General features: G+C 44.1%; 6 protein-coding genes across 8 annotated transcripts in view; 1 reads left to right on the top strand and 5 right to left on the bottom strand.

Annotated features, from left to right (window-relative positions):
* rbpjb (recombination signal binding protein for immunoglobulin kappa J region b) overlaps positions 1–2,010 on the bottom strand; it is a 59,367-nt gene extending 57,357 nt beyond the window's left edge. The window contains exon 1 of the mRNA XM_064343824.1: positions 1,843–2,010. Coding sequence (XP_064199894.1) covers positions 1,843–1,862 — 20 coding nt within the window. The 5' untranslated portion in view covers positions 1,863–2,010. The remainder of the gene's footprint in view (positions 1–1,842) is intronic.
* Positions 2,011–27,153: 25,143 nt separating this feature from the next.
* Positions 27,154–28,740, bottom strand: smim20 (small integral membrane protein 20). Its single transcript, XM_064343823.1, has 3 exons — positions 28,555–28,740; positions 28,179–28,235; positions 27,154–27,505 (listed from the first exon to the last, which is right to left on the bottom strand). The coding sequence occupies exons 1-3, from the start codon at positions 28,673–28,675 to the stop codon at positions 27,468–27,470; spliced, it is 216 nt and encodes a 71-aa protein (XP_064199893.1). The 5' UTR covers positions 28,676–28,740; the 3' UTR covers positions 27,154–27,467.
* A 742-nt stretch (positions 28,741–29,482) lies between these two features.
* LOC135259417 (trichohyalin-like) lies at positions 29,483–41,076 on the bottom strand. 3 transcript variants are annotated; one of them, XM_064343820.1, is made up of 6 exons: positions 40,776–41,076; positions 38,716–38,859; positions 37,208–37,981; positions 33,013–36,653; positions 31,560–32,439; positions 29,483–30,930 (listed from the first exon to the last, which is right to left on the bottom strand). In XM_064343820.1, exons 2-6 carry the CDS (start codon positions 38,807–38,809, stop codon positions 29,882–29,884), a joined length of 6,438 nt encoding a protein of 2,145 aa, XP_064199890.1. In that variant the 5' UTR covers positions 38,810–38,859; positions 40,776–41,076; the 3' UTR covers positions 29,483–29,881. The 3 variants fall into 3 exon arrangements, with proteins under 3 accessions (XP_064199890.1, XP_064199888.1, XP_064199889.1); XM_064343818.1 differs by having other exon boundaries at positions 31,560–36,653; XM_064343819.1 differs by having other exon boundaries at positions 31,560–36,653; positions 38,716–38,814.
* A 4,278-nt stretch (positions 41,077–45,354) lies between these two features.
* On the top strand, positions 45,355–59,440 carry f13a1b (coagulation factor XIII, A1 polypeptide b). Its single transcript, XM_064343821.1, has 15 exons — positions 45,355–45,507; positions 48,260–48,450; positions 49,447–49,635; positions 50,181–50,429; positions 50,834–50,952; positions 52,084–52,191; positions 52,401–52,575; positions 53,226–53,364; positions 54,690–54,793; positions 54,954–55,042; positions 55,255–55,408; positions 56,061–56,336; positions 56,556–56,716; positions 57,069–57,205; positions 58,264–59,440. Exons 2-15 carry the CDS (start codon positions 48,300–48,302, stop codon positions 58,403–58,405), a joined length of 2,193 nt encoding a protein of 730 aa, XP_064199891.1. The 5' UTR covers positions 45,355–45,507; positions 48,260–48,299; the 3' UTR covers positions 58,406–59,440.
* LOC135259419 (cingulin-like protein 1) lies at positions 59,362–64,608 on the bottom strand. Its single transcript, XM_064343822.1, has 2 exons — positions 61,915–64,608; positions 59,362–60,889 (listed from the first exon to the last, which is right to left on the bottom strand). Exons 1-2 carry the CDS (start codon positions 62,732–62,734, stop codon positions 60,108–60,110), a joined length of 1,602 nt encoding a protein of 533 aa, XP_064199892.1. The 5' UTR covers positions 62,735–64,608; the 3' UTR covers positions 59,362–60,107.
* A 152-nt stretch (positions 64,609–64,760) lies between these two features.
* LOC135258576 (GTPase IMAP family member 9-like) lies at positions 64,761–67,124 on the bottom strand. The gene is made up of 2 exons (XM_064342044.1): positions 65,840–67,124; positions 64,761–65,326 (listed from the first exon to the last, which is right to left on the bottom strand). The coding sequence occupies exons 1-2, from the start codon at positions 66,690–66,692 to the stop codon at positions 64,761–64,763; spliced, it is 1,419 nt and encodes a 472-aa protein (XP_064198114.1). The 5' UTR covers positions 66,693–67,124.
* Between the last annotated feature and the right edge of the window lie 3,102 nt (positions 67,125–70,226).

Below are 70,226 nucleotides of genomic sequence, written 5' to 3'. Positions count from 1 at the left end.
GGCAGTTTCTACCGCCCCGCTCCCCAAAACTATAACAAGATGTCTGGGCAGGTGGCCCGGCAGTCAGCTCGTTATTTCTCTATCGAAACAGTACCAACCCCAGCCCCGCGGAAATCCCCAAATGTTCATTCACCCCTCCCCAACCAAATGACCGTCACCCACTGAGCTGTCTATTCTAATCACATATTTACTAGCCCATGGCGCATCTACTACACTTGGTACACACTCAAACCTTTTACGATTTTCGTATGGTGTTCATTTCTGTCTGCTGATATTAGTCCAGTTGTAAACTGTGCGTAGCATTACCAAATTTAACTTTTCATAGTCTTTCGATACAAATGAACAAGAAACGATGCACTTTTTAAAAGATCTGAAATAATGCCATTTTGAAACTGAATGGATAATGATGTAGCCAACTTATACGCATGCATAAACTTAATTATTATGTACATACTTTTCATGAATTGTATATCATTTTCAATCTAAAAGCAGAGTAAGGAAATGCAATTTTGGATGCAAGTTAATTAGTTTAAGGCTTAAAAGCAATGCACGAATCTCTCGCTGTAAAAGAAAGACGAATAAAATATACTGGGTAACGTTAAGGACCATCTGCACCAAATTCCAGTGGGAATTCTTTCCAGTATCCAGACGACTGCCGACAAAAATGCCATTTGGCCACGTTAGCTAACGTTTCAACTTTAGCGAGTTTACGTTTCGTGTCTGTTTGCTAGGCAGCTCGCCAGCTACTGTTGCTAACTATACAATTCCGCCATGCAAGGGACCCAACTGGCTAGGTTGCTAGCGTAGCTATCTCGCTAAAATACATGAGCTTAAAAAAAACAGCTAACGTTGGCCAGCTAGCAACCTCACATTTTGTGCACTTAGGTTTTTCCCATCAAGTCAGCTAGCTAGCTAACGTTAACATAATTCTGGAATCGACTAATACATGCACCCAACAAAACGTGCACATTTCAGAGGAATTTAAGTTTCTTTTAATAAAATGTATATTGTTTAAAACACATATTTATTTTAACAATAACAAAAACCCACCAGCCAGACTCGGCATCTTTGTGTTTAGCTGGCTAGCTAGCTAATGTCCTTAGTTGCACTCCTCATTAAATAATAATTTGTTTGCACCGTTCACCAGGAAAGCAGTAAGGGGAAAGCTAAGGGGTTGTTTGATAAACGACGCTAAACATTGGAGAATACAAACGCACGCGTGTCAAAACACTGTTTCTGAAAACGTATGCAAGAGTTCCCACACAATCGATGAGAAGATGGCTAGCTAACGTTAGCTAGCGAGCAAGCCAGAGACCATGAGCATACAGGCAAAGTTTAAACAGAAAAAAGCGACTGGGACTTCAAAAAGGAACGGAAAAAACCCCCAAAACCAGGCAATCTACAAAACAAAAAAACAACTATATTTTTTTAAAACAAACATTCCGTTGTTTAATCAATTGAAATTAAAACCCATTGTTGTTGGCCAACTACCAAACTGTTAACAAAAAAGGGGGAAAAAACAAACAGTGATTTTTTTTTTTTGCATTCGTGTCGTTGTCTGGTGTACAAAAAGAGCCGTGGTCGCCAGGCTGAACTCCAGTGCAGGCGGACTGGCGTCGGGCTCCGTAAAAAAACCCACAACACGGCACAGTCTATACAGTGAAATACACACAATACATTTATAGAATAGGGGGAAGCCTACAACCATTACGAAGAAAAACAGACTAAAAGGCACATGGAAGCCAACTGGTCTGAGCCCAAGCGAAAGCATTTAATCTAACTCCAATTAGTAAATTCCACTTTAACTCTTCGGCCACCGTCAGCTCTGAATCTCAGACTTACCCTGTCACAACAGGCGCCATCTTCCACAAACTCTCACCAAAACTCCAACTCTCGCGAGATCCTTCCTCCCCAGACCAACGCGCTGCCGAGACAACAGAAGCAGACTGGAGATGAAGGAGCGAGGGAGAAAGAGAGAAAGGGGCGGGTGAGGAAGACGGAGGAAGGAGGGGGGGCGTCGGGCAGGGAGAGTGAGAGAAAAGGGCAGACGCCACAACAACAGGCGTGGGAAACTTCGGAAACCACGCGAGAACAGGAAAACTCTCACAATAGACAAGAATGGAGAAGGGCTCGTCTCATCGCGAGAAGTGTGCGCACACCGTAGTTGTCGCTTATTTTATGGTGCTATAATTGTATTCCCACGTGTTTACCCGGTTATAAATTACAACGCTTGTTGGGACGTAGTGTGCTTCGAAATTTCGCACAACGCAGCGAAAAGATAGCTTTTTCCCAGACCCTCCCAGATAATCCGCTGAGAATATACACACATTTTCCGGACGGTTTAAAAAAAATTTCGCCCGCTGATTAAACGCTATATTCATCCGCATGTTATTAAGATAATGGTCATAATAAGACAACATTACTTAGAATGTATTGGATTCGATATATTGCCCATAACATAATTTGTGCGTTAAGATTTGTATGCTTTTCACATAAGGCTAAATGATATGTGTAGGGTGATTGTAGTATTTCAAAGCATCCAAAATAATAGCAATTACAATAATACAAAATAGCTTGTGTCTGTTTGCAGAGTTGTGCGAAGTAACACATCCTCAAATGTTATTTGCTCCAAGACGGGATAGGAAGAAATATGGCCAGAATTTGTCTTTGTATGAAAACAATGGTGTAAACAAGGGCATTGTAATGACACCAAAGGGAGGGGAAAGAAGAGTGATCTGCAGTGGGAAACCACATCATGGTGCCAGATTACAAATGATTGTCTTGCAATCCAACATTATAAAAGAAAACACACAGTACAATATGCCTGACAGGATTTAAGCACAGCTATGCAGTAATGCCACAATAACATAGCAGCAGTCACCTGACTCTGTGGAACTGGGTTTGTAATAGGATGACTGGAGGAGTAGTCCTACTGCTAGAGGAAAGTACCATGATTTATTTAGGATGAATGCCCCCCCTAGAAATGAACAATATGAGAAAATGAAAGCAAAGTCACTTGGGCTAAGGGGGCTGCTAAACAAATAAGAATTTATGGACAGCATTATGTATGACTACATAAAAAAGCCCTGTATGTGGATTGTCACCTCTGTCCGTTCTGTCTTCCATGATTGGATGCTTTTGGACTGTTGGCCATGTTGTTGGTGACCTGCATTAGTTGTGAGCCAATCGTACCTGAATTGAGCTGAAGGCATTAACACATTGAACTGACCCTGGCAGACAGCAAGCTGCTCAGGCTCAGATTCAATAGTGTGTTGGCCCAGAGCCCAGGCAACTTAAATAGAAGTAGGCATGTTTATCCTGTACAACACAGCACAGTCAGAATAAAGCCTTTCTCAGTGCCTGTCCCTTGCTTGATATTACAAACCTATTATGTCACATGACATAATTACCACGTATAGCCATTTTACCATGTATATTATATGTGGAATCCATAAGTATAATTTTCCAGCCATATTTCATTTCTTGTGCTCTCACCAAAGGTGGATCAATAAAAAACACAAGCATGGGGATTTCTGACTGTCTGATCTTATTCCGATATTTAGAGATGAAACCTACACACAGGTGGCCGGTCCTGTTGGCTGAAGTTTACCATGCCACATTGACTCAGTACAATACAACTAAGGCACGTCAGTATAAATTGCATTTCATTGATGTGTGACAGGTACTGAAACAGCAACAACAACAACAATAATAATACATATATCCCACGGTAAAACAGTGCTGTGATGCGAGTGGTGTGTTTGAAGACAGACAAGGAAAAAGACCTAAAAACCTTCAAGCCCATGTGATATTATGTAGCTTGAAATAAAATAGGGATGTGGACTTGTTGGCGCTCTCATTCTGGAAGGTGTTTGAATGTCTTTGTGCTTCTGACCCTCCTCCCATTGGGGCTCCCTGTACTTTCCCGAACTTCAAAGACTCAACACAGTAGTTTTACATCACAGCTGCCTCTCTCACTTCCTCTGCTTATGATAATGAGGAGTGGGCTGAAGTAAGATCTGTGTGTGTGTGTGTGTGTGTGTGTGTGTGTCAGCCCCAGAGCCTTCCTTTCTTACAGAACAGAGCTGGACCCACCTGGTGCATGTTGTTTATAGTTAGGAGTGAGGGTAGAGTAAATTTGATATCAAGATTTGTTTGTGTCTCTTGAGATAGAGAGAAATTCCAGGATAATCCCATCCAATGTGTCATATAAACCCATACTTTTCGTATCCTTCAGCTGTGTAATTCATTTGTATTAGCATTTCACAGAGAGAGAGAGAGAGAGAGTGAAAGAGAGAGAGATTATTTTATAAGAAGTTTAAAATGTCCCTAAATGTTTTATGGCTATAAACTATAAATGTTTTATGACTATAAACTATAAAACACAACAACATATTTAAGCAAGGGGAACGAGAAAAGAAATCAAGTTATTGCTATTAAAGCATGTAGCCATGTTATGTGTTGAAGTGAGGCATTGAAAGTTTAAAAACTGGAGCTGACATTTGACCTCACAGCATTGCAAAACTCATAACATTTTTATGATTGCTCACAGACATGATTTAAAGTTTCCTTTCAGCCTCCCTCATATTTCACTGTCACCACATTTGGAGGTTATCCTACATACAATCAACAAAACAAAAAAAAGAAAGACTAAGGTCATAAAATACATAAAAAGGAGTTGCTGTTTGATCAGACAGTTTTTATTTTCAAAATTGTTCCTGAACCTGTTATGGAAATGTGAAACAGTTTAAGCCATTATTGTTTCTTTAGTTGTGACATTTTTATTTTTAATGAAAAGTAACTGTCTCTAGTGTGCAATGAAAAGTGGGATTCATCTGCCAATTCATGCAGTCATGACCAAGCCGCATGTACTCTCCCCATAAATTCTATGTGACATGTTCATGTATGTGGGACTTTTTGCAGGTCTCCACACAGGCCACAGGTTGTTGACTGTTTGTCACATGTTCAATTGTGCCGTTTTAACATAAGAAAGTGAAATAAAGAAGACAAGTACTCTTCAAAGGCACAGACATGAAACGAAGAGAAATGCGAGCGAAGTCTGATCTTTAAAAAAAAAAAAAATGTCATTAGGCCAAACAAAATGTAATTTATGAAGTTGGAAAAAGAGTGTTTGATATTCATCTGCGTTTTCAGTTTTTTTGTTTGTTTGTTTTGTCTTTATTTAACAGATGGGTATTTAGGATGCGTCATCCGTTTTTGTACAGTGCAAGCGTCTGAAAATGAGCAAGCATGTGACGAGTGAGAGACTAACAACCCTCATGGAACAAATGACAAATCTTTAAAAATCCCATTGAAACTCATAGTCATAAATTTAATCACTGAGTGAGGCGATTGCTTATTCTAACACATAAATATGCCAGAATAAATATGCCATATGTTTTATTATTGTACTGAGCAATCCTTATGCATTGTGCTTGATATTATTACAGGAATTCACAGCATAATCCAGAAAAACCATTTGACTTCGCAGCATACCAATTTGCATGGATTGAAACATGGAAAGAGGCATATCTTGTGCATTTACTGGATACATCTGAAACATTGGATGACTCATAACCTCCTCGTCCACTTTTGCTACACCTTCCCCCTGCAAAATATGAATTCTGAGCAGGTGAATCCCTGGTGGACGAGCCCCAGTTAAGTACTTACTACACCCAAAGTCTGGAGTCAATCCCTCTCATGCCAATCATGACTATGCATGTAACCTTGGATAAGTGCATCTGCATAGCAAATACAAATGTAAAGTCATTTATATTTGCCAAACAGTAATATATTCATTGCTTCTCTGCTTCACGAGAGGGTTCTGTACGCCAAGGCCATATGTTACGCCCAAGTGATGTATGAATCGATGAGTGACAGACAAGGAGCGTAGCAGTCGATGAGGGTTTCGACTACAGTGGAAATGCAGCAGGAGATTATATAAATATTTCAGCAGATGTAATATTTCATTTAATATATTTTTTATGGATTCGCTTGGATGAGTCCTGGATAAGGAAATCAGAGAAGGAGCAGCTGCCTTTCATAATGAATGAATCTATGGCCGGTTCGTGCCAATAGGCTATTTAGGAACCTAGACCTGTGGTGAGGAAAAGGCAATTAGGAGCTGTGGCCCTCGGCTACCTGACCGTATTTATGGCAGTAACCGTGCCCGGAACTGAGATAATGCACGCGCTTTGCCAGAGGAATCAGAACCAGTGGGCAGCTCACCCGCTCAATCAGCACTGAAGCTCAAGTGTACATTTCTTGCTACATAAGGGGGCAAGTGAGATCCTTCCCCTGCAATTAATGGGAGGCCCGTTAACACACGGCAAAATGTCCAGTGTTAACTCAACTCTAACAGTGTACATATGAATCCAATCGAGACCACGTACTCTATAAGAGCTGATTTGGCACTGAACGTTGTACTGTGTATTTATCTCACAAACTAACCACACACATCCGTAGCTGAACCTGCGTTTACATTCTTGTGGGAGATCTGTCACTGCTTCTGCACGTTGATTGTGATGATTACCTCTGAGCTACAGTGAGGAAAATGAGGGGGAAATCCAACTTGTGGCTTGTCTCCCACACTGTGGGGGAATTGCCATTGTGCTGCAGAAGGCAGAGACAAATGGGACAGTTGGAACAACTTTATAAATCTGTAACAGCTCATTTTCTTTCCAAATCAAAATGATTGGCACATGGCCATCCAATCAGAGATTGAGAGAACATTTGGATGCTCCTCTAATAGCCTTCTTAAGATTGGTTAGTACTGCTAAACAAGTACAAATGCAATGCCCAATTCCTTATACTTTTAAAATTCCTGTTAAGGATCAAGATGTCTTTGATGTATATTTAATGTTTTCATTTTTAATTGTCAGCACTTTTAGTGATCACCAATTTATTTTTCTTAGAGTGTGTTCTATGTTTGACTGGTTGGATCTGGATGTACTGAGCAACAAATGCATATGGAATTACTGCAGCAGTTCTGAGCTAATGAAGAAAGGAGAAGGCAAAAATATGAATAGCATAACCTAAGCAAGTATTTGAAATTAATCAAATTACCGTACTCTGCAATGTGGAAATTACTTCCCCCTCTGACACAGACAATGAGACAAAATGTAGTTTTATCTCAAGGGCACACAGGATGAATGTCACGCAACATTACTGCTGATGTGTGGATTTCCGAGAGCTCATCGAAACTTGAATCCAAGTAGAATCCAAGATAGTATTGTAGCCGCTGAAGAAATTCAAATAACACCAAGTCAGCCCCAAAGGTTCAATTATGACATCCATGGGAGATATGCAACAAGCTTAAAATTTGTTCTGTATTTCACTGACCTCATTTCAAATAAACTTCATGGCAGTAAATCTGAACTTCAAGCAATCACAAAAAATAAATGGGTTTACAAATTAGCTGGCCACAGGAGACAACTGTTAAAATAAAAAATATTTTGCTGTTGTGTTCACCTAGCCTGTGGATTTTTTAAAGGTGTTTTTAAAAAAATCCCCAGATCAATCATCGTAGCATGCTGTCTTGCTAATAAAAACATTTTAACATCAAACAATTGATTTTTTGTTTTCAGTACAATCCAACCACTAGTCACTTTGACAATATAATCCGAATAAACATAAGTTTTATGGATGCCTGTAAATACAACTCTGAATTTAATGCAGTTAGAGAGGAGAGAGAAAATGCCATTAGCAAAGGTCATATGCATTAGCTAAGGTTGTAGCAAAGCCAAACAATGTTTTGTACAAAAACAAGAGGTAGCCAGTTAAAACACATTTAAAACCAAAGGTCCTGTAATATAAAGGATACCAAAAGCCATACTTTTTAACTTAAGTACTTGGCTGCTTTTAATTTACTTTAACTAGCACACATAGTTTGACTTGGTTTCCCAGATCACAGGGAAAAATATTCCACCGTGAGTGCTTTTCTCTTTAATTTTCAACCAATGATGTCATTCACTGTGATGTCATAACGTTTAACTGTTAACGTAAAAAGTAAATTCCAGAAAGAAAGTTGGTGTCTGTGTGTGTATTGGTGCTGGGGCATGTTTTGACTGTAGTTTCACTATGATGGGAGGGGGGACTGAAGCTTCACTCTGTGATTCCAATGGACATTAGAGGCCATGATCTTTGACAAACCCAGCCACACTGACAGTCATTTTTGATTGACTCAAAGGGGGTTTTAGTCACATTGGTAGGAGGACACAGACGTAGGAAGACTGAAAGAAAGATTCATAGGGCACCAAAAAGACAAACAGGCAAACAGGCAGAAACAGGAACATTCCTCATAGCTACAGTGTGAAATCCAAACATGGTGGCTTTATTTAACTGCCCCAGCGTGCCATTGATGGCTGCTGTCGCTCAGCATTAGGCCAAGCTAAGTGATGTAAGAATGAGTTCTTATGAACCTTGTTATGAATGAGTAGCACTACAGTGAGCTGCCAATCACTGAAGTGTTTGAACCAATCAAACCAATGTATTCCATACAGCAATGAATTGTGATTGGCTCCATAGGTGAGCAGTTCCAGCACAGGCAGGGCCTGAACCCACAGGGTGGCATTCCTGTAACACCCCCGACCCCCCCCACCCCCAACACTGTAGGCATAATATCAGCTTCACAAATACAGTCATCTCCATGGTAACAATGAATCACACCTATGGAGTCATGCCAGAAAGACACAATGGCCATTTCACAGGAATGTGGCATGTGTCAATCAACCTCAAAAGGCAGAGGTTCATTTTCTCCCTGGGGTCCTCATTGGGGGACAGGACTTTGGTAGCGGACAGGTTTAGACAAATGAGTGCCACCGGCTATTTTGGCAGTTGATTGGCTCCATCAGCCTGAATAGGTCGCTTTACTTGTGACATCACAAAGATGAGTTTCTCTCTCTATTCCTGAGTGATTATTATTATCTATTCTTGATTATGAACAGATACAGTGCAAAGGTTCCACATGCTACATGCTATATCTTTTGTACCGATCTGATAGGAACTGGTGCAGCGGCGGAGCATTTGAGGTTCTCCATAAAGCTACAGATTACTGATACAAATTGGTGAGAACTTAATCAGTGGCATAGTCTTTTGTCTTTGGTCTTGTGTACTATTTGAAAATGTAAAGGAAGCCTCCACAAGCTGTTCTCAAAATTCATTGCAGGGGCTGCAAATTTGTTCGAACACAGATGCCCTTACAGAAGCACAAGCATCGCGGCGAGGCGGCGTTTGCGTAGATTTTGGTGCCACAGCCCTCCCTGCCCGGACACGTCTGCTGCTGTAATGGGACGGTGAATTATTCCCTGGGAATCACCCACGGCTCGTTTAGGCCTGTCAAGCGGGTGGGTAGAGGTCTTAATTTGTAGAGTTCGATTTGTGAGCTCTGTTTGCTGTTCAAACATTTGCCTGTTAAAAATCACGCTTCTCCAATGAGCTTCACTTCTTCGCTGTTTAAGCTGCAGTGTAATCAATTAATCAATGCGTCCGCCCATCACTCACTTCCATGTATATGTGCAAAAGGAAAGCAGTGCCTTACATACAATAGTGCCATAGGTCTCTTGTGCATAACAGTGAAACAATAAATTAAATATTCTCACATACACTCATGTACACACACCTGCACACACATATACACAAATATTCCTTCTGTTACACAATAACATAGTGATAAACACTTTGGGTTACCGTCGCCAAGAACGGTCCTGCTTTGTGAAGAGCTTGTGTGGCGTAGAGATACTGTATTTTCACTCTATTGACGTTATTTTATTGCCTTTTGGATTACAATACAAACCGCACATTTACATTTAAAGGGCTTTTCAGACAATGAAGAGAAAAAAACTAAACTGAAACAAACACATACAGGATTGGCAAACAAATAGCAAAATGGCCCATAAAGGCAAGACAGGCAATTTGTTAGGCGGAAGCAGATGTTGCATTTGAGTCTAATCTACATTAGATTAGAGTGTGGTATTTCGCCTCACCTGATTCCAGCCTATATCAACATAACTGCATGCTTCACTGCTATGTCACATCCGTCACAGCAAATCTGTCATTGTATACTGACAGCGAAGGCATAATTTCATGCACCATCATAAAACATTTCATATCTTTGACATTTAATAAGAATTCATGTTAATAAATTTTAAAAAAGACTATTTTTCTAACTGCGGCTAGTTTCTCTGAGCCCCCATAAAATTGACAGAGTGCATTTATGCAGTAAAAAAAAGAGTCATTTTCTATTAGTCAAGACCTCTCAATTGACACAAATCCCAGAGCCTTCTTTTGAGATGTAAAATCAGAGCTCCTCGTTCCAGACGTATTCATGCTACACCATGACGGGAAACTGAGTGGACATGGCAAAAATGTATCACTGCCACAGTTCAGAGGAGCACTGTGAATCCAACAGTGAAAGCCACAACCAACATTGTTACATTTTTGTTTTTTAAATCATAAAATGAAGTAAAATAAGCCCAGTTGAACAATTCCAAGTTTTGTTGGAAATCAACCCCCACCAAAGTTCCTGCCTTTCGCAGATAATGTTTACATATGTGGCTCAAACTGTTGTTGCAGCAGATTCTGTAGCGAAACAGGGCTCGGTTCAGCCAAGTTCTCCTCAGACAGGGCCTGTGGCTTGAGGAGTATGCTCTACGGAGAGGGAGGAGAGGGGATGATGAGACTGCTCTCCTCTCGGGGGGGGGGCGCCCAGACTCTGACCCCCACTCTTTTTTTGGCAGCCAGACTGTAGCCCTGTTGAGGCCCCTGGAAATTTTCGTAGAAAATACGCGCGGAGAGTACATAAAACCAAACGACTCCCGCGAGGGTAGGGGGAATAAATGGAGCAAGGAGACATGGATGTTAAACTTCAGGGTTCAAGAGGAGGAATCATATCGCTCCAAATATTCGACGAATGAGCTTTGAACCAAGTGGCCAGAGACGTGGGTGGAGCTAATAAAGAAGGAGAATAGCTGAATAGCGAATAAAATTTGAGTGAGAACAGGCATGAGGGAGAAATATATGAATGAGTGAGTGAGAGGATGCGTACGTGACTATGTGAATGACAGCAAATGAGTGTGCGAGAGAGTATGTACCTGTGTATGTGAATACCGAAGTGATTGGGTGAGTGAGTCGCTGAGAGTATTTGAGTGAATGAATGTGTGAGTGGCTGAATGAGGAGCTAGTGTATGAATGGGAGTGACTGTGTATATAGGCGTGACTGAGAGAGCGAGTGAGTGAGCAAGTGAGTGCTTATGGGAGTCACTGAGTGTGAATGAGTATAGGAGTGAGTGAGAGAGCGAGTGAGTGAGTGAGCATGTGAGTACTTATGAGAGTCATTGAGTGAGCAAGCTAGTGTGTGAATGAGTATAGGAGTGAGTGAGTCAATGAGTGAGTGAGCATGTGAGTGCTCATAGGACTCAGTGACTGAGAGAGTGAGTGAGTATGTGAGTGCTTATAGGAGTAATTGAGTGAGAAAGTGAGTGTGAATGAGTATAGGAGTGAGTGAGTCAGTGAGCATGTGAGTGGTTATGAGAGTCACTGAGTGAGCAAGCTAGTGTGTGAAAGAGTATAGGAGTGAGTGAATCAGTGAGTCAGTGAGCATGTGAGTGGTTATGAGAGTCACTGAGTGAGCAAGCTAGTGTGTGAATGAGTATAGGAGCGAGTGAGTCAGTGAGTCAGTGAGCATGTGAGTGCTCATAGGACTCAGTGACTGAGAGAGTGAGTGAGTATGTGAGTGCTTATAGGACTCAGTGACTGAGAGAGTGAGTGAGTATGTGAGTGCTTATAGGACTCAGTGACTGAGAGAGTGAGTGAGTATGTGAGTGCTTATAGGACTCAGTGACTGAGAGAGTGAGTGAGTATGTGAGTGCTTATAGGAGTAATTGAGTGAGAAAGTGAGTGTGAATGAGTATAGGAGTGAGTGAGTCAGTGAGCATGTGAGTGGTCATGAGAGTCACTGAGTGAGCAAGCTAGTGTGTGAAAGAGTATAGGAGCGAGTGAGTCAGTGAGTCAGTGAGCATGTGAGTGCTCATAGGACTCACCGAGCGAGCGAGCGAGCGAGTAAATCAGTCCGCGGCTGAGGCCCGCGCAGGCCGCACGCACATCCAGCTGCCGGCGAAGCGGCGGGCCCGGCCCCCGCCCGCCTCAGACAATGTGAGATGGCACACGTCATTAGTTCTGGCTCAGCAGACCCCCTGCCCGGCCATCTGCTGGGGTCAGAGCGTTCGCAGGGGTCGGCGTCATCCCCGCAGACACCCAGCCTGCCCGGCGCGCATTTACATAAACAATGCAGCCAACCTGCCACCCCCAGCCCGCACGCAGCCCGGGAACAATGCACTGTCAGGTTAAAAGGCTCCAGAAGGGATATACATTACAAAGGCTGTGACGCTGAGGAGGTGGGGGTGTTGGGGGCTGAGGGCTGAGGGCTGGTGGTGTGGGGTGGGGGTGGGGGCGGGGGTGGGGGGGTTGTATTTGAGCTTGGTGTTTTTTCATTTCCCTCAGCGCACACGCTGGATTTGGAAGCGAGGAGGTTGGTGTTTTTTTTTCTTTTCTTTTTAAATTCATTCTATTTAGGATATTTTGATTAATATGTCAAAACAGCGGATTGGGTGGGTAAGCAGGGGTCCGGGGCACTAGCCAGATACACGAGCATCTGAACTGAGGAAGGGACCTGCCATGGAAATATAACCACAGACACAAAGATATTGTACATTTGTGAGCCAAGGTTTGAAAAAAATAAATACGGTTTAAAAAAAGTAGCCTATATGCTGTAACTTTATTTTATTATATGTTCTTTAGAATGTTTGTACAAGTAGTAGCTTGAAATCCTGTCCCAACATTATTCACATTTTTAATCTGAAGATTAACATTCTGAATAAATTTGCCCAAATGTCATGTCTGGTTTTTAATCGTTTTTTTTCACATTTATTTGTTTGTGACCATAAATGTTGATAGGCTTAAGAATAAGCCTCTAAAATCTGTCTGGACTGTCGCAAACGTAAAGACCACTTCTGTCCTGTCATCGGCTTCCTCTGAGCATCCTACTATACATTCTGTCTACGTTCTGGTTCATTCTCCTCAAACCCAGCCATTCATTTTTGTCTCTATAAAGGACATTACATCTATGGTTGTATTTTCCAGACCATTCATGATATCATGTTTTCAGGTGTGACCTTGTGATCCTACATATGCATGACATAAAATCTGTTATTTGCATATATTTTCATATGCTCATATATCTGTGTATGTGTGTGTGTGTGTGTGTGTGACATGATATATTTTATATATTTTAATTATATATAGCTTATATATTTTAAGCTCTTGTAATATTAAGGTACCTATGATATTAGAAATATATTAATTAATTAATTATATTAATTAATATATTAAACAAATTCCATTACTATGAGATCATATTATTGCAATTATTAACACTAAATAAATGCATATGCATATGCAAGTCAAATGGTTGCAAATGGCAGGTAACTTGTACTGAGAGCTGCAAAATACACATTTTTCTACAATTTATTGTGCATATTTATGTTTAGTATTCTTTGCTGCCTGAGTTATTAAGATTGAGAAAGAGAGAAGTATATCCAAGCGCTGGCTATGCTGATTACATCTTTATAATTGGCAGTGCACAGTGCAGTGGAGCTGGCCACATGACCACAGGGTTGCGGGTTTGACTCATAAGTGGTGTTCTACAGTCACAGTTGTCTAACCTGAATGATTTCTGTAAATATCTTGCTTTCAAAAACATGTGCTGTGCATTTATACTGCCTAAGGGCATCTTCTGGGGACAAAATATGCCTTTATTACTTCAACAAACAAATAGTACTTACTATAATTAATATGACTACTGCTACTACTACGTACCGCAACAGTACTAGAAGGAATGATAACACTTTTGTTAATGAAGTGCAAGCTCCCTGCAGTTCAGTGTCAGGTTGCACCTTCTCTGCCATTTTATAATTGTACAGCAGGTTTTTGCCAAAGGAAATCGAAGACAAAGCCTTCTCTCTATCGACTTTTACTCTGGAGCAGGAAAAAGCAGCCCTTGTTTTCCTCTGAAAGTCCATTTTCACCCGAGGAAGGCCTTTGACACAGTGAGATAACTGCCAATGAAGAGACGACAGCAGTCAGACAGTCAGCCAGGACCAAGAACTGACCACAAAGTATCAAACGAGGCCAAAAAGGAAAGAAAGAAAGAAAGAAAGAAAAAATCCGCCAAGCAAGCGAAACAAAGCGTCGACAGAAAGAACTGATAGATATTACCGCGATTAAAGAAGAGGGCCGTGCTAATTCACACAAGGCCAAACGTGACTGGAGAGATAGCTCTGAAATTATTGAGTCGCAAAGCCGAACAAAGAAGCACCTTGTGTCTGGTGCCATGAACAAAGTTCAGCCGACGCAGGGAGGTGCTCGGCAGAACTGCAGAAGGGCTTCACTGGACGCCGACCGTGGAAACCTTTCGCCACCACCCCCTGTCTCTGTGGCCCATTCCTTCCCCCAGTACTTGGATCTTATTTTTTTCTTTCCTTTTTTTAAAGAAAACCCTTAAACAAAAACACATTTTTCATCTCTCCCTCTTTTTTAAATTTTTCTTTAAATCTTCATTCCGGTGGGTGGGGGGGTGAGCTCCTGGTTTTATCCAGCGAGCTGTGCGGCTGACAGAAGCCAACGCTGGCCCCATGTTGATGTAATGCTTTATTTAAGTGGCTTCTTTCAGAAAAGCCACAATGGATGACATCCAAGTGTCAGAGAACGTTCTTTTTATTTCTGGCATGGACTCTGCCGCGCAGCAATGTGGCGCAGCGGTTAGGGGACTGGAAAACACATGGGGGTTGGTTCAAGTCCTGGCATGCGTTTTGTGGTCGTATCCTTAAGCAAGGTTATTGACCTGCACTGCTTCAGTGAAGACCCAGCTGTACGGATGAAAAATATACCAGTCGTGACCTTTTTAAATTTCCATGGATAATGGAGGCTGTTAAATCATAGAGGGGATCAATATAATAAATGATCAATTTATAAACACGGTGCCTTTCCATTCTCTCCCATGATGTCCAGGCCCATGATTCCACACCAGAGGAAGGTCAGGGGTCATAGGTCAGATGTGACTGCAGCAAAGTTGAGAGCCCTTTATTAATGCTGGTCCAAATATACAGTATATTGTGGCTCTTTAGCCCCAAAAGAATGTAGTGCTCCTCCTGCTGGTAGTGGCTGAAGTGGCAGCCATCGCTCTCATATTCTTATCTTCGTATTTGATAATGTACCGTGTTCTTTATTTCCGAACATTTCAGTGTTATACAAGTGTGATACTTAATGTGTGCAATTAACAGCACAACTTACATGCGCTGTTGCTAATGCGATACAACCATCAGAACACATAATGAAGGGGAAAATATAGATGCAAGGTCAATCTGGGACATACATGACAATATAAATTATTCATTACCTTCAGGTGTTTTATGGATCAATTGTTTTCCTGAAGTGACTTACATCTTATCCTTTCAATCATGTAATGCATTTATAGTTAAAGTTATAGGTTAAGTAGTATCGTTATTATCTTGGTCGAGAATATAACAGCAGTGCCATACCTGGGAATCAGTCCTACAATTTCCAAGCTCCAACATCAAGTTATCTGTCCATTACTACATAATCAAAAACATTCTGATTAATCAATCACATTCGATAAGAAATATAATTAAAATTGGTAAACTAATACAGCAATACCATAAAATCTTCTGCAAAGAGATTGGCTGCCACACAGTACCATTTTGGAAAAGTAGAGCTTACATGCCAGGTTTTAATCAGACTGATCTAAATTGTGCAGTGATATCCATCAAGGTGTGTAGGTCTTCTGCAGGTCTTGGGGTTCACCACACAGGTGGAAAATAAGCACCAAGATGGTAAAGCAAAGTTTCTTAAAACACACACGCACACACGCAAACACGCACACACACACACACACACACACGCACACACAATCAAAGAAAGACAGAGAGGAAGCTTACAGAGGACGCCAGGATCCAGAAAGTTACATTTCGGAACATATTTTGTTTTGGAGTAATCTAATTTTCTGGAAATCACAGAGGAATAGGGAGAGAGAGAGACAGAGAGAGAGAGAGAGGGAGGAAGGGGGTGTAAACCATAACATGGAAAAACTGACAGGCCTATCCAAGCACTGCCAAAAGAGTGGATTTCTTCCCGGTTTCTCTCCTTTTAATGAAATCTAAGGCTTGTTTCCTTCAATTGGCTCCCATTTTCTGTAAATTTGGGCACAAAAACAAAATCAACATTTTTTCTTAATCAAGTCTGTCTTTTTTAATTAAAAGCATTTTAAAGAAAAAACATTTTTCTTTTTTTCTTTCTGCTGTAGTAATTAACTTTTTATGCACACACACACACATGCACGCACGGACACAAACACACACACATATGCACATGCACGCACGGACACAAACACACACACACACACGCACAATCACACACACAAGCACACACACACAAACACACATGCACACACTGGCATATAGGCACAATCACACACACACCCAGGCACACTCACACACACAAAAACACACAAGCACATACACAAAAGCACATGCACACACACAAACACACACAGACCTAGTGAATTGGAGGTGGCAATAGGCCAATGTTCCATGCTGGGAATCGCCAGGGAAGGGCTTTGGTCAGGCTGCCAGTGCAAGTCAGGAGCTCTGGTGTCCTCTCTGCCAGGATGCATTCACTGAGTCCCACTGAGTCCCACTGAGTCCCCCTGAGTCCCACTGAGTCCCACTGAGTCCCACTGACTCCCACTGAGTCCCACTGAGTTCCACTGAGTCCCCTTGAGTCCTGCTGAGTCCCATTGAGTCCCACTGAGTCCCACTGAGTCCCACTGAGTCCTGCTGAGTCCCACTGAGTCCCCCTGAGTCCTGCTGAGTCCCATTGAGTCTCATTGAGTTCCACTGAGACCCACTGAGTCCCACTGAGTCCCCCTGAGTCCTGCTGAGTCCCATTGAGTCCCACTGAGTCCCACTGAGTCCCACTGAGTCCCACTGAGTCCTGCTGAGTCCCACTGAGTCCCACTGAGTCCCACTGAGTCCCACTGAGTCCTGCTGAGTCCCACTGAGTCCTGCTGAGTCCTGCTGACTCCCACTGAGTCCCACTGACTCCCACTGAGTCCCACTGAGTCCTGCTGATTTTCTAAAGACCTCATGGGTCTGCCTCCCACGCCACCAAACCCTCTGCCCCAAACCTGAGGACCCCCATCCACCACCCCTCGGCCCAAAACCTGAGGACCCCCCCTACAACACCCTCTGCCCCAAACCTGTTCCCCCTCCACCAACCCCTCTGCCCCAAACCTGAGAATTCCCACTCACTGACCTCCAAACGACCCCACTGTCCAAGCAAAAAAAAAAAAAACTCAAAAGGGAGATAAAACAGAAAGGAAGGATGAAAAAAATGGAGAGGAGAGACAGATATATGGAGAAAGAGGGAGGGAGAGGGAAAAGAATGAAGAAGGGAAAAGGAGAAAAGGAGAGGAAGCAAAAATAAAAATAGACAAAAACTATAATAGAGAGAGAGAGATACATAAAGAGAAGAGAGAGAGAGAGGAAGAAAGAGAGGTCGTTCCAGAAACCTGCAGATCACAGATGATTACGGCTGTGTGTTTTCCCTCCTCCCGTGCGTCCGGTTCCGAGCCCCGTACAGAGCCCTCTGGGGTCGGTTTCGTAAACCAGGGGGGACGTAGTGCAGCAGATAACAAGCCAGGAAACAAGGCCCTGTTCCGTTTCTCTATTCCCCAAGCAGTCTTCGTATTACACCGGCTCATTCCAACAGCAATTCCACTGCACTCAAACAGTTTACTTGGGCAGATCCCTCCTCCTTAAAAAACGTCAAAATGTACCCCAGCGCTGTTTATCTCTGTTATTGTAACTTAACTCAGATCAGTTTTTTATTTCGTCAAAACATTATTCGACGCTAGCAGAAACAAATAATGGCTGCATTATAAATACATTTGTGATGCTCGGATTTCACCTTATGCAACGCGACGAGGGCAAGCCTGCAGTCGCCACTTGGTCCTATCCATACTTTTGTGAGTTGCCCCTTTCTGGAACATTCCAAAACCCTGTCTAGTAGCCCACTGCTGTTGGGCTGAAGCCAGCTGCGTGGTGAGAATGGACTGTGTCTCTCACTGTCACTCTCAGTCTTGTGGAACATTCCGGATTCAGCTGACGATCCAAGGGGAATAACCTTCCACGGAGGGAAGCGTGGCTCCAGGTTTGCCAGTGCAGTGACAACAGGGAGGTTGCCAGCCAGGGTTGTGGGTGCACATGTGTTTTGTGTTTTGGTTACTTGTTCAGATGATGTAAGCTGGGAAATCAGTCCAGTCTATGGCAGAACTATGTCAAGTTTCAAATTCCCTCAAATCACCATTAATGAACAGGAAAAATGTGTAATTTTAATAAATTGATATCCCGCAAAACAATAAAAAAATACAAGCCAGTTTGGCATAAAGACACCATTTCCCTTTTTGGAGAAAACTTCTCATAGAGTGGGACAGCTGGTAACCCTGTTGCTTCACAGCTCCAAGGCCCGGTACTGAAGTCTGGATTGGCATTTGAGGAGTTTGTAAGTTGTCCTTGGTTCTACTTGCATTTCCTTGCAATTCAGTACTTGCCAGACTTAGTTCTGGCTCACTGGGGCCCTCTACAGGAGGATGGGCTAATAGCAGGATTTTTTCTGGCACCAAAGTCATGTGATATGGTAGACAGGAAAGAAGGAAATACCAATATCACATGGGCCACAAAAATGAATGGGCATATACATATGTTTATGATCATACAAGGTATTGTACATTATATTATTATTATCCATGAATTAATTTATTCATCATTAATACTACTACTACTACTACTACTACTACTACTACTACTAATAATAATAATAATAATAATAATGTTGTGTGCAACATCACAGGATTCAAAATGAGGATGGGTAGATGTGTGCATTATGCATTTCACATAGGTCTTCACTGAATTCTTATTTCCTCCTTTTTGGGATGCCCAATTGTATTCACCAGCCACGCTCAATGCTACAACCTCCACTCACTTGAGGAGAGTGCTCCTCCAAAACATGCAATAATATGCCACCATGCTGCGAACCAAACTCTGCAGACATGAGCCAGAGGAGGACACTTTGTGCTCAGCTGTAAGCGAGCAGACCGCAGGTGCCTAACTGACCAGCAGGGGTCACTATGATGAGACATTGCAGCTAACTGAGTCCCTCCTTCCCTAGGCAGATATGGCTGCTGCCAGCACTGGCCACTTCCCTACTGACCCAATGCGTGCATGGCTGTGTGGGTGTATGTCGGGCACCATGGACGTATCTGTGCACTGCTGGCCTAGCAGGAGAGAAGAGGAAAGTTAAACGCAGCTTAGAAACAAGATGAAAACAATGCTAAACTTTGCTGTGCTCGACGATGAGGGAGGACAGGAGGGAGGGATTGCGGGAAAAAAGAGGAGAGAAAATCTTTCCGCTTTCCTTCGGTGCAGCTGCTCTGCAGCCCGGTCAGACATGCGCAGAGGAGCGCCGGGCACGGCGCGCAGCGAACGGCTCGGCCGCAGACCGCGGCTTTCCAGAGCGGCTGAAGTGCGGCCTGGGCCCTCCTGGCTCCCTCAGCGCGCGGCATTGTCCGGAGCGCAGCTCTGTAATTAGGGGGTTATTTTAGAAATGCGGGGCGGCGGAACGGTCCACGTGGGCCATGCGCCTCGCTCGGAATTCCTCAGGAGAACATTTGGCTCAGCAAACAGCGAGAGAGTGAGGGAGGGAGAGAGAGAGAGAGAGAGAGAGAGAGAGAGAAAGAGAGGGAGAGAGAGAGAGAGAGAGAGAGAGAGAGAGAGAGAGAGAGGGAGAGAGAGAGAGGAGGGAGAGAGAGAGAGAGAGAGAGAGAGAAATGAGCCAGACACTGGCCTTCAGCACTGTGAATGCTGTTATTTTGTATATACTAGTTAGGTGAAGAACAGCTTATAGGGCCCATACAGCACACCGTGAAGGACCTCAAGAGGTTCCCCTCACACTAACTGCAAGACTTGGGCTGGGTTTAAGCTATTTAGATATATTTTTTAAACTCTTTGGCTGTACTATTTTGAAAACACTTCAACACATCCCTGAGAGCGACCCCTTCTCTGCTCTGCGCACCAATGTTTGGGATGTGATCACTCAAAAAAAGGTTGCCAGATCCAGACAGTGGTTCGAACGACCGCATTCGAATTAAGAAAATACATCGGCCCCACTTTACATTGAGGGGCCTAAATACCTTCTGCGCTCATGTGATAATGGCACTGGTACAGATTTCAGGCATTTAGTAGCAGATGCTTTACATAAACTCCATTTATACAGCTCGGTATTTACTGAAGCAATTCAGGTCAAGCCCCTTGCTCAAACATAGAGCAGCAGTGTCTCACATGGGAATTGGAGACCTCAGAGTTACAAACACAGTTTCCAAAACCGTTGTGCTACATAGCCATCCCAGGATACAGAGTGTAAATACCAGTATACTTGGTTGGCATATGTCAAGGATCCTCCAGTATGGCCCTCAAGACCCATAGTGCTGTTTTTTTCTCTCTACCCAATAGATAATTAATCGATCAAAATACCACTGATTGGCCAGGGATTTAACTCACCTGGTGTCTCACGTTTAAATCAGTCCTGAACAGAGGGAATGAATGAAAACCAGCAGCATACTGGCCTCAAGGGCCAGATGTGAGTATCCCTGTTATACGTCTGGTACGTTTGGTAGGGACCCCAATTTAAAGTGGGGTTCCTACCAAATATACAAAATATATATATGGGTTGCAGAGCAGCACCGAAGAAAAGCGAAAGATTTCTCTCCACTTCCTTCCGCAATCCCTCCCTGCCTCAGCACTGAGCAATGCAAAGTTCAGCATTATTTTAATCTTGTTTCAAAGCAGCTTAGATATCAAAGCTGCCTTTTCTTTCCTCTTCTGTCCTGCTAGACCAGCAGTGCACAGATACGTCCGTGTTGCCTGACATGCACCTACACAGCCATGCACGTCAGTTGCAGTGCCCAGTGCTGGCAGCAGCCATATTATAACATAGCATTGTGGGAAGAGGGGGGACCTGGGGTTTTGGGCCACGCCCGTGCCACCTGGCACCCCAAAGCGTCTGGAGCGCAGCTGGAGGAGCTTACGGCAGATGTTTGGCCATTCACGAGGCTGCGTGATTGGCCTCAGCTGGGCTGCACACTCTCTCAGATCTCGTCGTCCGCGGTGAGAGCTTCACCCGTCCGCTACGTAACGCGAGGCAGGCCGCGTAGGGCGTCGCCACACGCGTGCGACTGGCGTTCGGCGTGCGGTGCAGGTCTGTGTCTGAAATGTAATCATGGTAACAAAATGAAAAAGAACCAAGCAAAGGCGTAATTGCAAAGAAGTTATGCTGCGGATCATTTAAAGTTCAAGTGGGTAATCTAGGGAAGAGTTTTCTGTAATGCAGTTACCTCAAGACGGCAATTTAATCCATTAAAAACCTCAGAAGGGAAGAACACAATCGCCCACGTACAAGCTTATTTTTTTTCAAAGCAGCAGTTTCTCCCCCGCTCTTTCTTCCCGCTCTCCCCCTCATAGCGTCAGAGTAGCCCATATCCCTGCCCTGAGAGAGAAACTACGTAGAAACTTTGTTAAGCACAACAATGATATCCAGCACTGACACCCAGGCGACCTGTAAATGACCTGAGGCGTTTACAAATTACCCAGCCATTCTGGTGAGGCGTTAATCCAAAGTCCTGACACAACGTCCGTAAAAAAAAAAAATGCTCCCTGGGAGTAGAGATATCCTGAAACTGGCTCTCTCGGGTTGGCCATTTTCCTCAGTTTTAATAGTATAAATAAATCCTGAACCACCCACCTCCAACTGCTGCATGGTGAAGTTCTGGCTCAAAATGGCCGCCTTGAATCACCCAGATGGGTGCTGCATATTGCGGCTGTTTTAAGTGAGTTAGCCACCCTGTCTCTACACTGTGGAGCCCAGAGATTTATGAAAGTTGCTATGAAAATACAGTTCATTCTTATCAGACTGTATTGAGTGAGATATTAAAATATCAGCGCATAAATGTTTAAAATTAGGAGCAAATTGTGGGTTTCACTGGCTAGTTTTATTGGATAAAATTCACACATTAACAAAAACACAAGAAAGGACACAACAGAAACTCCTTTTGAGGCCTGGTTGTCTCTGTTTTTATGTATAATTATTTCATTATTTTTCTTTTTTTTTGGGAGAGAAAAGTATGCAATCATCTGCCCTGACACCAGATCTCTGCTATCATGGAATCTCCCATGATTCCACGATGAACCACAAATTCAGAACCAGGATGAGCCGAACCTAACCAGCATGCCGGGGCCACCGATGATCTCGACTGTCACCGGCACACTCGGTGGGTGTTCCGGGGCTAGCAAATGTCAGGGTTCGACTAAAAAAAAAAATGAAATACATAACATGGCGCGCATCCACTAGCTAATAATGACAGACCTCTCCCTGGAGGAAGCAGAACAGACGGATAGTGTTCCGTCTCCAGCTCCAAGTTCCATTACTTTCACAGAATTCGTTCCCCCAGCCAAGTTTCATATAGACTGAGCGAGTTAACACTCAGTATACTTTGAAAGCCCACAGAAGAGGGAAATAAAAGCTGGGGGGGGGGGGGGGGTTGTGGAGTTGAGGAAGTGGAGACAATGGAAAGATAATTTACTTAGATGTTTAATTTATTATTTTCCTCACACCACGCATTTTTGATTGTTTCCCATCATTGATTCTAAGTCCACGGATTTAAAATGCAACGATTAGCATTATTACTCATACCAGTAATGTCATAACCAAGTCACTTAGGCACAAACAAAAGGCCCATAATCATAATCTCGACTTCATTGCAAATGAGTTGTTTTATAAATATTTGTAAGCAGCTTAAACTTCTGAAGTGGTATTGCTTCATCTCCGCAGTACGGTTCCAAAAACTATTTTAATATATCTTGACTAATGCCGCCTTTTTAGACACATATCACCCAAATACACGGTATGCTTTGCCCATCTAATTAAATACTCACAGCACAAGAATGCAAAAACATTTTTTTAATTGTCTGTGTAAGACAGGGAAGGAACCCGGCCAGCTGTCACTCAGGTGATCAGGCAGCAGGATGACGGCTGTGACGAAGCTCCTAAAATGGCGGCACATCGCGCCCCGGAGGAAAATGTCCGCTCTGGAGGGGCGGTGCTCACGCGGCCGGTCAACGTTCTTAACGACCTCTGGGTGGCGTAACGCCTGTGGCGGAGGCGGGGCGTGGCTGACAGGTTTTAGGCTCGTTCCTGTGCGCTCATAAGCCCGGCAGTGGGTTGGCATCCCGTCCGGGCCTTCCTGTGCCCACAGCCTTGTGCCAGCAGGGTTTGGGTCAAAGTCAATGTTTGGTGACCCCAGGCTTGAGACACAGAAGACCTGTCCTGTTTCTGTCCCGATTTGAGCTCAACAAACTACACTGAGTGGCCAAATTACTGGGTACTGAATTCAATACTGATCCAGAACTGTAGACAGTTATCTCCTATAGAAAGGGACCCCAACCCTGGTTCTGGAGAGCCTCAAGAATCCACACAAGATTACTTAACTGTGATCAACTGCTTTAATTGATACATTGCCTGTTTTATGGGAAATGTCTTCTTTTACTCCTAAGGGAAATCCAGAAAGTATGCAGCTAAGCTCTGGCTTCCAATGCACAGTCAGGACAACTGCAGTCCAAACCCCCCTGCACCCCCCCCCCCCCATGCCTTCCCCACACCCCTCCTCATATTTCCACACACTGCTGAGCATTTATGCTATCTGTTTCCAAAGCCCTCGCAATGGTAACCCAAGAATGCAACCGTCACTGAAATCTTTTCATTTATACAGGAAGAATTAAGCATGTTTGAGATGAGGAATACAATCCCTCCACCACCACCCCCCAACCCCCCCCCCCCCCCTCCAGCCACACATACAGCTCTGTGCCTGTGTAGAACTGACCATGTGTTCACATTTGAGTGTGGGGGTATGTGTGAGAAGGCATGTAATACACACACTATTTCTGAAATCCAGATTAGCAGTCTAACACCTGCTATTCATGCTAGTTAAAACCTACTTATCACCTTGTACTGAGTAAGTAAACCTATCTGTTAAGGGAGATACTGAGAGTGAACCCTTTCCTCTACTTCAAAGTGATATAATGTATGTGAAAGTATATGGAATTATGTGTGATAACAATCTGGTCTTACTTTTACACTCCAGCATTTACCAGACACTGCCTGCTCTTTATCAAGAGAAACTGAAACACTTCTCACACACAGTTCATTAGGCGGGGCTGGGTGTTTCACTAGAGCAATTCAGGTTAAGTACCTTTCACAAGGTTACAATGGCAGCGCCTCAGCTGGGACTCTTTTACCCAGCAGCCTTTGCAATACGAGCCGAGCTCCCTGACCATCAGGCTACACCTCTCGATCTGCTAGCTTCAGTGTCAGTTTTCCGTTGGCCCCCGCAGTCCGAGAGAGAGAGAGAGGACGAGGAAGAGGAGAGCGGGAGGTTATAAATAAAAGCAGAAGTGACGAGCCCCTGTAACTTTCCCTGTCTTTAATTACCGCGCGACGTCCTCTGCAAGCACGCTCTCTTAGAGCGGTGCCACGACTTCCCCCTCAGCGCTGCCGTTGTTCGCGTATCCAGCGGTCTTTCTGTCACAGTCTACAGACACGATCGCTTTCTTCTTAGCAGTCGCACTCCCCCCACCCCCCCCGCCCTTTCCACCGTTCCTCCTCTGCCCCGAAATGAGTCCCGCCGTTTCACAATCCTCCTGGCCCGTCTGCCGCGGTCTCGGTTCCCATAGCAATCAGAGAGGACCCTGGTGTATCGCTACCTCACTTAGGAATGTCCTGAGTTCTTGGCTTAGAACGTCCCTCAAACAAGCTGGAAAGCACCGCTGTTTGATGAATGGATCGAGGAGACAAAGGCCGCTAAAACATGCTAATGGCCAGCTTTGTCCAGAGGAACGCAGTGCCTAAGCAAACTGCAGTTGGTGATAAAAGCTCGCGATAAGCTCTGTGATACGTTTCGGTGCGCTTTGAAAACCCTTTTAAGAGACCTAGCTTAAGGACAGATCCTATATCTCTTGTACACACGCTAATTTAATTGGTCTGGTTTTGCCATATGACACATTTCAGCCAATCACAAGTAAGTTCAGGCCCCCCCTGGTGCAAGTGATACATGTTCAAAAAAATAAATAGAGCAAGTGATTCTCAAATGATTTTACCCTTGCAGATAGTCGACTTCTTTTCAATCTGAACTGCACTGAATTCCTTGCATTCGAATCTCATGCATTTCAACAGGCACAATGCGTTAACAACACGTCATCCATGGAGAAGGACATCAATTGCCTCGGGACGCTCTTTGATGCAAAGACGCCGCGATTTCTCCATAAAGATCTGTAGATTCGTACCCTGCAGAAACGCATGGATTTTCACTCGATTCAAAGTGCGACTGTCTTCGCTCCGAGCCAGTTTCTCCTCATCAAAATAGTGAATTCCTTTCTTCACTTACACCCCACATGCTTTCTTCTGTACAATTTGGAAAACAACAGAGTATGAAAAGAATTCCAACCCCCCTCCCCCCCCACACCACCATCTCCGTGACCCAACCACCCCCCCCCCCCCCCACCTCAAATCTTTATTTTGGAAGTCTCTGTGTTGCTCAGAGTTTTTTGAGCTGTAACCAACAATAACAGCATCCCATAAACAACGCTCAGGCAGATTGGGGGGGGGGGCGCTGAGGGATCTTGGCTTCAGGAGAGGGTCTTTGGCAGGTTCAGCTGAGCCCTGAATGTCCTCGCTGTGGCATTGCTGAGGTATGATGTCAGTTCCTGGACATGCTGGGTCTCTCTAGAGCGCCTGTTCTGATCTCCTGTGGCCCCATTTCCACTGATAATGGGGGGGCTGTTGAAGGGCTGGGGGGTGCATGGGGGGTGACCGACGGTCCTGGAGTGACACAGGAAGTAATTGGAGAAAACCTATACCAGGCCTGCAATAATCCACAGATCTCAATCTCTCTTTTCTGAACCGTGACTGAAATTTAAAGCCATGCTACAGTCGTAACATTTTTCATTCTTTTACTGTTCTTTTGGGTTTGCATTTTTTTATTGGTCTGAACTTAACAAAAACAAATGCCAGACATGAGAAAAAATTTTTTTTAAATCAGACCGGAAATTCAACAATGAATTATGTGCTTGAAATATGATGTCGTCTTTATGAGATTAAAGTGAGAAGTGAGTTTAAGATCAAACACACACTCGCAGCATATTTCATTTATATAGGAATATAAAGGACTGCAATAGGAAAGAGCCTGGGACCAGTAACCAATAATTTCGGGTTTTAGTTAAACCTAGTCCCACATCGTAGTACAAACATTGATCATATTGTATCTTTGAGCAAACACTGCCATCTGGTGGCTAAATATATTATATCCACCACCAGGATTTAATTAGTTCTTATTATATAATAATATTTCCATTCTGAATAGTCACTTCATTTCAGTTATCTCAGCTTTAGCCAGGACCATGTGAGGAAAAAAAACATTGGGGGTCTGTTTGGGATAATATGTAAATCTCTACCCTTCCAAATTGTTTTTCCTTTTGTATTTGGTCCATTTTTGTGGTTTTATACTTTCCGTTTTAAAACAGAATTTCAATTTAGTGCAGGAGACCACAATGGGCATGAGAAAATTCCTCAGTAAATAAAATATGTTATTACCACTGTCCTTTGTTGATAACAATGACAAAACATATGAATACGAATGCTACTAAAACAATGCAGAAGAATATATACATTTCCACTCAGATTCACAGATGGTTAGAACTTGATGATGCAGAAATAATATTTGCTGATTCCCAAACTAGAAAGTTAAATAAATCTGTTTCGGGAGAGAGGTGGGACTGGATTGGCAGTCCAGGTGCACTTTGGCTGGTGCACTCTGTGTTGCCATGGACACCAGTCCCGCCCAGCTTCTCACTCCACTCCTGAAGATTAAAACAATTGAATAAAGAGGTACAGAAGAAAGTAGGGAATCCTGCAATCCCATAATTTACTGAACAACAAATTTAATCAGTGCAGCCACCACAAACTCTAAACACGATAATACTAACGTATGCATTTTCTTAAAAACTCTGATTGCCCCCTTGATCCTCTTGAGACAGTTCATCTGAAATAGTCTTTGACGCAGAAACACAAAGTTCTTGTGTATTTTTAACACAGCCCTGCCTGGACTTCACCTCCCATGAGCACCGCTGCCAAGATTAAAAATCAACCCAGAATCAGGGTAGGCAACCGGTCAGATTTCTGCCTCCTCTTCCTCCTCCTTCTCCTGGCACCAAAAATCTCTGCTCTCATGGTCCTCACTTTGACTTGAATGGATCAGACCAGACCTTCACCCCTGGAGGAGCACAACACAAATACTTAGGGTGATCAGGTCCCTACTGCTGAGAGCATATTCTGCCTGATATGCAGCAGATACTTCCCAGAGGTGACATTTTTCACAAAGATTAAATACTACTACACTGTAAAATTCCCGGTGTTAATTCAAATCGAGCAGAGTATATATGAGCCCATTAGGGACCATAAGTACTTCCTAAGAGTTAATTTAACACTGACCATTTTACAACGCATTCATGTGGACGTACGTTAATACCTGCCCACTGTTTTGTACAGGTGCACACGGAATATCATCTCATTCAGTCCCGAGGTTTTATATTAATAATAAAGATATATAGATTTGAAGATTATTATTAGTCTATTTTCCCTGCCGAAAATTACGATCTCATACGGGGTGTCATGTCATATCGTTTTATTCCAACAACATGGTGTGGCAAGCGTTTTTGCAAAAACAATAGCTAACTGGATGCGTGACGTTTGGTTAAATTAGTCGATTACTACATTAATTACTATTCATTCCGTCGAGTCAATTTCACCAAACGTTACGCATTACCTCATTTGTGAAATTGCACTGTACTTCATTAACTCCACGCTGCAGGTGTGACAGCCCCGTGACAATCTAATGTTGTGCTCACTGTGCAGTTGGCTCCGCAGGTGTAAAGGCACTAACTCACCTACGGGTTGGACATCCGCTTGATTGATTCCAGCTCGGTTCGTGGTCTGAACTTGCTCTGTTTAAAAATAAAAAAATAATGCAGGCTAGGTAGGATACTCATTATAGAGGACTCACATTGCCAACTATCCAGCTAATTAAACACACACGTGAGAGGTTGGCTAGCTGTCGATCCACAGATAACTGTGGATATCAATAAATCCCAACATGGATCACACAGAATGGTTAAACAGATTATCTGTTTGGCTGGTTCAGAAAGTACTGACTGGACCTAGGGTTGAAACAAAATGCTCACTGCTCTATGGCTACTATTGCTAGCAAGCGCACCATAAAATTAGCACAACAAATGAAACGAGTCACTTAGATTGGCTACTTACTGTACTCATGTACGTGTGTCATAGGATGAAAAAATATCGGATAGAAAGCGGCTGCAACCGCCGTTACAAAACCTGCAAATATTAAAGTGGTTCTCCTATTTCGCGACATTTTCCTTATCATTCTGGGACTTCTGTGTAGTCCACAAGGACAGGAGCACTCTCAGTAACTACTTCCTGTGTAAAAGTGCTACACTAGCTCATAGACCGTAACTACACACTCCCTCTAGTGGTGGGTATGAGGGACAGTTTAGATGAGAAACAGTGCTCCCTCTTGCGGATAGTAAAAAAAACAGTAGGAGGCTGCAAAAGAGTCAAAGTCCGCTAACTTCACCATTAGTGTCATAAAATTGGGTCAAATTATTATATTAATACTTTATCTCCCTGGACATCAGAAAAATTATATTTTGAACAATGTATCCTCCCATAATGTGTGTTTTAGTTATATACTTGTTTCAGCAAAATTTAAATAGTGAAATATATGACTGACAATGTATAATAGGACGTCTTACAAATAAAAAAAAATACATTTGAAAAAAAAAAATGGACTCTAATCTTGTTGCTTGCAGATCAAATCTAACAGCCTCTGTATGCACTGTCCGATTATGACTGCTGTTCTTGACCAATAATCACTGCACAACATCATGAGCCTTATATTCAACTCCTGCTCCTCATTCTTATTCATTTGGAAGACATTATTATCCGGGGAAACATTCAATTCATTTGATGTAATTCATTGTTTATATAAGAGCAATATACTGCATACAACAGGACTACATTTACCAAGGAAATTAATGTTAATGATCTTCTCTCAGGGTACAACAACAGTGCAAGCCCCACTACATAGTTACTACGTCATAGTATTTCCTTTGTTAAATGTTTACCAGGAAAGTGTAGATATTTTAGGTAAAGTGAAAATAGACAACTTCAATGAGATGGTAATTGTTAGCTTTTTATTTCACAATGATCACATTCAAAGGGCAACAACATATCTGTGAATAGAATCTCTCAATAAAGCCTTCACAAAATTATTTTTTTCATATTTACAAAATAAAAATATTTCATATTTACAATAAATAATCATTGGTTATAACAAACTATTCTTTGGCAACAATAAGAAAGGCACACAGAAAAAACTAACTAGTAGTTCATGGAACACGTTAAAGAGCTTTAAAATGTGCTGAGCATAGTATCATGGAGAACTGTATCAAAAGGAACCAATGAACCAATAAGACCAGAAATAGATTTTCATTCTATTGATGAATAATTCTGAAACTCAAATTAACTTGAGCTGAGCTCCCTTTAACTTATTGCATGTGTCTATTACAGATCAAAGTAAAGAGCAGGATGGTCTATGGTTCTGCACTGGTGTCTGTGGCTCTGTGGGTGGAATGCAGAACAACACTTGGTCCTCCTCTTGGTCCCTCATCTTTTCCTCTAGCTCCATTTCCTGTACTCTTTCAATGCTTGAATCAGAAAATTCATCGAGTCTCTCCACAATCCTATACTCATTTGTCTCTCTTGTTTCCTCCTCACCATTGCTTTTCTTTTCTTGCCATTTTGTCTCACTCCATTCCTTCCTTTCTCCAGCTGTCCTGTCTGCTTCTGTGAGCTTCTCTAGCTCAACTCTTCCTTCTGCCTCCTCCTCCTCCTCCTCCTCCTCCTCCTCTAGCTCCACCTCCTCCTCATCCTTAACCTCCTCTTCCTCTGACGCCCCCCAGCAGTAGAACCCGCCCCGGTTTTCCGCCACCATCTCCTCCACCTTCTCCAGCAGCAGGGAGACCTGACCGGCGTTCCTCCAGCTGTGCAGGGTGTGGTACCTGTTCCCGCACCTGTGCACCAGCCTGCGGAGGCCCTCGCTCCTCAGAACGTGCTGCTCGACGCTCTCCCCCAGAGCCTCCGCCCAGGTGAACAGCACCAGCGTGTGCCGCCACGCCCGCTCGCCGAGCGCGGCCATGTGACGCCTCACCGCCCGGCCGTAGCTGGCCGTGAAGGAGAGGTACGCCGGGATGACCAGGAGGAAGGCGTGGGGGCCCGGCGAGCACTGGGCCGCTTCGCGCAGGGCGTCGCCCGCGGCCTCGCCCCCGAGGTGCCACCTCGACCCTGTCACTTCCACGAGAGAGACCCGCCTCCCCGCCGCCTGGCCCCGCCTCACCGCGCCCTCCTCTGCCACGGCCTCCATTTCTCCCAGGATGCTGTTTCCGGCCGAGCTGTTAGAGGCCCAGCTCTCTCCCAGCAGAACCAGCCTCAGCTCAGACAGACCGGGATACTCTGGGAATGATGGGAATGCTGTATAAACCTGACTGGGAGACCCTGGAGACAGTGGGAATGTTGGGGAAACTGTACTGGGAGGCTGTTCAGGGCTACCTTCAGCCATCACTGAAATCACAAGAGAAGGCATATTGTGAGGTTGTGTATTTGATATAATTAAAAAAAGTTCTCTGCATATGACAATATTCCATCAAAATTAATTGATTATTGCATTCTTGAAAACATTTAAAGAATTGTCAGGGGGTTGTTTTAGAAAATGGCTGCATATTGCGGCAGGTATGACACTACATGGATAAATAATTGTGGAACAATTATACACTGATAACTGAAAATAGTCAATAGTGATGTGATCACGAGCAATCTGTGTATATGGGATGTGTTTTTCTTTCCTCTCACTGCACCACTTCACAGTTAGATATGGTACAGGAGATTTCCTATATTGAAAGGGTGACAACTACAATAAAAATACAATTAAACCTAAGATGTTATTGGAGAAAAAGTGTAATATTTCCCTGGGGTTTCCTACTGACCAACTATGATAAGCCTTTTAGAGCAAATTCATAGCTTCTTTTTTGTGTTCCACAGAATTTTAAAAAGTGGTAAGAAATCATAACTGTAATGGATACTACAGTGATAAATGTACGTTACGATAAAAAGACGTTACGGTATTATTAGCACTATTTATTAAGACCTGAAATACTAAAGCACCTTATGAGTGGTGAATGAGAGGGACTTACCGCCAGCTGGTTTATTAGGGCTCAGCCTTTGAAATGGTTTTGGCACATTAAGCTCTGTCTCCTTTCTCAGTTCCCCACTCCCTCTTATCTCCTTCGCCTGTTTCTGGAAGCTTCTTTCCTTACAACCAGCTCTCTGCCCAGTCACAGCATTCTGTGTCCTCCTCTCCTTCTGAGCGTCCTTTCTCTCTCTTTTGGAAATCCTCCTCTCTCTCATCTCCTCGGTCGGCAAGAGGTCATTGACTCTCTCATTGTCTCCGCAATGGTTGAGATTCTTCCCTTTCGACCCTTCCTTTGCTCTGTGTCTCTCTTTCTTCCATTTGGGCTTGTCAACCTCTTTCTCCTGCTCTTCGTTCTTCTGTTTGATGACTTCACCCTGTCCTTCCCTCTCACTGGGATCAGAATCATCTTCTCTTATCTCCTGCTTCTCTTTTACAACCCCTGCTACCCCCTCCTCTGTATCACCTGCTTTTATATGTAATACTGTAGTGTTGCCTTGACTGGCTTTGACTTTGTTCTCTTCTTCTTCATGTATGGTTGTTATGCTGTGTTTGTTCTTATGCTGGACAACTTTATTCATGTCTGTCCGAATTTGTGAGATTTCGTCCTCTTTCACATAATTCAGAGTGATGTCCTCTTTATTGTCTTCTTCTCTTTCCCTGATGTCCACCCCGACCTCCGGATACATCGTGCAGAATTCCTCCGCTCCTTTTTTTGCATTGTTGTGCATTTTTTCCATGTCTGCCATTTTCGGTTCTTTCCCCATGTACCTCAGTTGTAGCTCTTTGAGCTGATCCTCAGTCACTTTGAGCTTGTGGTAAAATTCAGACTCTTTCTGGTTTAGCTCCATTTCATGGGTTTTTACCATCTCCTTAATCTCCCTCTCTTTCTTTTCACAGGTCCTTTTTAATTCCTGAATCACAGCCTCTCTCTCTGAAACCATCACCATCAGCTCTTCCTCTTTGATTTTTAATTCTCCTTTATAGTGTAATTCCTTCTCTACAAATTCTTTTTCCTTTGGCTTGGGAATTTGCTTAATCTCTGCATCCCTCTGTCTTGCTGTTTCCTCCAGAAGTTGTTTGTTTCTTCCCGCCCTCTCATTGTCCACTCCATCTATCCGTGTTATTACTCCTTCCTTGTTCTTCAACTCCTCCAGGTAATTCAGGTAGTTCTGGTCAACTTCCCGCTCTTTCTGAGAAATGGCCCCTTGCAGCTCTTCTAGTTCCTTCTTGTATTCCTCACACCTCTCTTTGGTCTCTCTCAGCTCAGCCTCTCTTAGAGAGATCAGTCCCTCTAGCTTCTCTATTTGCTCCTGAGCGTCATCGTACTCCTCTGTAATGGAAGCCAAGTGCTTCTCACTACCATCATACTTCTGTTTTAGTTCATTAAGATGTCTTTCTTTTACCTCCATATCTGTCTCCATCACCTTCAGTTTCTCCTCATAAATCTGGTTTACCTTCAGTGTCTCATACTCCTCTCTAAGGCAAACCAAATTTCTCTCACTCTCTTCATTCTTTTGTTTTAGTTCATTAATCAATTTTTCTTTCCCCTCCAGGACCGAGTCCATCTCCTCTCTCACCCTCCTTTTTTGCTCATCCAGCTGTTTTACCTCCTCCATCTCCTCCTGCATCTTTTCATATTTCTCTTTCCATTCCTCTTCCCTCTGTTTTTGGTCTTCCTCATATTTCTGCAGAGAAGCCGTGATTTCCTTCTTCTTTTCCTCGATAATATGTCTCAGTTTGTCGATTTCCCTCCCTTTCTCATCATTTTTCTTCTGTAATTCATTCATTTCCATCTTCATGTCTTTTAACTCCTTGTCTTTTTCTCTGACCACTCCCATCACATCTTCGTCCGTCTGTAGCTCTTTCTTTCCATGCTGCTCTTTAATCTCATCCCTCTCTTTCACAGTTATGTGAATTCTTTCCACCAGTTCTGCTGACTCAGTCTTTAGCTGCTCAATCATGACCTCTAGCTTTGCCCTTTGGCTTTCACTGTGCTCATACCTCTCTCTCATTTCCTCTACCTCCTTCTCCTTCTCCTTCATTTTCTCTTCCAGCTCCTCCGCTTTCTTCCTCAGTTCATCCTTCAGTCTCTTTTCTGTCACTTTTGCTCTTTTTTCATTTTCCTGTGCTTGATCCATCAGCTCTGAAATCCTTTGATCATTCAGCTCAAGCTGAGCTTCTCTTTCTGTCAAAATCTGTCTGCTTCTCTCTGCCTCCCTCTCTTTCTCCTCATCCTTCAGTTTCATCTCCAACTGTATCTTACTCAGTTCCTCTTCATAATGCTGCTTTATGATTTCCATCTCTTTGTCTTTCTTCTCATTTCTTTCTTTCATTTCTTCGATATATCTCTCCTGCATGTCATTTCTACGCTCCATCTCCATTTCTGTCGTCTCAGCCCTCTTTCTCTGCTCCTCTTTTTCTTTCCTGTAGTCCTCACACCTCTTTTTCATCTCCTCAATCTTTCCATCTCTCTCCAGACGAAAGTTCTCATAACTTTCTTCAAGGCAAACCAAGTTTCTCTCGCTCTCTTCATTCTTTTGTTTTAGTTCATTAATCATTGTTTCTTTCTCCTCCAGAACTGAGTCTATCTCTGTCTCTCTTACTTTCCTTTTCTCTTCATCCATCTGTTTTACCTCCTCCATCTCCTCCTGCATCTTTTCATATTTCTCTTTCCATTCCTCTTCTCTCTGTTTTTGTTCCTCCTCATATTTCTGCAGAGAAGCTGATATTTTCTCCTCCTTTTCTTCAACAATGTGTCTCATTTTGTCAATTTCTCTCTCTTTCTCATCATATTTCCTCTGTAATTCATTCATTTGCATCTTCATGTCTTTTAACTCCTTGTCTTTTCCTCTGACCACTCCCATCACATCTTCCTCCATCTGTAGCTCTTTCTTTCCATGCTGCTCTTTAATCTCATCCCTCTCTTTCACAGTTATGTGAATTCTTTCCACCAGTTCTGCTGACTCAGTCTTTAGCTGCTCAATCATGACCTCTAGCTTTGCTCTTTGGCTTTCACTGTGTTCATACTTCGCTCTCATTTCCTCTACCTCCTTCTCCTTCTCCTTCATTTTCTCCTCCAGCTCCTCCGCTTTCTTCCTCAGTTCATCCTTCAGTCTCTTTTCTGTCACTTTTGCTCTTTTTTCATTTTCCTGTGCTTGATCCATCAGCTCTGAAATTCTTTGATCATTCAGCTCAAGCTGAGCTTCTCTTTCTGTCAAAATCTGTCTGCTTCTCTCTTCCTCACTCTCTTTCTCCTCATTCTTCAGTTTTATCTCCAACTGTGTCTTCCTCAATTCCTCTTCATAATGCTGTTTTATGTCTTCCATCTTCTTGTCTTTTTCCCTGAGCACCCCTTCTATATTTCGGATCTCTTTTTCTTGCTCTCTTAGTTTTCCCTCATTTTTTGTGTTAATTTCTCTCATTTTCTCCTCATAATTTTTCCTCAGCTCTCCAATCTCTTGCTCTCTCCCTTTTCTTTTCTTCTCATACATCTCTGTTGTCTCCTTCACCTGATTCTTCATCTTCTCATTTTCCACTCTCCACACCTCTTCTCTCTGTTGCTGCTTCTTTTCAAAGTCCTGCTTCAGAACCTCAGTGTGTTGCTCTCTCTCCTGAAGTCTGTGTTGTAATTCCTCCACTTCCCTCTCTTTTTCCTTATACATTTGCTGCAAGTTGCAGAATTCTCTCTCTTTCGTTGCATTCCTGTGTTTTAGTTCTTCTGTTTCAAGGTCATGCTTCTGAATCTTTTCTTTGATTTCTGCTTCTCTTTTCTGCAACTCTTTTGTTTTCTCTTGGTTCAGTTTATTCAGCTCCACTATTTCTGTATTTTTATTCACTATTTCTGTATTTGTATTCTGAATTATTTTTCTCAATTCTTCTTCAGTGTTAGCAAGTCTCTGACTCAATCCTCTGAACTTTTCCATTTCTTTTTCTGTTGCTGCTGTTCTTTCCATTAGCTTTCCATTAGCAAACTTTTCCTCCTCAATCTTTTTTTCTAGCTCCTCTCTTTCTTTTGTACTGTTCTGGTGCATATTTTCCCTTTCCTCCTCCCACTTCTGTCTCTCTTGACTTATCTCTCTTTCAACAGTCAATCTTTTCATCTCTATCTCTTCATTTTTCTCTTTCAGTGCTTTGATCTCCATCTCTTTCTCTTCTATTTTTAGCTCATTTTCAACCTTGATATACCCCTCTCTTAGCTTGTACTCCTGGTCAAGAATTGCCACGATTCTGTCGTTTTTCTCTTTCGCTTCCTGTATCTCCATCTTTAATCCTTTGTCTAGAAGCTTCCTCATCTCTGTCTGCCTTCTCTCCTCCTCTTCCTCTCTCCCCATCTCTGGCTTTCCCTCCATTTTGTCCCTTTCCTTGGGTTTCCTCTCAAAACTCCACCTGCTTTTCCTTTTCATTTCCGTCACATCCTTACATCTCTCGTCCTTCTTTCTCACCAGTTCTCTTATCTCCTGCGTCAGAGGCGTAAATGGCTGACCGCCATTTCCCGCCACCAGATCTTCCACCTTTTCCAGAAGCCTGGTCACCTGCGCGGTGTTACCTGGCTCCATGCCGCTGATGACATGGTACCTGCCCTCGCACCTCTTCACGAGCTGGCTGGCTTTCCCCGAACTCTGGACGTGCTGCTCGATGGTGACGCCCCGCCTCAGTTTGTCCTTGCCCGTAAACAGGACCAGGGCGTACCTCCAGGCCTCCTCACCCAGAAGCCCCAGGTGCTCCGTCGCTGCCGGCACGGTGATGTCGGAGTCCACGCCTACGACCAGTAGGAGGGCGTGGGGTCCGGGCGGGCACAGAGTCACGCTCCTCCGGATCTCGTGCCGGACCCTCTCGGGGGTCCTCGTGCTCTCCCAGCCGGGTGTGTCCACTACGGTGACCCAACGTCCCGCCACCTCACCCTGTGCGCTGAGGCACTCCTCTGTAACCCTCCCGGCCTGGAATGAAACTCCGCCCAAGATGGCGTTTCCCGCCAAGGTCTTTCCGGTCTCCCGCTCGCCCAGCAGCACCACCCGCAAGTCCGGGAGGCGGCGGCCACGCCCTGGGGGCCAGCGTTCCTCTACCGCCTCTCTCCAGGTAACATGAGACCCATCGCCTGTCAGAAACAAAAAATAACCCGGCCAGCTGAGTGAATTCAGCATCCCTGGACCCATGCAAATGCACTCCTCAAGCCTCCCAAGGTATTATATGAACCATATTGCGGGACACATATGGAAGCTTTTGAGAAAGTACAAAGAAGAATAACTAAATTGGTCCCTGTAATGAAATGTAAAAGTTATGAGGAAGGTTACTTCATTTCTTTAGGCTTAACAGAAGGTGACTAAGGGGGATTTGATTGAGGTGAAGAACAAAATATTTTTCTTATTGTTCCGTTAGTAGATCAGAACAGGGTTGGTGGAAGTTAGAAAAAGATAAATTACACCCAGATATCAGGAAGTTTTTTTTAATGCACAGAAAGTTTAAAAATCAAGTTTCTCTTTCTTTATGGTTGTCTGGACATCTTATAAAAAGAATTAACGCAATCAGATTGAAGTTATATTTTTTTAGCCTGATTATATGTCTGTGCTTGAATACCCAGTGTAAATTCGCTCATTCAATCAGAAGTGCTGAATGAAAACCAATCACAGTGACCCAGAAGAATGACCTCACCAGCAAATATCTCTTGCAAGGATTCTCCCAGCTTCCTCACTTCTAGTAGCCTCTGGTTCCGCCTCTCCTCTCGAGGGCGCCACCCCCTGTCCTCCTGCTCCAGGCGCTGATGGACCTGCTCCATCTCCAGAGGAGCGCCACCATTTGCAGCCACCATTTGCTCCACCTTCCGCAGCAGCTCCACCACCTGGGTGGTGTCGCGTCCCCTGGCCTTGCTGTTGAGGACGTGCCACCTGTTCCCGCATTTCTCCACCAGGAGCTGGAAGTCCGCCCCGCCCTTACGGATCCTGCCTTCTATGGTGGAGTCATCCGGATTGTCGTCCTGGGTGAAGAGCACCAGGGTGTGCTTCCAGACCCCCTCCCCGAGGAGCTCCATGTGCTCCTGGATCGCCTTCAGGTACATTCCATCCATCGAAGCGCAGGCTCGAACCACCAACAGCAGGGCGTGGGGTCCAGGGGGGGAAAGGGTCACGCTCCGCACCGTCTCCCATTTCACCCAATCGGGCGTGCCGTTGAGAGGGTAATACCACTCCCACCCGGGGGTGTCAACGATGACTACGCGTCTTCCAGCCACATCGGCCCGCCTCTCCATGCACACCTCCGTTGGGCTGCCGCAGGTGAACCCCCCCTCCTTGATACCCAGGATGGTATTTCCCGCAGAACTTTTCCCCGCCCCCTTCCTCCCCAGCAGCACCAGTCTGATCTCTGATGGACATTGAGCTTCAGGAGGAGGTGTCTGCGTCTCCTCTCTCCCTGATGCTGGTCTCACGCCACCTGCAGGAGATGGGGGGAAGGGGCAGCTGATTCCCATTCTCATGCCTGGTCACATATAAAAATCTGTAATGGTGCTTATGCACCAGGTTTAGTGCCAAGTAATTTACGTCCATAGAACACTTTCAAAAGAACTTCCCTATTTTTATCCTTTGTCTGTCTCATCCCAAACAAGGAAAATTCAACTGTGAACTTGAATTGACTTTCAGACAAATTCAAGTTCCACGTACTGCAATTTTGGGAGCAGACTTTGGCACCTTTTCTCAAAATGCTTTTTTTCCACCAATCACAGATAAATATGGTATGACACAGGCCGTGTGGTTTCAGTTTGCTTGTTTCTATTTGCATCCTTGGGTGATAACATCACTGTCTGAAATTTCACTTATATCTTCAGCTTGCCACACATGGGGGCCCAACACCCTATTAAGTGTCTTTACATGCTTCAAGTGTTCACTACCTGCATATGTACTGTATGTGTATTTATGAGTGTGGATGTATGTTTCTATTGTATTAAAAAATTAATGTGTGTGCATGTATTTGTGTGGGCCCTTGTGCCCTCTATTTGTTTTTGAACTTCACTTTATACCACATTGTCACATTGTACAATTCCAGCCCACCGTTGTATAGCAGACTGAACTGATATCTACTGATGTAGGATAACAGAATCCAAAAAAATATATAATTATTCCCCAAAAAATGGCCAGGAGGCACAAAAACAGCCAAATCTGGAAACTCACCACGAAGTGGCGCTGGCGATGGCACACTCGTTTTGTTCCCTCGCTCCGTCTCTTTTTCTCGCTCTCCATCTCGAGCCTTTTTCCTGCTGAACATCGCAGCTGTCGTAGAATTTTCCACATTAAGCTACGGAGGCTTCAACACTCCTACACCATGAAATAAAAAACACGTTTGACTTTGTTCCCCCCAGACAGTTTTTCGACATGCGTCACGGCTGCGAGGCTAATCGACGCTGAGTCATGACGCGACCACTTTTCTAACTACAATAGATCACTGTTTTGTGCTCATCGAATTACCCACATCAAGAAACTTTAATTTCTCCACCAATAATCACTGCTATACTGACCTCCATTACCAACGTCATTGGACACCAGCTGACCTCACTGGTGGGTTGATTCATAGACAGATTCTGGGGCGGTTCAAATCATCTCAGGATCAACAGCTGAACGACTTACACTGGAACATGTGGATCACGTGTGGATTGACAGGTGAGATGAATAAGCTGTGCAAAGAAAGCATTCTTACGGAGTCATTGCGTTCTCTGTTTCAGCCTGGCTCCCCTTACTACACCATTTTGAAAAATGCATTCTGGGGTGGGTAAAGTGGGTGAGTCCATCTCATTTGTATAAAGTATTCTATGTGCAGATTAATTTGTACAGCGTAGCTGCGCCAGGCTCATGAAACTCAGATCAAACTGTTAAATGAGGCGTTTCAGATCAAATATGAATCAAGATTCAGAAATGACCTATTTCTCACCTCATATGCTTTCAGAAACATTTAGTGGACTGTTGTATGGAACAGGCCGCCATGTTTCTCCAGTTGGAAAAAAATGCTGGGCCGAAACCTAGCTAAATCTAACCAATAAGGTGCCGGCAGTGTACTGTTGTATTTAAAGATAAACAGACAAATTTGTGGTTTGGCATCAATTTTCCAGCTGGATGTCTTGATTGACATCTACTTGATACAGTAGTATTTCCAAAGAGGTACTCTGATATCACGATTGGGGCAGGGCCAGAGATGAATGCAGAAAGCATTTTTCAAACATTAGAGGGCAGCACCCAGATATTTTCTACCATTTTTTTCTGCCAAATTATATTATTTCAGAAATGTTAAAATACCAGCATGAATTAAAATGTTTCATTATAAAGTAGGCAAACAAACATGTTTACTGCTAAAAAGGGGGATCTCTGGTGTAATTACACTTTAAATTGAGTTTTAAATCACACACACACATGTTTTCATGTAATTTTTTGTAGTGTTCTTTACATTTGAAGGTTCTGAAAGTTGAGATCTGAGGATGTTTGATTCCATAGATACTTATATTGTCTGCCTTCAATATGAAATCTTTGAAATATTGTAGCATATTCAAAAACACATGCCTTCTTGCTACAGAGCAACTGAAACCATCCGAACAAATTGAGCAGACTGTATCATTCAACTTGCAGTCCCTCTTTATGAATATTGATATAATGAATATAGATTATAATTATTCATATAGATCAAGAGATGCAACAAAAACTTCACCCAGCAGACATGTGTCATTCTGCCCTTGCAGTGCAATTTTCCTTGAAGTCTATTACTTTTTTTTAACTGTTGCTGTTATTAGCTTGTTTTTAATACACAAGTTTTTAGCTCCCATGTCTTAGAGCACGACTCAGGGGTCGATGAAATGGCAAAAACACAGAATGGGTGAACGGTCTTTCACTTTCGCTCTCACCAGAGAAGAGCCTTTTTCCACTTCCACTACTACCATTGTGAAAGACCCCCCCCCCCCCACATCTCATTGAAAGTGAACATGTTTTTCACCGAGTATTAATAATGATAACACTCTTGTTTCATTCTAATTATGATATTTAAAAAAATATATATATGCGACTGACCTGCTGAGTCTCAATTGAGTTAGCAAGGACATTTCTGTTATCTATTTTTGAAAAAGCACCATTTACTTTAGCATTTTAGGGCACATGCTAATGCGTGGCTGTGGTGACCCAGCGCCTGGAATTTAACTGCGGGCCTACAGGGAGGCAGTGCACGCGACGCAATTGCGATGATTCCAACTCACCCGGGTTACCAGCTGCGGAGTGACGTGCTCCTGCCCGCCCCCAGCCCGGTTCCAGCAGCTTCTAAACAGTGGATGAACGGCGGACCGAGTGGCGTGACCGAGAAAAGCAGGGTGTGTCCGCTTCTCTCCACTCCTCCCTTCCTTATGTTCCCACAATGCAGCTTTCTCTTTTAATGGTCGTCTTTCCCCACCGGCTGCATGCAGAGTGTGCTTCCCCTTTGGCTGCAGGTTTGAATGGAGCTCTGATGCGCGGCGGACCGAAACGCTGCAGTTCCGTATAGCGCCATGCACGGCGACATGCGGAACTAGATGGTGGCGCCTTGTCACGTGACACACCTGTGGTTTTTCTTTGTCATCGCACACTGTAACGCAGGAAGTTACACGGTACATTTGTGCAACAGAGAGAGAGAGAGAGAGAGAGAGAGATAAGACAGAGAGAGAGAGAGAGAGAAGACAGAGAGAGAGAGAGAGAGAAGACAGAGAGAGATGATAGAGAAAGAGAGAGAGAGAGAAAGAAACAGTCTGTCAGACAGGAAACAGAAAATGCTGTGGTCAATGCACTCTGTTTGAGCTTGAAAAATCCTCCCTGTTTTACTTTGTGAAACATTAGCAACACTCTGGCAATGTCCTAACAATTTTAAAAGTATTTCTGAATCAGCTAGTACTGACCCTCAACTGAGTGATGGTTATTTTAGCCATGTAACCATCAAGGAAATAGAATAACAGGTTCATGTGAGGGGCAGCAATTTTTAAAAAATATTTCATGTATCATTTATAATTTTTACATTTGATCATACAAGATGTATATTTTTACATTACTGCTAATTATTTGCTTGGTATATATGACGTTACTGATATAAAATATTTAAATTAATTAATTTAAAGTTGTTTCTGATCATTGTTTGAGATATTTTATGAAAGAACAGTCGTTGTAGAAGCTAAATATCATAATATCTCAAAATTGACAGGTGCAGTCAAAATCGACCCCCTTAAAGAAATTGAAGTTACAACAAATATTCATGCCTAATCTGAAGATCAGGTTCAACTACCTCATAAAATAAAAAATAAAAACAAATATTGCAGACATGGACAGGTTACAGTGAAATGAATGAAAGAAGATATCAAAGTGTTTGTCCCAAAATTGTCCCAAGGATGTGCCAAGATTGACATTCAAAAATCAAAACACAGCACGTATTTGCTAATTATAAGTTTATCCTGTGTTTTGATAATGTATAAATAATCATGTAACCAATGGATTAGTTCATGTAGTTGTAAACTACTAACTGGATGCTTAATTCATGTATTTGTGCATCATTCATTCACTTAATAACTGCATTAGTTAATGCCAATTCATGTGACCTTATTGTAAAGTGTTACTGATATCTTTTTGGGAGGGACAGCTTTGGCCATTATGAGAATGTCTGTGAGCCTCTATGTGGAGACACCCGATCAGGCAAGAATTAAACCAAGCTACAAGACAGCATGGCATTCTGGTATGGCCTGCCGAGATGTCTAACATTGGGCCTGGATGTGTATTAACCTATTTTTAATATTCAGAGTCTGATGAGCATGAGCATTGCCAGCATGTGGTTTCACAGGCCACCCCTTTTGACACACACACATACACCCCCACATACATTCACACCTCAAATTCTCACAATTTCTACCCCCCCCCCCCCCGGCACGGACACACTTCTGACACCATTGTTTTCCGCGTTATATTTCTCTGTCTCTCTATCTCTCCCCAGGCCAGCACTCTTCCTCTATGAACTCTAGAAAAACATGTCTTTGATAAGACATTTTGCATTTATTCCCCTCATCAAGGCTCCACAGGTCACAGTTGTGCAGTGAAATGTGCGTACACTGTATTTGGTGTGGTAGTGTCTTATCTGTCTCCTCCAAATTCTCGTAAGCCCATGTTTTCTCTACCGGCTTCCTGTTTGAAATACTGAGGACTCATGCACTTACAGTAATGCTTATTCATACAATCCAAACACATGCCACAAACTGACATGGGCACTCCACAGGATGAGATACGTACCATATCTCTGCTGCAATTATTTTTATTTGCGCAAGCTCTCCCTTACTGAAAATCTGTGTGTGTGGGCATGCATGCATGTGGGTGGTGTGTGTGTGTGTGTGTGTGTGTGTTCATTGCATCAGTACACGTTTTCTGGTAAATACATGGGGGACACTAATTTAAGAAATACGTTTTTTGAGTCTGACTCCCCCTGGTGGTGCAGAAGAGAAAGCGCTTGTGTGGCATAGTGCCTGTTACTCCAGTTTTGTCCATAAGAAGGAGCTGGTAAACAGTCTGACTCAAATATCTATGTTTCACCTCAGTACAGAGCTGGCAAGGTTCAACACCTACGGTAACTGCCAAGATCTCTCTGTAATCCTCTCTCTGACAACATGGTCTGTCAAGTTTTCTTGACCCAGACAAACAGTATGTGAATATTGATCCATGCTGGTCATTTCTCTACTCCTATCCCCCCCCCCCGTCTCTCTCTCTCTCTCCCCCTGTCTCTCTCTCTCTCTCTCTCTCTCTTTCACCTTTTCTCTATCACTTTCTGTCTCTCTCTCCCCCTCTCTTCACCGCAGCTTTGAATAAATCTTACATCTGCAAATATACAGCCCCGGTTCCCAATCCATCATACCAAACAGTCACTCCTGTTTTTCAGTTCTTCAGATTGCTCACCAGAAAAGTATAAAGACATCATTTTATGTTGCTTTAACTACACCCGTCAAGACACCCCCCAAAACGTCCGATGAAATAAAACAGGTTAACTTATTGAGGAGAGCGAGGAAACCAACAGAAAAAAAGATGATGTCGTCGTCTGAGTGGATATTATGGGACGTTTATGGATCCAGATGGACTCGTATAGTTCAGCTTGGCAATGTGGATAAAGGCCCATGGACACGGCAGTCTGTCAGCCAGTTAGTGCTCAACTCAAAGGACTCAATGTTTTCATGAACATTAGCTATTAGCTCAATGTCCATGACTCACCCTTTCCCCACCAAGAGCGCAGGTTTGTCCAAAAAAAAAAAAAAACCAATGATAAATTATTGCACGACTGCACTGCTGGATACATTTCAGTGGTTTTTGTGGTGCCATAGATGACAAGCAGCATGTACTTGAGAAATTCAAGACATTTTAACTTATTTATTTATTTATTCAGTTTTTTTTCAGTTTGGGTGTCGATTTGAAAAGTCAATCTGTTAACAGATTCATTAAGTGTACTTCTACAATTCAAAATGCGTAGTATCTGTAAAGAGGAGAATAGAAGGCATTTTGTGCATACTAAGGCTGGATATTGGCTCAGGTGGCACCGTAGCATGATAGTTTCCTAAAATGGTTTCCTCCTGGAGATCGAAGACATGAAGGCTCCAGGGCTCACTTGAAAAAGTGCGACTACTCAGGTTAAATAAAAGCGAAATAAAATTGCTAGAGAAGTGAGTTTGTACCTCCGAAAGTGTGGGTTTGGTTCTCAGTTAAGTTGCTGCTGTTATACTTTTGAGCTTGCCTTAAGTTACTTAACCTGAATTGCTTCTGTAAAATATCCAGCTCTGTGTAATTTGAGTAAGTTGCTCTGATTAAAAGCGTCTGCTTAAATGTAATTTAAAGGGTTCACCGCTGTATTCTGGAAGCTTCTGAGCTTTTGATCTTTTCTCACAGTCAGTGACTTTGACAGATTTTATAATCTTTTACATATAACCAATTTATGCAGCTGTTACTGAAGCATTTCTGGTTTAGTACCTTGCTCAAGGGTTTTGCAGCACTGCCCCACCCGGGAATCGAACCTTCAACCTTGGAGTTGCAAGGCCAGCATTCAGTAAAATTAATTCAATCTTTAAGGCAACACTTCTTATGTAAATTGCCCTGTAATTGTCTAATGCATAAACTTCATGGTTAAGGTGTGGCAGCCCGGTGAATTCACTCAATCTGTTAAACTGATCTAATATTCTACATCGTGGACATGTCCCAGGTATGGGCAAAAAGTTTCAAAAATCCACAAATAATCAATGGAGGCATGCAAACCGATCACGATATAAATGAAACCACAGCCCTAAGCTCAAGTTACAATTAGCTGTCTACTGATACTGTTTACCAATTTCGAATAAAGAGAAAAATCATGTTTAAAGAACAGATCAGTTCAAAAAGCTCAACTTTGAAATGGCTTGCACTCTCTGCAAGAGAGTATCACAGCAAATCTGTGGAATAAATGAACATAAACACCACAGTTTTAAACCTATATATGTAGCTTTCCACCTAAATATAATTTTGAAATCCCACTAATGCAACTTGCGGGCACGCCGGACAGATGTGCAACACTACAGGCTTTGTGTTAGCTGCACAGTGACCCCCTTCTCGCCCGAAACCGAGGGGCGGGTTTCACTGCAGCTGTTGCATGCTCGTCTGTTTCGTCTGCCCCCCCCCCCCCCCCCAGACGAGAGGTGGCAGATTCCTTATCCAGTTAATAATGTGTCCTGCCCCACCTCCCCTCAAGACAGAACCCCTCCCCACCACCCACCCCCCCTCCCCAAACCGCCAGGCCACCAGCACCAGTCAGCACTAACTCTTCTGGCGAGGCACACGCCCCTACTCCAGAAGGCCCGCCCCCCCCTCCGGTATAAGTAGGAGCAGAAGCGGTCTCGGCCAGAGCTTCTGCACCTCAGACCGTCTGATTCCCTCGGAGGCCCTGACTCAGGAGCGCAGCTTTCTTCAGCACAGGTAGGCCAGGGAGGGGAGAGCGTCTCTCTCTATCTGCAACCATCTCCGCGCAGCGTAACGCCTCTCGCCGGGGGTCGTGTTCCAGCATTCTGCTCTTTTTACGTGCACCTCTTTAACTGAGACTCTGGTCCACTGCTCGACCCCACCCTCACACCCACCCACCCCACCCCACCCCACCCCACCCCCCTCCCCCTCTCCCGTCCCCATCCTCCGCCGTTATTCCAGATGGAATGTGGCAGCTGTATGAGCATATCTGGAGAAAAAAAACCGCTCTTTTAATGTGTTCCAGAGGAGCGTTGCAGGAGTGCTTGCAATTCCTCTGGAATGCTAAGTGCATTATTTCACTCTGAATAGATTACAGCACTACCCAGACACTGGAATTTCTATTGTTCGCACACGATTGAAACTGGGTCATATGCAGTGAGTGTGTCTGTCATTTAATGTTAATGATATCACTGATCATGATATTACCTTGTACAGGAGGAGTTTAGGAAGAGCCTGGTATCACTCTAAACTTTGTATCCTGTCTCCTACTCCAGTCTGTTTACCTATGCAATGTATTCAGTTACTAGCTCTAAATGTAATGTCTTTTAAAATGATTTGTTCTGAAAAAGCAACGTGAGCATGTTCACTTCTGGATTGATCGATCTTTATTCTTTATTTATTAATTTATTGCATTTGCTAAGTGTTTCTGTGTGCATTCTGAGTGTTAAGTCTGGATTCAGTCAGTTGGCTCACAATTTTCTGCAAGTGCTACATATTTTCTATATGAACGCAATTTAGTGCAGCGTTCACCAAAATCAAGTCGCCAAATTGAGAAGAATAAAAGTAATGCATGGATGCATTTGTAAGTCGCAATAAATGAAAAGTGTTGATTGAATCTTGTCCTTATCCTCAGTAAATGACTGTAGCGCCCCGACTGCAGTCGTCACATCCTCTTAAGGGTGACTCCTTGGGATCAGGAACGAGGTGCATGTGTGATAGGCGTTAGCCTCATAAACGAGATGTGTGATACATGTGGTAAATCAGCTCATTCCAAAAACAGCAAGAGAATGTGTGGCCACCTGCTAGTGTTAGAAATATGTTGGTAAAGCATTATTTTAAGGGTTTATACAGTTAATGATTCAAATAATTTGTTCCAGGCTTCATGTGCGCTTGAATAAGCTACAGTACTTAAATATATTTTTTTTCCATATATTATGGCTGATGAAGTGTTTGCTGATTGGTTGTTTAATGTCCATGAAACATACATTGAAAACAATTTTCTTGCAGAATATCATAGCTAAATGCCTTTTATTGTTTAACAGTTTAACATATCTGAACAGACTCTCATACTTTACATTTCTCATAGGGGGTATTTGCTTAGCTGGGTATTCAATGGAAGAAATATGTAGTACTTTTCTCAAGGGTACAATTCCTCTACCCTTCCTATGACGCAACCCAACTTCTTTTACTCTGTTGATCATTTGTCAGCCTCTAAGTGTTCATAAAGTCGCTGTTTAAATAAAGCACATATAAAACAAAAGTGCAGAGTTAAATTCAGCAAAGCAAAAAATCTGATCCTGCATGCTAACCTAGGAAGGTGTTTTAATGTGGTGAGTCCCATCCTCTGCCCACTGCATTTTGGGTCCCCACCCCTTTAAAACAGCCAGTAACAGGCAATGCAGTTTCCCCCTTGTGCAATCAGTGCCAAAAATACTCAGAAAATGTCCGCATGATGGGCGGGTTTACTGGGAAACAGAGCCTTCACTGTGCAGACTATGATGGCCGCCACACATCCAACTTTCCATTTTCAGTCAATATTCGCATGCTGTAATTGGAAACATCAATTATGTAACTATTATGTTAATGGTTTGGGCAGCCCATGTCATGAGCTCAGCCATACCACACCTACCTTCGGTTTATGAAACAAATTATTGTATATCAAAAATGTCTCCACCTTGGTGTTATATAATGTTGATCTTGAGTTTATGTAGTGTATGCTTGGACAGAAGCCACCAAACAGCCTTTGAAAGGCTAACCCTCATAACTTAAATAAGAACATTTTTAGTACCTGTTTTTCTGGCCAGATTATATTATATAATGTAATCTGTGATAATATAATTATATACAATTCATTTACTGATCATACAGAAAGAACCACAAAACCAACCTATCCCACTGACCATAGGTTCTGTTCAGATGCAACCACTACTTGGCTGGATGCCCGTAGTGCCTTGTTGCCAACTCGTGACAACATGAAGGAACTGTCAATGACTGTCAAAGGATACCTGTACATGTAAAAGGGATGCATGTAAAAAGGGAGCTAAGTCACAGTCACCAACAGCACCAACACAAATTTAGCTGGAACTAATTTATGATTGAGTTCCAGCCTCCGACATCTGCAGATAATTTCCTTCATCATGCCTTTTTTTTATTTCTGTGTTCATCAAATTAATTTGTTTGCGTGTGTTACTGGGAAGGTTGCCCACAGCTGTGCCTCTTGTAGAGACAGTTAAAAATGTCTTTCTGGTGAGACATGCATGTCTTTCTGCTGTTTTGTTCATTTTGTTCTTTTGAGTTATTTTATTTTAACTTTGTTTTTCTTCTTTGGATTATACATGTTAACAGTACTAATTTTTCATGTAGAGTTGAAAGATCTTTTTTTTTGCAATTCCTGCTTTTCATTAATAGTGAAAATTAAGGATGAAAATTCATTGAATCCCAGTGTCTTTCAGCATGCAATATAAGCAGCATCTCCTCCTTTTACCAGGTTTCAAAGGTGAGAGAAGACGTACGAGCCAGCCAGAATCATGTCTCAGCCAGAGCCTGAAACTCCCAAAAAGAAGGTGTCCTTTCGCGGTCGCAGCAATGTCCCGGTGGCTGCCTCCAACGCTGAGGGGGAGGACTCCCCCGAGTTTGAGCCTTTTGGGCTAATGCCCCGTGGCCCGCCCCCACTGGCAGGTGAGCAACGCCCGTCTGTTTATATGCAGCGTAAGTGCGTATGTGTGTATCTTTATGTTTGTATGTACGTGCAAATTTCTGAAAGTGTTTACAGTATGTGTGTGTGTGTGTGTGTGTGTGTGTGTTTGGAGGGGGGTGGGGGGTGTGGTGTTGTGCTGTATAAAAGTATGTGTGTGTGTGTGTGTGTGGGTGTGTGGTGGGGGGGGGGGTGTGCTGTATTAAAGTATGTGTGGGTGTGTGTGTGCGTGTCTGTTTTAGGAAGTGATCTAAAAATATTCAGCAATGTCACATTTCTGGTAAGGAGCCTGGACCATACCTTGTGTGCCGTTGATAAGGGGTAACTGTGGATTCACACAGTCACTGTGGTGAACCATGCTTTCCTCAGATTAGTGAACATACCGTTCCAGCGACAATGTGCGTGTGTGTGTGCGCATATTTTTTATTCCTTTCCCGTAAATTAATCCAATACGAGACTACTGACATTCTGAAATAACCACTAACAGCTTCATTTTTTTATCAAAACACAACAGCTTTTCTTTCTCTGAAAGCTATTCTGTTGTAGAAATGAGCTCACATATGTTATCAGTGTTTATTATTTTGCATTACTCATTTGTACAGTGTGATATTTAGGTTACAGTCAAGTTACAGTATATATTTGTGTCTGTGTGTGTGTGTGTGTGTGTGTGTGTGTGTATATATATATATTTAATTTAACCTTTATTTGTGCAGAGAGGTTCCTCTGCGACCAAGGTCTCTTTTTCAGAGGAGCTCCACCACACACAGGCAAAACATAAATATATCAACTCTTATGTAGAAAACCAGGACGAAGCACTGAAGCTGAGCTTATTTCCAGACATGTTCTATCACCACCGACCACGAATATGTTTACTGGCATATTGCAAGACAGGCATACTGTAAAAGCCCCATTTGACCCCAAATAATGTTGAATTCTCAATGAGAATTGGTGTGACATCCCTCTGGTTTGGCGTTTGTCAGAATTCCTGGACATCTGGGACGTGAACATGCTCGCCCAACCGAATGAAATCAACAAGAGGGAGCACCACACCTCCCTGTACTCCAGCCCCCTGCTCATCGTGCGCCGGGCCCAAGAGTTCCAGATCAGGATCACCTTTAACCGAGCCTACGACCCCTCCAAGGACCAGTTCCTGCTGGAGTTTGTCATCGGTGAGTCCGTCCCTTAATTATGACATCATCCACTAAGCTGTGTCAGGTGGTCAAATTTGCATGATTTGAAAAACAGCTAGTTAGGACTGGCTGCGGCATATCTGTTTGTGTGTGTATGACTGTTCAATTAATTTTTGAATGCAGCCCACCAGTACTACCTGTGCAGAGTAGCAACAACATTAGCACACACTAAGCACATGCATTGCCAAAGAATTTCGTTTTAAGCATCCACACAGGAATTGCATGCAAGTTGCTCCAGATGAGCACAAATCGGAACTGAAGTCCATGGGTGTTTTCTTATGCTCACACAGTTCAAAAACATTAAAATTCAGTCATACATTATTGAAAACTTTTCGGTGCAGTCTGAACATAGCCTTAGAAACAACAGTGAAAGGATAACTGTATAATCTATGTAAAACTCACATCATGCATTAGCCTATGTTAAAAGGACTGATTGTATCAGCTGTAATCATCATTCAAATCTTGACCAATCGCACTGCAGCATATTGTTCAATCACACTGCTGCATATGTGCTCCCCCCCCAGGCTCCAGCCCACAGACGAGCAAGGGCACCTACATCCCCGTCTTCCCAGATCCTGATAGGATGGGGCTCTGGAGGGGGCGTGTCCTGGATAGCATTGACAACATGGTCACGGTGGGAATCACTGCAGCGCCAGACAGCATTGTGGGAAAGTTCCGCACCTACGTGGCGGTCCTGACCCCTTACGGAATCCGCCGGACCCGGAGAGAAGTCAAGCACGACGTCTATGTCCTGTTCAACCCCTGGGCGTCAGGTCTTTATAACGTGCCCGAATAACCTAGAACGTCATTCACAAATAATTTGATTTTTGACTTCACTCACAAGTCCCTGCTTTAGCTCCATCATGTGCCTCCCTTTTCTGCATCCTTAATGCTGGCTGAGCCTTCATGGCCACACCCCCATTGGCCACTGCAATTTCTGTCAAAAATGACTACTGTTGTAAAAAGCTGCCGCCTGTGGTATGGGGTACTGTGTTGTATAATGTAGTGCAGTGGTTAAGAGATTTGACCTGTAATTCAAGAGGTTGCAGGTTCAAATTCCTGCTAGGGCACTGCCACTGTATCCTTGCTCAAGCATGTGAGTTCACAGCTCCAAACAACATATACTGTAGGTTGCATGCTTCCCACACCCATTGCCTTACCTGGCTGTTCTCCTCAGATGATGCTGTGTTCCTGAAGGATGAGACAGAGAGAAAAGAGTACATCCTAGAAGAGTCAGGGGTCGTTTACCATGGGGAGGCTGGCGATGTTTCTGCAAGGCCATGGAATTTTGGACAGGTGATTGACACTGCCCTGAAAACTCCCGACAGCTATGATTCAACATGGGGGACTGCATACATAACAATGAAAAACAAGCTTCTGTGTACAAATACAAATATAAAATCAACAATCAATTGATTGGCTTGTGATGACCAGATACTCACATTTTGCTTATTTATACTTGCCTGTGATTCGTTTGTAGAGTACAGGAACTGCTGGACCTGTAACTTGTTTACTTTAGACTGCCCCCTTGATTTTCTCTTAGCAACAAAGAGGCAAATTTTCCTTTCACAGCACTGTCATAAATAAATCTAAGCCACATATAAATGTTTTGACTGAGATTAATGGAGCATACAGATAAAACCATAAAACAATGAGTAAATGTAATGCATAAGAAGCACACTGCAATCAGTTTACTTCATCTTCTGAGTCAAAGAAGAGGTTTTTTTTCTGGAGAGCTGACACATCCTCTCATGAACTTTTGCTTTCATGTAAAAAGTATACTCTACAGAAGATTTTGTCTGCTGGTTGAAAAATGACTCAATATATTTGCGGTTATTAAGGTGATGTAATTATTCATAAATATTAACTGCCCCTATTTTCACATGCCCTTGATTTGGTCAGACACCAAACTGTATTCCAGGTCATTATGTTGTTGGTCCACAGGGCTTTAAAAGTATTAAGAGCTTCACTAGTTCAGTTTCCAAACATCTAAATGACCAGTATCTGCCTTACTAGCTCAGGCATATTATATTCTTCTCTCAATTTAGAATTAATAAAGAAAAAAAATACATTTCAAATGAATAAAGAATCCAAAAAATTGTGCCATTATATCTTTATACACTGACTTTTGTCCTGGTAGATGGAAGAAAATATTTATTAGTTCCAATTAGCGTTTTTATTTGGCGCTATGCCTACAGTGGGTTTAGAAAGCCACATTTGTGACGTGTTTGTGTCATGCAATAAACTGCACTGAATGGAACTGTGAATTCCATAAATCATGGATACGTGCGCATCGAAATGAAAGCTCAACTCAACTTGTACTACGTGTGTACTGCTGCATGGTCAATTAAAGTCAATGTATCTGATATCGGTCTTGGAGAGTCAGAGATTCCAGAAAAATCTTCCCTTCCCTTCTTTCTGATGCAGTTTGAGTATGGAGTTCTCGATGCCTGTCTGTATGTGATGGACCAAGCTCAGATGCCCATCACCAACAGGGGAGATCCAATCAAAGTAGCCCGCAAGGCTTCTGCTGCGGTAAGTATCTCTAAACCAATCACAGCTAATACTGTAGACATGTGATGAGCGCTTCCTCCAGACTAATCATAGCCAAACCCCTTAAACGTATTACACTTTTGCCGACTAATCACCTCCTACATTCACCAAGACTCTTCCTCTAGACGAATTACGGTAACCTGTCTGTGCCTGTCTCTTTCTCTCGTGTTTGCTGCTTCCTGTGGAGCCAGATAAACTCCCGCGACGACGACGGAGTGCTGGTAGGGAACTGGAGCGGGGACTACACCTACGGCGTCGCGCCCACGTCCTGGACGAGCAGCGTGGAAATCCTGCTCACCTACGCCACCAGCAAGCGGCCCGTCTGCTATGCGCAGTGCTGGGTCTACGCAGCGGTGTTCAACACATGTGAGCGCGAGCACACACACCTTTCAAACGCCTCACTATTTGGCAAAAAAACAAGTGACCGGCTTTGCCCAGAAGGCTAGCCATTCTCACTCCTTCCTCATATATCCATGTTCAATTCAATTCAATTCAATTCATTTGTTTGTATAGCACTTTTTACAGAGAGAGCAAACACCAGGTCTCACTCCTTTCTGTCCCTCATATATCCATGTTCAATTCAATTCAATTCAATTCAATTCAATTCATTTGTTTGTATAGCACTTTTTACAGAGAGAGCAAACACCAGGTCTGAATTCCTACATAGCAAGCACATGAGGTAAAACAAAACTCCTAGTGCGGGAAATTTTTGTTCAATAGAAAAATGTTAACTTTTTCCAGATTACCAAAAGCCAGTGCAAAAAAACTGATATGCTTTATCTGTCCATCCTCCATCAAAGAAGAAAGCTCCAGATTCTGAAATGAAAACATTCTATTATTCAAACAAAGAGGAAAAAATCTAATTTACACCCTGGCCAACGCAAAGCGATAAAGAAATCTCTCTCACAAAGGGTCCTATGAAGCTAGGAGCTCAAGGCCTGTTTAACTCTTTGAGTTATGTTATGTTTTATTTATTTTTGTATCCTGGTTGACTGGCGTCCTGTCCTCTGTCGTAGTCCTGCGATGTTTAGGGATCCCAGCCAGGGTGGTCACCAACTTCTACTCCGCCCATGACAACGATGGCAACTTAAAAACTGACATCATCGTGGACGAGGACGGGAGAGTGGACAGAGCTCGCACCAAGGATTCCATTTGGTAAGGCCTTCCATCGCTGATGTCATGCAAGATTGTGATCAATCAAAATTACTTACGACTATGGGTTCTTGCCAAAGTAGATGAATAAATTAAACTGGTGCACTGCACAAATTACTCGCATGAAAAATTATATAGGAAAGATAGAAATAACACAGTTGGTTAAGTTATAGCCCAAGAATAAATTAGTGTGATGTTTGGTACCTGAAACACCATTTGTGTCACTAAATTGTTTACCTAGTGCATGTTAAAACATTTTTTAAAATCACCTCAAATAAAAAAAACCTATATTTCACAAATGGCTTACATAACTATGAGACCTTCTGTCCAGACCAGTATCAAATTTACGGCTTGCTGAAATAGTACTCTTTGTGTTGAGCTGGGACAAAGAATGCCCTGTGGTACTCCAGGGTCAAGGACAAGAATTACGGGTTTCAGAGGAAATGCATATTTCCATCTGTTCCGGATTAGCATCTGGATAAGCGGGGGATGACTCTTGCTATCCAAAGAGAATGACTTCAGTCATCTGGTCCAATACCTCAAGAGAATGGCTGCCAGAGAATCCTCTGAGAGGGAGATAGCTCTCATAAATTAGGGTCTCTGCTCTAGGGTAATCATGTTACGTAAATGTGCAGTCATGTTTAGGGGTACAGTTCCGAGCCTCTGCTCAAAAGTGCCTCTGCGCCACCCCATAAAAAGGATGTAGCGGTCCCCGCAGCCTGGTTGCATGCCCTCCACATTTCTAGGGTCACACATCATCCCATTGACACAAAGAGGATGAGAGCAGGGCCAACGTTCATAAAACATTTCACATTGGGAGTACTGACCTGGGATCAGTGTTGCCTATTAGCTCGCATTGGAAACAGTTAGTATATGGAAGAGGAACCTGATCGTAGGTCAGTGCTGTTGTCCTGGTTGCTTTCTACAGTTTCAAAGATTTTCTGACTGATCTGCAGCCTGAAATCATATATCAAAACTGTACTGAGAGAAAAAAATTGACCTGTAAAGGTCAGCTTTGACACAAAACCACCACTTTTGAAGTGTAATAGTCAGCTGTATTTTTAACTTGTTCTCCTGTCCTTCCTGTCAATAGGCTCATGTGTAACCATAAAAACATGAAAGGACAAGGAATGTGCATGTGCAATGTGAGACTCCAGTTGTGCTATGGAAGGCAAAGCTATTTGATTGGTTTTTGGTGATGTCACAGTCAGTCATTAACAATGTGCAGTGACTCCACTGATGTGGTTCGTGTGCAGCCTCAGTTTTCTGTTGCTAGTTTCACTATGATGTCAGCATACATTGAGGCATGGGTGTGGTTTTAACTGCAGGAACTATCACTGCTGGAACGAATGCTACATGACCAGGCCTGACCTTCCTCCAGGCTTTGGAGGGTGGCAGGCTGTAGACGCAACCCCCCAGGAAACTAGCGATGGTGAGAGTCAGCTGCCCAACTCACTTCCTCTTTTTCTTCTTTTTTTTAAATTATTATTATTATTATTATTATTATTATTATTATTGTTGTTGTTGTCATAAAGATTATAAATATCTCTCGCTATGTCTGTTTATAATTTTTTAAAATTGTTTTCCCCCAGGACTGTACCGATGTGGTCCTGCCTCTGTCCGAGCCATCAAACATGGGCAGATTTGCTTCCCCTTCGATGCGCCATTTATATTCGCTGAGGTAGAGAGCTTCAGCCTTGTCTCAGCTCAGTAGTTGTGCTCGTCTTTTTACTACTACGAGTCCAGAACGTTAGAAATCTACATGAAGCAACCCTTAAAAATACATCATGATATATTTAGGCATATCATGATATATTTAACGATTGTCTTCTTCTTTAATTACATTTTTATATGATTATATTTATGCTTGTGGTATGTGTCTGTCCACCCCAGGTGAACAGCGATGTCATTTTTTACAAACGGGACAAGAGTGGGAACATGCAGGCTGTTAAAGTGAACACCTCCCATGTGGGTCGCATGGTACTGACCAAAACGATTGGTGGAGAGCATCCCTTTGACATCACAAGCCAGTACAAGTTCCCTGAAGGTGAGGTTGGGGGGGCATATAACCCACATTTAAATGTAACCCAGTATATATAATTTTAGTTCAATAAATAATTAAATATCACAAAAGATAAATATTTTACAGGAAGTTAAATATTGAGGACACACTCTTGACTTGAAATTCAGTGCAAGCACAATTGGTCTTCACAGCACAGCTTGTAGCAGGAACTGATGGGTAAATGATGCTAAACCAGTGTCTGAAGCATATTTTATATAATCATGCTCAATAAAATAAGGCATTCAGAAAAAACAGATTCTTACAGTACATTGTAAAGCCTTTAAACTGTAAATCTGTTAAGGGTAAAGCTGTCAAGATTCGTAACTTCATAGATAACTGCCCATAAAAAATCTCATAATGAAAGATGTAATATGACACTCAGGTAAATCTGATTGATTTAACTCGGCAAATCAGATTTGCCAAACTCTTCAGGTAAATCTGATTGGACAGGACCCAACACTGGTAAATCTGATTGCTCAGAATTACATGTAGGTGAAGTTTGCTGGCAGCCACATTGTAAATCAAATTGGTCGATACTCCTACAGGGTAAATCTGATTGGTTGAACCCCAGAAAGGAGTGTACATGACTGGTTTGGCCCCAATACCGCTAAATCTGATTGAGTCTGAAATTGCGCAGGCACCGAGGAGGAGCGCACCGTCTCGAAGAAGGCGGAGGAGTACGGATTGGGACGGCAGAAGGTGGACTACCCCGAGACGGACGTGCAAGTGGACATTCTGGTGCAGGAAGTGAGCGTGGGAGACGACTTCCAGCTGACCCTGGAGTTCAAGAACCACAGCAGGGACCACCGCAGTATCAACGCCTTCATCAACGGCTACGTGGTCTACTACACCGGTGTCACCAGCGATGAGATCAAGTACAAGACCCTGAAGGTCACCTTGGACCCTTTGCAGAGTGAGTTGGGACTTAATTCATAAAATTATTATTATCCATCCACACATCCATACATCCATCCATACATCCATTATCTATACCCACTTATCCTGAAAAGGGTCGCTGGGGGCGTGCTGGAGCCTATCCCAGCCTGCATTGAGCGAGAGACAGGAATATATCCTGGACAGGCCGTCAATATCACAGGGCAATTATTATTATTATTATTATACTGTGTTCCAGCCGAGCGGGTCACAGTGGATGTGCGCTCCAAAGACTACATGAGCAAGCTGGTGGAGCAGTGCAACCTCCACTTCATCGTCACTGGCCGCGTAGAGGAGGGAGACCAGATCGTCTCGGCCATGCGAGTCATCACCCTGCACGTGCCCAAGCTCTTCATAAAGGTCCGAAAGCCGCTCGCGGAAAGCAAATTCAAAAAGCGCAACAGCGAAGGGCCAGATCTGCACTTTGTGGATAAGCTTATGAAAAAGATCACGGAAGAAACTAATCACGTGTTTTCAAATTCCATTCATTTACCAATAGATAAATGAAATGACTTGGTACATGCATCCAGTATGAACTATAGACCATTTTTATTTATTTATTTCCATGTTGAAAAGTAGTGAAGAGTTTATGCATTGCGGCTTGCTTTTAGGGTCTTCTTTTTTTTGTTTTGTTTTTTTGCATGTGTCGGCAAGCGTCAGCAACAAGCGCTTTTTCAAGTCAGCTGACCCGAGTTCCTCTATCCTTCCGCAGGTGATGGGCGAGCCGCGAGTTAGCGAGGAGACGCTGGTTTCTGTGGAGTTTACCAACCCGTTTCAGTTCAGCCTGGATAACGTGTACCTCCGCATGGACGGGCCGGGGCTCATGTCTCCCAAAATCAAACACTTCAGGTAAACAGAGGGGCATCAGTTAATGAACTCAGGCTCAAGCAGGTAACAGATCTCATTCACATGCAGGCGTAATCACAAAGGAGTTTTGTTACGCCTCCATTTTAGGTTACTAGTGGGACAGCAATCAAAATGGCGGAGACTTGGCTTTTTTTAAAGAAATGTTACAAAAGGCAGAAATATAAATGGGGGAAAAAAGACTTGTAAGCAGTTTTAGATTAAACAAAGATACAGTCCATTTTCATTATGCAGTGCAAGGCATGAGATAGAATCCTCAGGAAACATTTGAACCAAGCGGCACAAAACAAATAAATAATCAGTGGACTTAGCTACTTTCGCAGTTAGCGTGGCTAACCCTAACCCAAGCTTAATACTGGGAGCTGCTGTTCTTTGGCACCCTTGGCCCTCTATTATGCCAGCTAAGAGAAGACATAGCCATTGGGCCAGTCAGACATACACAAAGCTAGAAAGCACAAGCCCTGCCTCTTGTCTTCAAAGCAGTTGTCTTTGTCTTGGTATAGAAGCACCAGAAGTATTTCAGTTGAAGTGACATCTATGCAAAAAAAGTTCTCAGTTTTTCTGAGGTTACGCAAGTGAAAATGCGACGTGTGTTTTTTGTGGGTGGCAGTGTGACCCTATAAGAAAGAAACTTGAAACTATAAAGTTTCAGCCAACAGTTGATTGCATTCTGACGTGAAGGCTTTTGAACACCCACATTTGATAATCTAAAATATATATTTTGTAAATATTTCTCTTTTTGAATACATGCGCCACTTTACATAGGTTTGGACACCTCACTCTTTCATGCAGCTAAAGGAGCTGATATGCATTTTGTTCATTTGCATCACAATAAAAAAACGATGCCTTTGCTTTAATTGAATCGAGCAGTGCTGCCCCCGATCTGCAGTCTGTGGTAGTGAGTCCTCTTTCATTCCTAGCTATGACTGCTGACCCCTCCTTTGCAGCTTGCAGCACTGACTCTGTGTGCCCCGCCCTCAGTCATTAGCGCTGCCCTCTGCCTGTGGTGCGTAGTAATGACACCTCCGTGTTTTCGCCACCAGCCTGATCTCCCCGAACTCCTCCGTGACATGGCCAGACTCCTTCACTCCGCGGCGGCCCGGGCCCACCAAGCTGATGGTTACCCTGGACTGCATCGCCCTGAGGCAGGTGTACAGCCAGGTGCTGCTCAACGTCAAGCCTTAAAGCGCCGGCGCTCTGCCTGCCCACGCCTCTTATCTCTGAAGAGGGTGAGAGGTTCGGGTCGCGCTCACTATGAGCAGGCCAGCATTTTATATTACCTCTCTTCCTCCCCATCCTGTCTTTCGTCTTCTGTCCTTTTATTGCTAGAGTAGTCACAGTACACGGGCTCTTTCCACTGTTGAAGATACTGGAGAGCAGTTATGCACCCTTAGATGACCAAAAGAACGAGTGGGAGCTCTCCAACAGAACAAAGAAGGTTTTTCAAAGTGGGTTTTGGTGGCTACCACAACAGACAAATGGGGTGTACGTTTTGCTCTGATGTCATCGAGCATGTCCAAAGCAGTGAAACCAGCGGCTGTGGAGCTCCATTCTCTACAACAATACCTACACTGGTATCGCTCAGTATATTTAACTTGTATTTAAGGTTATGCCTTCCAGAGCTCAATGTTACTTTATTCCAGCTGACAGCACTGCATATATTTAGATCACAATATAAGGTCATCATAATGCAGTTTAAGCATTCCATTCACATGCCGTTTTAAGCAAGCAGAAGCAGCTAATGTTGATTAGAGAGCATAGCTGTTGGAGATGTGAAATGGCTGTATTAGCATACTAACCATATTAGCCCAGCTTTCATATTTAAAGTCAAGCAAGTCCATTGGTGTGGGTTCATTTCAACTCTTGAGGAGAGACACTGCTCGACCAGCTCATCTCCTGTAGTCAAGTGTAAAGTCTCTCAAGCATGCTATAGCTAGGGACCAAATCGAGGGACCCATTCGAGTGAAAATACTGGGGGTGGCTTGTCTCCCTGTCTCCACTCCAAACCTACACATATGAAATCCATGTGTGAGTGAAAGCTTATGATATAACCATGTTACACCCAAAACCAACCAATTATCTTTTGAGACGTGAATAAAATTTTGCCCAAGCCATTCAACTGGAGTTGACTGTACTGTGTATTTACTTAATATTCATCAATGCATATATTTTCATTTTACATTTCCTTTTCTCTCTCCATTAAATATGCTGTTGAAACCACACTGATGTTGCTTCATTTATTTCAGACTGATGTTAACAGACAATAAAATGACAAAAAAGAGGCTGCTGTTGTGTATCGTTTATGCTATTTATTTAATAATTACATTTTTTTAAGTATTAATAAGAGGCCCACAATCACACAGCAACAAATATGATTCCAGTTTTTTGCACAGAACATCTCAAGGAAGGCTGCAGGTTTACATTTACAGTGTATTTATATTAGGCAATCTTGGGATTAATTAAGAATGAATTAACGTATTAATTCATGTATTTTGTTTTTCTTTTGCTTTTGATTCTGAAGTACTTTTCAGAAGAAAGCAGGATTAAAGGACTACCTAAGAAAATGTAGGAATAATAAGTTTGAAAGGGCCTTTATTTGTAATAACAGATGTATAACAGATTAGTAACAAAGTAAAATCAATGCTGTGAATTACAATTTATTACAAATTACAAATGAATTACAATTTATTATTTCACAAACACACCAGTATTATGTCTTGATAACATTGGAACAGTAAACTGTATCGGGAAAAGGCTGAAAATATTTTCAGGAAGGCCTGTTAAAAGTTAAGAATGCCAATATACCGTATCTCCATATACTGTGAGTAGAAATGCTATTATATTTTTTTGCTTGAAGGAGCTTCCCCACCCACAATCCTGCCTGGTTTCACTCTCTCTCAGCAGGTGCGTTTACCAGAGCTACCAGCGCCTGGAGCTGCTGAAGGACTCGTTTGTTCTTCTCCACCTCTCTGGAAGTTTCCTCAAACTGCCGTCTCACCTCCGCTACTTCTTCCTTAAGCCTCTCTATTTCTGCATCTTTCTGCACACAGCTCTCTCTCAGTCTCTCCATCTCTCTGCCCTTCTCCTCAGTGCTCTCTCTCAGTCTCTCCATCTCTCTGCCCTTCTCCTCAGTGCTCTCTCTCAGTCTCTCTATCTCTGCCTGCAGTTTGTCTCTCTCCTGGTCTCTCTCTGTCAGAGCTGCGGTGTGCTCCTGTGCAGCTGCAGCTGCAGCAGACTGCACTCTATAAGCGTTGATCTGCGGCGCGGCGTCTCTGTGTCTCTCTGCCTCCTCCCTGGCCTGCTCCTCATACATCAGTCTGAGCGTCTCTGTGACCTCGCCAAGCTGCACTGCCATCTCTCCCAGCTGCTGCAGCACCTGTGTATACCTCGCTGATGTGCTCCAAGTACACACGTTTGGCACCTGAGGGGGCGTTAGGTGTGCCTCCTTCTCCCTCTCCACTCGTCCTCTAGGTTCCTCTCTTTCAGCCTGTGCTCCCCTCATCCCTGCCTTCCTCTCATCCTCCCTCTCCTTCAAAGGTCTGCCGTGCTCCACGTCCCACTCCGCCTGCAATGCCCCCGCCTCCAGAGAGGGGCCAGAGATGTCCCCCTCCTCTTGCTGACTCTCCCTCGGCTCCCCCTCCTCTGTGAGCGTCTCCCTTGACCTGTTCACTGGGGGACCAGGAGGAAGAAGTGTGGGGTTCAGGGTAGGAGAGGTAAAATAGGTAATAACAGAAGCATACATTACAGTTACAATTAATTTAAAGCCTACATTCAAGAACAGTTGGCTCATGCTGCAAAGCATGTCTGGGTGATTGGGGGTTGAATTTAAAAACAGTTTATGCACGTCTGGAGAGGTCATCTCAGAAAATGTAGTAAGACTCACATCAATAAGGAACAAGCTGATCACGCTGACACTGTTCAGATCAGTAGCCAATGAATTCTTTCCTTCTCCCCCTGTAACCAGACGTGCAGACCAGCAGCGTACCCAGAAATATTAATACAGTCGGGTGTCCGTGGCCCTGCCTGACCCATCCGTGACAACGGGGTCCGTGCAGACTGATGCAGTGCCACTTCATTTTCCTGTTTCATTTCAATGTATTTTCTATCGAAGTTTAATGTTTTTTCCTTCTTTCTCCCACTGTGGATTTTTTTTTATCGCCAGCTTTGCTCAATGCTGCAATCTCCACTATCAATTTAGGAGAACACAGTCAAGGTTATGATGCTGGAACAGTGCCTTTGGCAGAACGAGCCACCTATCAGCCCAGTTAAATAACAGTTTACTTCTGCTAACTACTCGCACCCGTAGTACATTGATAGTAGTATATTAATGCATTTAATTTAGCTATTAAATAGCATCAATAACAAGCCATAAAAGCCATTTTTATGAAATAATAAAAATAAAGTTCTTACCTTAATTAATTGAATAATATACCATGTATAAACCACAGCACTTCACTCTCTTGCTCTGCCTTTCGTGACTATGCTATGGCACTTAAGGGAATTGCTGCATTTCAAACTCAAATCTTTGTTTTTGTGTTTGCATTGTAATTCAATCTGGATTACTGTTACTTCACTGGCAAAACATTAGCAAAGTAAAATTAAAGTGAAAATATATATTATTTCAAGCAAATTTTAAAGCAAAAAAGTATATATTATACTATTGTATGAAGCAAAAATAAGACTTTGGCACTCACAGGTAAGAGGTGGGCTAATTTCTGTTGTTCCTTTGCTCCTGGGCGCTTTCCCGCAGTTGGTGGTATTCTGTACCTGGTCTCTGTCACTCTGGATCTGTTCCTGTCCCTGGTCTCTGTTGCACCAGTTCTGTTCCTCTCTCTCATCTGGCTCAGTCCATTGCTGACTCAGTTGAAGTTCCTGCTCTGGCTGGACGTCTGGTTCAACATGCCGCCATTTCTCACGTATGTAGCATTCATAATGATTTGACCTCATATGCTCTACCTTTTTCAAGAGCTCTGTGACCTGAGTTTCATCTCCCATGTTTAAGTTATTGAGTACGTGGTACCTGTTCTCACATTTTTCGAGCAGCCTCTGCAAACCACCACCTTTGCTTTCAATGTACTCCTTTAATTTAGAGCCAGCCAGCCTGTCCCCACAGGTGAACAGCACCAGTGTGTATCTCCAAACCATCTCCCCGAGTAGATGCATATGCTCTTTCAGTCTTGGCAGTATTACGTCTGAATCCACAGGGATGGTCAGGAGGAAGGCGTGGGGCCCTGAGGAGCACAAGGACACGCTGCGCTCCATCTCCTGTTTGATCTCCTGTGGGATGCCGGCCGTGAAATAGTCCCAGCCTGGAGTGTCAACCACAGTGACTTCCTTACCTGCAACCTTCCCCTGCCCCACCCTACATCCGCTGTTCATTTTGTCGATTTCAAACAGGCTTCTCCTCAGGATGGTGTTTCCTGCAGAGCTCTTTCCAGAATTCCTTCCCCCGAGAAGCACCAGCCTGAGATCAGCCCTACCTGCCCAACACCCTTTCTCCCGAGTTTCCGACATTTGAACAGTGCCAGTGTTCCACAATGGCAGACTTCTCACTGAACCTGCCCTTCCTACTGATTGATTCTCAGCTTACTCCCAGAAAGAGGAAGACAGCTTTTTTCACTTTCCATTGTCAAGTTGGTTAAATGTTGGTTGATTGAGCTGGTTCAAATTTCAGCATGGCAGGAGGATATGATGACACGTTTGACCACAGAAATGCTTCAGTTCCTACTGCATCGTCATATCAGTAGAATATACTTTGTTGTTTCTGTACTTACAGTGCAGTGTGTATGCTTTTGGACAGTGACACCATTTTTGTTGTTTTAGCTCTCTGTGGCCTGTGTCTATTAGGGGTGTGCCGGAAGCCAAATACCTAATTTGGAACTGCATGAATAATGGCCTCTAGACAGATAATGATTCTATCCAAACATCCAGCCTAACATTCCTTACTTTTCTTTTTTGAATACAATACATTGGCTACTATAATGATTCATGACAGGGTAGGCCTATTTTAAGGCTTATTTGAATGAATCTGACTTCTGATTCTCTTATGCTTACTTAGGAGGTGATCAGCAAGGCTCAGCCCAAGAAAGAGTTTAGGTCGGGGGAGAAAAAGAGTCGTTGCATGGGGATGATCAAGTTGGGGTAGACAGGGTATGGGGAAGAATGTAGTCTGTGTCCTGCCTACAGTGTCCCATAGTGAAGACAAAATCACATTTAATCTACGGGTGGTTGATTGCATAAAAACTGGCCAGGAAATTTCTGTGTGCAAGCAACTGCGTAGCACGAGCAGGCGAGGTACAGGGGCTGTGATGGAAACAGAAATCTCTGTGCTGAAATCTGCAGCAGACTTGCAGCTTGCAAAAAAATAAAATTGTTCCCCTTTCAGGACAGTGCCTGAGTAAATAATTCAGTGCCAAGTAAATCATTCAGAATATGATTTTCTATGTCCATACGTAATGTAGGCTAATTTACATTGTATTCACTTGCAGTATGTCCAATATTTACATCTTGAGGGTTCTGTTGTCCATATATCCAGAATGGCTCCATATCTATTCAAACTGACATATTCGATCTCTGACTGGATTTTCAGCTCAATCTGGCATGTCTCCACTTCAAACCATAGAGCGTATGCAGGAGTTCATTGTTTAGAACAAGGTCCTTAGGATGACATACATTTTGTTATTTGAGCAGTGATTGGATTTCCTTCCAAGTCAATCAAGTGGTAGCACAAATTATCTCATCTATCAACCAGTTTAACAGGGATACAGCAAATATCCTGATACAGTAATGTCATTATATTTAATAGGGCCCAATCATAAAAAATCACCCCAGTCAAACTGCGTAGTACATATCTACTAACCAACTAGTAGGTTCAGTAGGTTGCATTCAGATGATTCAATGTGTACAGTATGGATAGCGCATAGTATGCCATCGCATTAAACAGTTCACAGTCCTATGAGCAGACGGTAATGTGACTACTCCTCTATAGCAACTGACATATTAAAATCATTTGTTTGCATATTTCAAATTATATTATGTAGTTACGATAAAGTTATGCCCATGTATAAGAATGCCAGTATATGTCCATTTATTGTGAGTAGAAATGCTATTATCCTTTTTTGCATGAAGGAGCTTCCCCACCCACAATCCTGCCTGGTTTCAATCTCTCTCAGCAGGTTCGTTTACCAGAGCCACCAGCGCCTGGAGCTGCTGAAGGACTCGTTTGTTCTTCTGCACCTCTCTGGAAGTTTCCTCAAACCGCCGTCTCACCTCCACTACTTCCTCCTTAAGCCTCTGTATTTCTGCATCTTTCTGCACACAGCTCTCTCTCAGTCTCTCCATCTCTCTGTCCTTCTCCTCGGTGCTCTGTCTCAGTCTTTCCATCTCTCTGCTCTCTCGTGCCTGTCAGTCCTATCTCTCGTCTTCTCGTGCTCTGTCTCACTTCCATTCTCTGTTCCTCTCGTGCCTGTCTCTCCTCCTCCGTCCTCTCGTGCTCTGTCTCTGTCTTCCACTCTCGTCCTCTTGGTGCTCTCTTCAGCTCTCATCTCTGTCTCTCCGCGTGCTCTGTCTCAGCTCCATCTCTGTCCTTCCCGGTGCTTCTCTCAGTCTCACTCTGTCTTCCCGGGCTCTCTCTAGTCTCTCCATCTCCTGTCCTTCTCCTCGGTGCCTCTCTCAGCCTCTCTCGGCCTGCAGTTTTTCTCTCTCCCGGTCTCTCTCTGTCAGAGCTGCGGTGTGCTCCTGTGCAGCTGCAGCAAGACTGCGTTCTTAAAGCATTGAGCTGCAGCGCGGCGTCTCTGTGGCTCTCTGCCTCCTCCCTGGCCTGCTCCTCACATGTCAGTCTGAGCGTCTCTGTGACCTCGCCAAGCTGCACTGCCATCTCTCCCAGCTGCTGCAGCACCTGTGTGTGTCTCGCTGGTGCGCTCAAAGTAAGCTTGTTGGGCATGTGAGGGGGCATTAGGTGTGCCTCCTTCTCCCTCTCCACACTCTCCATTCGTTCTTTTGGTTCCTCTCTTTCTGCCTGTGCTCCCCTTGTCCCCGCCCTCCTCTCGTCCTCCCTCGTGGACATTGTTTGCAGAGTCCCTGTGAGCGTTGCAATTAACAAGTTCACTGGGGGAACAGGAGGAAGAAGTGCAGGGTCCAGGGTGGGAAGGGTAGAAAAGGTAATAACAGAAGCATACATAAAAAATATAGTCACTATTTATTTAACGCCCATTTTCAATAGCATGGCTGAATGATTTGGAGTTGAGTTAAAAAGTGCTTTATGAATGTATGGAGAAGTCAGTGTCTCCGAAAATGTAGTAAGACTCACATCAATAAAGAACAAGCTAACCACACTGTTCCGGTAATTACACAGTAAAATATTTCATGGTGGATCTACTTCAAATACTGAGTAACCTGGCCGCCTTAAAATCTAGAGTTAGGCAAACAATGGATCTTCAGTTCTTCATGCTTCTTATGTATGGACTGGATGAAGAAGCATGAAGAACTGAAGATCTTGGCCCATCCATGCCAACGGGGTCGATGCAGGTCTGATGCACTGCCTTTATGCATTCATATCGAACTTGTGATTTCATGGCTATGAACTATTATATCAAGTGTAAATAAGAATTTGGCACTCACAGATAGGAGGAGGGCTGGTTTCTGTTGTTCCTTTGCTCTTAGGCACTTTTCCACAGTTGCTGGTATTCTGTACCTGGTCTCTCTCACTCTGGTTCTGTTCTCCTCTCTGGCCAACCTCAATACGATTCTGCTTCCCTCCTTGGTTTCTGCAACTCCAATTCTGTTCCTCTCTCTTGTTTCTCTCAGTTCCTTGCTGCCTTGGTTCCCGTGCATGCTTTTGCTGGATGTCTGGTTCAAACTGCCAGTATATCCCACATCTGTAGAATCGAGAACAGTTCGAGCTCATTTTTCTTACCTGTTCCAGGAGCTCTGTAACCTGAGTTTCATCTCCCATGTTTAAGTTATTGAGTACGTGGTACCTGTTCTCACATTGTCCGAGCAGCCTCTGCAAACCACCACCTATGCTGACAATGTACTCCTCTACTGTAGAGCCAGCCAGCCTGTCCCCACAGGTGAACAGCACCAGTGTGTATCTCCAAACAATGTCCCCGAGTAGAAGCATATGCTCGTCCAGTCTCTTCAGCCTTACGTCTGAACCCACAGGGATGGTCAGGAGGAAGGCGTGGGGCCCTGGGGAGCACAAGGACACGCTGCGCTCTGTCTCCTGTTTGATCTCCTTTGGGATGGCGGCCGTGAAATAGTTCCAGCCTGGAGTGTCAACCACAGTGACTTTCTTGCCTGCAACCTTCCCCTGCCCCATCCTACATCCGCTGTTCATTTTGTCGATTTCAAACAGGCTTCTCCTCAGGATGGTGTTTCCTGCAGAGCTCTTTCCAGAATTCCTGCCCCCGAGGAGCACCAGCCTGAGATCAGCCCTACCTGCCCCACACCCTCTTTCCTGATTTTCCAACATTTGAGCAGTGCCAGTGTTCTACAACGGCAGACTTCTCACAGAACCTGACATCCCGACTGATCCTCAGCTGTCTCCCAGAAAGAGGAAGACGGCTTTCTTTCAGTTTCTATTGTGAAGTTGATTTAATGTGGTTGATTGAGCTGGCTAAAATTTCAGCTGCAGTAGACTTGCAGCTTGCAAAAAAATAAAATTGTTCCCCTTTCAGGACAGTGCCTGAGTAAATAATTCAGTGCCAAGTAAATAATTCAGAATATGATTTTCTATGTCCATACGTAATGTAGGCCAATTAACATTGTATTCACTTGCAGTATATCCAATACTTACATCTTGAGGGTTCTGTTGTCCATATATCCAGAATGGCTCCATATCTATTCAAACTGACATATTCGATCGCTGACTGGATTTTCAGCTCAATCTGGTATGTCTCCACTTCAAACCTGTAGCGGTACGGGTGCTGGGACCCAGGCGCAGAGTGGGAAAAAACCACGAAACTCAAAAAGGGGAAAATTAACAAAGACTTTACTAACAGGTAAACAAACAGGGAACAAACAAGGCCACAATGGGCAAAACCACAAACTCAAAAAATAACTAACAAAGCAGAAAACAAGAGGGACTCACAAATACAGGCAGGGCAGAACACGGTCAGGGCAGAACGCAGGCAGGCAGAGCACAAGGGTAATTCAAACAAACAGGTAGGTCAAACAAATACAAGTCAGAAACAAAACACAAACAGGTAAAAACACAGGCAGGTACAAAGGGTCTGAAACATACGATGAAACATACGTCGGGAACAAACACAAGACAGAACAAACGCAAGTCGGGAACAAACACAAGCAGGCAGGTACATGTAAGTCAGGTAACAAACACAAGAAGGCAGGTACATGAAAGTCAGGAGACAAACACAACTCGGGGACAAACACAAGTGAGAACAAACGCAGGCAGGTAAATAAAGTTTGCAACAGAGATTGGAAACAAACACAAGGAACCAGCACCCGAGTCAAGGGAACAGAGAACTTAAATAGACAGGGGTAACAAGACACAGGTGAACTCAAAAAACAATCAAACCAGAAGGAGGGGATAAGACACAGGTGGGAACAATGATGGGATAACGAGACAATTGAAACAATCATACAATTAACAGGAGGGGAGCAGGACACAAAACAGAAGTGCCGCCATCTGGCGGCCCAACAAGGGAAACACAGACAGGAACACAGGACCATGACAGTACCCCCCCCCCAAGGGACGGCTCCTGACGTCCCAGGAGGCCGACCCGGGGAGGGAGTCAACAGAGGGTGGGGCTGGAGACCGGATTCAGGACTGGACAAGACAAGAACAGGGACAGAACACAGGAACAAGACTCTGGACCGGACTCTGACGAGGGAACAGGACTCAGACAGGAACAGGGACTGGACACAGAACTGGGGCAGGAACAGGACAGGAACGGAACAAGACAAGACTCGGGGCTGGACTGGACAGGAACGGAACAAGACAAGACTCGGGGCTGGACTGGACAGGAACGGAACAAGACAAGACTCGGGGCTGGACTGGACAGGAACGGAACAAGACAAGACTCGGGGCTGGACTGGACAGGAACGGAACAAGACAAGACTCGGGGCTGGAGTGGACAGGAAGGGATCTCGGGGCTGGAGAGGGACTCGGGGCTGGAGAGGGACTCGGGGCTGGAAACAGGACTGGACAGGAACAGGACTGGACAGGAACAGGACTGGACACAGGACTCAGGGCAGAAACAGGACTGGACAGGAACAGAACGGGACTCAGGACTAGAACGGGACGCAGGACTCGGGACTGGACTCAGACGGGGGAGCAGGACTCGGGACTAGGCAGGACCCGGGCAACACGGGGAGACTCAGGGCTGGGCAGAACCCGGGCGACACGGGGAAATTCAGGGCCCGCACATCGGGCGACACGGGGGAAACTCAGGGCCTGCACATCGGGCGACACGGGGGAAACTCAGGGCCCGCACATCGGGCGACACGGGGAAAACTCAGGGCCCGCACATCGGGCGACACGGGGAAACTCAGGGCCCGCACATCGGGCGACACGGGGAAAACTCAGGGCCCGCACATCGGGCGACACGGGGGAGACTCAGGGCCGCACATCGGGCGACACGGGGAAATTCAGGGCCCGCACTCCGGGCGACACGGGAAATTCAGGGCCCGCACTCCGGGCGACACGGGGAAATTCAGGGCCCGCACTCCGGGCGACACGGGAAATTCAGGGCCCCCCTCGGCGACACGGGGACTCAGGAAACCAGGGGGACTCAGGAAACCAGGGGGACTGGACAGGGCAAGGCAGACATACAGGACAGGACTGAGACGGGGCACGACAACACTGGACTGGGTTGGACAAGACTGAGGGGGAAACAGACTGCCAGATACTGGCACAATCGGGAGACCTACAAGGACAGACACAGGGACAAGCAGGCGGGGAGGCACACGGCGACACCGATGGACACACAAAGGGACAGGCAGACAGGGAAGGCGAGGGGGGAGCCCAACAACTGACATAGGGACTGACACACAGGCAAACAAGACAAAACACACGCGGACTGGCACACTGACAGACAGGCAGACAGGCGGGCAAACACGTTGGCCGATGGGCTGACGGCTTGGGGGCAGACAAACAGGCCAACAAACTGGCTGACACACATACGGGTAGACCAACAGACAAACAGGCGGGCAGACAATTAGACAGGGGGGCCGGGGAACACACAGACACACGGTTGGGAGGACGAACACCAAAGGGAGAATGGACACCAGGGGGAGTGACGAGACCGGGGGAGGGACGACCACTGGGGGAGGACAGACTCCGGGAAGAGGCGACCACTGGGGGAGGACAGACTCCGGGAAGAGCGACCACTGGGGGAGAGACGATCACTGGGGGAAGGCGAACACTAGGGGGAGCGAGAACACTAGGGGAAGCACGAACGCCAGGGGAAGCACGAACCCAGGGGAAGACGAACCCAGGGGGCAAGGTGTGGACACTAGGGGGAGCGAGAACACTAGGGAAAGACGGACACTGGGGGCGCGAGAACACTAGGGGAGCACGAACGCCAGGGGAGCACGAACGCCAGGGGGCAAGGAGTGGACACTAGGGAGAGCAGAACACTAGGGAAGAACGGACACTGGGGGCGCGAGAACACTGGGGGAGCACGAACGCTAGGGGCAAGGCAGGCGGCTTAGCCTGCGGGGCGGCCAGAGCAGTCTGAGGCGGCCCCTGCGGGACAACAGATGGGACCGTTGTCCTCTCCGGGGCTCTGGACGGCTCTGGAGGCCTCTCCGGAGCTCTGGACGGCTCCGGAGGCCCCCCGGGACTCGAGGCGGCTGCGGAGGCTCCCCTGGGGCTTGAGGCGGCTCGGAGGCCCCCCGGGCTCGAGGCACAAGTACAGCCCGAAACTTGGGTGTAGCAGGCGGCCTCCGCGGAAGGGTCAGAGCAGGCGAGGCCTCCGGGGCTGGAGGCGGCTCTGGGGGCCTCTCCGGGCTCGAGGCGGCTCTGGGGGCCTCTCCGGGGCTG

Source organism: Anguilla rostrata, chromosome 7 (genome assembly GCF_018555375.3).
Source record: "Anguilla rostrata isolate EN2019 chromosome 7, ASM1855537v3, whole genome shotgun sequence".
Taxonomy (NCBI): domain Eukaryota; kingdom Metazoa; phylum Chordata; class Actinopteri; order Anguilliformes; family Anguillidae; genus Anguilla; species Anguilla rostrata.
This window is presented reverse-complemented; position numbering and strand designations above follow the sequence as displayed.

What these genes read in the sequence shown, in the direction of transcription:
- smim20 (XM_064343823.1), bottom strand. Translation starts at nt 28,675, where the DNA reads ATGATAAGGAAAATGTCGCGAAATAGGAGAACCACTTTAATATTTGCA. An exon ending in GACACACGTACATGAGTACA is followed by an intron (nt 28,236 to 28,554) that starts GTAAGTAGCCAA and finishes ATTTTTAAACAG; the next exon opens with AGCAAGTTCAGACCACGAAC. An exon ending in AGCGGATGTCCAACCCGTAG is followed by an intron (nt 27,506 to 28,178) that starts GTGAGTTAGTGC and finishes GTGCTCCTCCAG; the next exon opens with GGGTGAAGGTCTGGTCTGAT.
- LOC135259417 (XM_064343818.1), bottom strand. Translation starts at nt 38,809, where the DNA reads ATGTTCAGCAGGAAAAAGGCTCGAGATGGAGAGCGAGAAAAAGAGACG. An exon ending in ATCGCCAGCGCCACTTCGTG is followed by an intron (nt 37,982 to 38,715) that starts GTGAGTTTCCAG and finishes CATCTCCTGCAG; the next exon opens with GTGGCGTGAGACCAGCATCA. An exon ending in CTTGCAAGAGATATTTGCTG is followed by an intron (nt 36,654 to 37,207) that starts GTGAGGTCATTC and finishes TGTTTCTGACAG; the next exon opens with GCGATGGGTCTCATGTTACC.
- f13a1b (XM_064343821.1), top strand. Translation starts at nt 48,300, where the DNA reads ATGTCTCAGCCAGAGCCTGAAACTCCCAAAAAGAAGGTGTCCTTTCGC. An exon ending in TGGCCCGCCCCCACTGGCAG is followed by an intron (nt 48,451 to 49,446) that starts GTGAGCAACGCC and finishes GGCGTTTGTCAG; the next exon opens with AATTCCTGGACATCTGGGAC. An exon ending in CGCACCAAGGATTCCATTTG is followed by an intron (nt 53,365 to 54,689) that starts GTAAGGCCTTCC and finishes TTTTAACTGCAG; the next exon opens with GAACTATCACTGCTGGAACG.
- LOC135259419 (XM_064343822.1), bottom strand. Translation starts at nt 62,734, where the DNA reads ATGTCGGAAACTCGGGAGAAAGGGTGTTGGGCAGGTAGGGCTGATCTC. An exon ending in AATTAGCCCACCTCTTACCT is followed by an intron (nt 60,890 to 61,914) that starts GTGAGTGCCAAA and finishes CTGGTCCCCCAG; the next exon opens with TGAACAGGTCAAGGGAGACG.
- LOC135258576 (XM_064342044.1), bottom strand. Translation starts at nt 66,692, where the DNA reads ATGTTGGAAAATCAGGAAAGAGGGTGTGGGGCAGGTAGGGCTGATCTC. An exon ending in AACCAGCCCTCCTCCTATCT is followed by an intron (nt 65,327 to 65,839) that starts GTGAGTGCCAAA and finishes CTGTTCCCCCAG; the next exon opens with TGAACTTGTTAATTGCAACG.